The sequence below is a fragment of the Amphiprion ocellaris genome, chromosome 6 (assembly GCF_022539595.1).
Source record: "Amphiprion ocellaris isolate individual 3 ecotype Okinawa chromosome 6, ASM2253959v1, whole genome shotgun sequence".
Classification (NCBI taxonomy): Eukaryota; Metazoa; Chordata; class Actinopteri; family Pomacentridae; genus Amphiprion; species Amphiprion ocellaris.
Window position 1 is genome coordinate 6,917,443 of NC_072771.1, and position 61,633 is coordinate 6,979,075.

Below are 61,633 nucleotides of genomic sequence, written 5' to 3' on the forward strand. Positions count from 1 at the left end.
CCACAGAATTAAGCACACAACTGTAAGTGGGGGTGTGATGTGATCCTTAGAAGCGCTGTGTCATTTTTTCATGAAGGAGTTGATGGTTTTGAAGCATGCAAACACACAGAAGAAGCATCTTGGAAGCTCAGTTCACCTCCCGCTGTGCTCAGCATGTGGTGTTTCTCTCCCTTCACCTTCCCAAACGCATGCTGAGAGAGCTGGAGGCAGACACTCAGACATACATGAATCCTTTGTCTGCACAGCATCGCTTTCTGTGTTTAGCGACTAGCCGGCCGACACCCTCATATTTGCTTTTTTATTGCTGAAAAACAGCGTGTCAACCCGCTGGAATCGCCTTCTCTACACCTCACTGCCACCGCAGCTTTTCATGTATTGCAGTCATGCTGAGGCAGGCTGAATTGTCCTTATGATGTCCCCATACAAACAGACTGTCAAACACCTCCCTCTTGTGTATCTGCACTTTGCATTTGGCAAGGGGAAGGTAACCAGCGGGCTCCGCCAACAGAGAGCAGTAAAAAGTAAAGGTATGAACTATGAAATATTCATGACTGTATATCCAGAGCAAAGCCTTCAGCAGAGCCTCTCACAGCCTGTAATGTTCAGGAGGGAAGCACATGACACACACCGGTGTAGATAGACGTCCCTGCAAACCAGCTTCTTCCTCTGGTTGTTAATGAGCCCATTGCCCTGCTGATTATACTAATCTGCACACCTCTGAATAGTGTGGAAGTGTTAAAATGCCAAAATAAAAACAAGCCAAACCAAGAAATAATGCATAACAATATGTTATGACACAGATTATGACATGTCTTTTCTTTTAACATGCGCTTAACCGTGTCATGCTATGTCATGGACAGTATGTGACGCTGCAGTTCTCCTTCTGAGAACCAAACAGTTCTCGCCATATTTTCACCCACTGTGGTCGCGTTTTTCATGAACATCTCTATAGAAACAGCACAACCATGGCTAGAAGCAGACAGAACTTTCCGCCATGAAACAGATGGAAAAATGGTGTACATGTTGATATATATATGTATATATATACATACATATAGAATGTATCTTTCCTTTCTTCCAAGTGCCAACAGGAGTTACCAACACTGAAAAAAGGGACTGTGCATCTCTGCATATGATAGATATTTTACTGCATATACTTTTAATGTCTTCCTGTAAATGCCTCCCTTCTATAAACACGGCCTGCAGTTCAATCGAACAGTCCTCAGATTCTTGTCCTGTTATTGTTGGTTGCAGCTGAGTCACTCACAGCTTCTCAGTTAGTTGTGAACTGAATGAAACTTGAAGAAAAAAGTGATTGTCACAAAATATCACAATTCCAAGATTAGATTTAGTTCATTAGAAACAAATTTAGGAGCTGTATCAGTGTCGGTGTTGTCCAGCAGAGGGCAGTGTAACGCTGCTCACCAGCACGAGAAACAAACGAAAAACTGAACTTCAGAATGTTCTCAGAAAGCCTAGGAAATGATTTAAAAAAGGATCTTTGAACAAATATCATAATCATCAGGAGTACTTAATGTGACAGAAACTATTTATGGTAAGGATTCCCTGAAGCTGTATGTTCCCTGTTGTTTAGCTCACTTTTTCAGAATGTACTTTTTGCACTACAACAAAAGACAAATTGTGGTTATTTATAGGTTATTATGCTGTGATTTTACTGGTCCGGTCCACTGGAGATTAGATTGGGCTGAATGTGTCCCTGAACTAAAGTAGTTTGACACCTCTGGACCAGCCAAATTAATTTAAAGCAGCATGGAAAATTCATAATTCACAATAAAAACAAATCATTCAGTAAATTCACAATATTTTCTGTTTGTTTTCATCCTTAATGTATTCATAAATAGCTAAGCTATAGCTAGCTATAAAATAATAGCTATAAAAATGTGCCTTCTTAAGACTTTGTTGGATTTGCTTTCATTGAGGCATTTTAAATCTTCCACAGGATGGACATAGATGGATTTATTCAGCAGAAAGAGGTGCTTTGTAGTTTGATACAAGCACTTCCTGAGATTTGTGGGGTTGATTCAAGTCCATGGATGCACTTGATGACAGATGGCAGCTGGCAGACAGATTGTGGTGCAAGTGGCCTCTCAACAAGAGTCAAGGTAAAAGCAAATAAGACTGAAAAAAATGACAGAAAATAGATTTTCCTTTGGCTTTTCCAGATGCTCCTCTGTGCTTCTACATGTTTAGCCTATATATCCCATATACCAAACCACTTACTGAGGTGACCTGAAGCAGAATTTGTTCTTATTCAAAGCGTCGTTTAGTATTGCAAAATATATAGTATACTAGTAAGTGAAAAATCAGTAGAGATTTATTTTATTTACATATTGGAGCATTAATGTCATTTCAGTTTTGTCATCAGTTTTAAGTACATCCCTTTATTGTTTTCACTGTTTATTATCGTTTAAGTGTGCAGAATGTTCTATAGTATGAAAAAGGGATCCAGATCTATGGAAAATGATTCAATGCATGACACTAACTTTTAATAAAACACATCTCCACATCATTAGTGGTAGAATAGTTTGAAGTAATGTCTTGTTCCTTAAGTTCCTAAAAATAGCATGTAAAATAGCAACACTTTAATTTAGATTTCTTTTTGGCTTAGAAATAGTTCATTTTCTCACATATGAAAACATAGATATAAATGTGTGATAATTAGCTTTTTGATTTCAATCCCAGTGATGGATTTCTTTCACAATGTGCTTTCTTTTGTTTTTAACTACAATCATTATACGTTTTCCTTCAAAGTCGGTGCAGACCACTGTGTGTATGATGTAGATTTAATGTTCCAGGGTGAGCCACCACAACAACCTTATAATGAAATATTTGATTATGATTAATGGATTATTGCACTTTGGAAAGTTTCAAACTGACTCCTGCACATTATCTAACTTCCAAACAATGCATTTATTTCCAGTGTTTGATTGGATGTTAGAAACTGTGATAAGCTCATCCCAGTTTAATGACATAGAAGTGTGAAGAATTTCTTTACCAGTGATCACTGAACATAACCTGATGGTGAGAAACAAAAATTAATGCTAATTCTCAATGTCTGCAAGACAATGTAAACACTTTTGGCACGTTAACTTTATCAGAATCAGAATCAGCTTTAATGGCCAAGTATGTATACAACATACAAGGAATTTCGGCTGTTGGTGTCACCCTAGGTATATGGAAGAGAATAATACTAATGCTAATACTACTACTATGACAACTACTACTACAACTACTACTACTACTACTACTACTACTACTACTACTACTAATAATAATAATAATAATAATAATAATAATAATAATAATAATAATAATAATAATAATAATAATAAAATAAACTGCAGATAGAAAAACAGGGTAAAAAATAGTAATAGTAAAAATAAATATAACACAATATATACAGACATTTACAAGCTAGAAAGGAAAATACAAACACAGTAGTGCAAAATGATAATTACTAGATGATGATACAGTGCAAAAAGCAGAGAATTCTGTTCTTAGTGCAAAAAATACTGTAAATATCCACTGGTATAGTGTACTGGTGTGTACACCTTATAACGGGGGGAGAACTGTTGTGTTAACAGCTCATTCTATTGCCCCAAGACAGGTCCAAAAAATAAAGAACAAGAAAAGCACTGAGAGAGCTCAGTCCTCCTCCAAAGCTGCTCAGTCCTCCTCCAAAGCTGCTCAGTCCTCCTCCAAGGCTGCTCAGTCCTCCTCTAAGGCTGCTCAGTCCTCCTCCAAGGCTGCTCAGTCCTCCTCCAAAGCTGCTCAGTCATTGCATCATTTCTGACGGATGAAATCTTGAAAAAAATTGTGGCAGAAATCACGGCACCATAGAATGTGTCCATTTAATATAGATGTACCCACAAACACAATGACCTTGGGCTGAGCACAGATGAGTGTTATACATGTGTACGTTATGTATGGATACCGAATCACGTGACCTAACGTAGCAGTCAGCAGGAATTGATGGGACTCAGAAACACCTCCACAATTTAATCAGTTGTTCCTTGGATCATTTCTGACATATAAGTCCTGATCAGTCCTCAGAGGTGGATTAGTAGTCGGATCACAATCATGTGATCATCAGCAGGTAGCTGACGTAGTGTTCACTTGTTGTCATGGTTACAGTGATGCTGTGCCGCTATCTGGCAGTGATACAGAAATGTTTAACAAATCCGTGGATCCAGACTATAAATCGCATCAGTGCCAAAATCTAATCACTTGGTCCTTGTGTCATTTCTGACCTTCGCTGAAAATTTCTTTTAAATTTGTTAGTCTGTTTTTGAGTAATGTTGTTGACAGACAGACAGACAGACAGACAGACAGACGGACAGACCGACGCCGATCATCACAAAACTCTGCCTCCTTTGCAGAGTAAAAATTAGTTCACATGGTTTTAGCAGGAGTCAGTCTTAAATGAGTGTATTGGTTGTGTTGTCTGTGTTTGTGTTTGACTGGGATGTAAAAATGTTTTAAAATAAATTCTGTAATCCTCATTTTTGCAGTAACACTGAGTATCAACTCATTCATTTGTCTTGTGGCCACTCATTAGATAAGATGCTGAGGGAACACACTCATAAAAAGTTTCCAGGGAAGTTGGTATAAAAGCATAAATAACAACTAATTCAGCTCCACTTTGATGGGCTTCCCTCTGCATCTGCCTGACATTCACCATGTCCACTCTGGTCCTCTCCCAGCTGTCACTGCTGCCCTGCTCTCCAGGGGTAATTGCGCCGCCAAATCATTACCACACTCTCTTATCAAATGGCCACCAAACCCTCCAAAGCCAACAGTTCAGAACCCTTTCACATAAAACAAAGTGAAATCCAATAAGAAGTAGGACAACAAAGATGAATCTTCTCTCGGACTTGTCTGATCAAAATGATTTCGGATATAAATTCTCCGTAAAGGGCCTCACTGTTCTTCTTGTAAATTTCCAAAGGTGAGCTGCGAGTTACAAGGCCAGTATTTCTTACACGGCCTCTCCTTCAAGTCGGCAGTAATAAAAGAACTCATACGCCTTTGTTGCCTCTGGTAGAAAAAATATTTCCTGTGTGTGATTTGCCTCTGAGAGCCACAGAGAAGCTGAAAGTTGGGCTGTTTTCAGACACTAATTACTATAAAAAGCACTGCAGCATAGCTCTACTCAGTAGTATGAGCTGAGATTTACTCCATATGTGCAGATAAAGATGGTAATACAGTTCAAATCTGTCATGAGTGAACAGTCACCAGCTCCATAGTAAAAGAGGGAAGAGCTCATGGGCGTGAAGAAAAAGCAGATAAAGTTTCACAAGCAAAGTAATATAGATAGTCTTATAGATATATAAAAACCGATCTGATAAGAATGCAATGCAAATCACTTTTTATTTTGGTTTTGGAGTTGCAGTTTGGTACATTTTTGTCATTTATTTTTTAAAATATGTGTATTCAACTTTAAAAGCTAAGACAACGAGTGAAAGACTGCAGAAGTAAGTAATGCAAAGTAGTGGGGAAAAACACCCATTATCTACTAAAACCTGATGTTTCTTCCAAAGTATGGGCAAAGGAAGAACCCATTCAGTCTTGGCATAGATCTGGATAACTGAGACAGGGTATTGACCTTAGTGGAGGACTGTTGGTGTGTCCTTCTAGTCTCTCTGCTGGAACAGTGCATCTCTATTCCAGCTAATGATGCTAATGCTAATGCTAATACTAGATGAGCAGCACTAACAGAGAGACAGCAGCTCTGCTCAAACAGCAAGAGTCTGGAAAAGAGAATGATAACTGGATTTACTGAGGAGAGTCTATCTGTTGTATCACTGCAGAGGACACGGACATGGGTAGTGTGTGTGTGTGTGTGTGTGTGTGTGTGTGTGTGTGTGTGTGTGTGTGTGTGTGTGTGTGTGTGTGTGTGTGTGTATATGAATATATAATTGCTGCTCTTTTTTTCTGTATTTGTTTTCCATATATTTTTTCTTTTTTTGCTAATTTTCTTCTATATTTGGGCCTATAAAATCATTATTATTATTAGTTTTATTTTATTTGGGTTTACATAGGTCATTTTATTTTATTTTCTTCTATATTTGGGTTTACTTATACAATTCTTTTGCTTATTTTATTTCTTTTTGTTCATTTTTTTCTAGATCTGGGTCTTACAGGGTTAAACAATATATTAAAAAATATGTTTTAATCTAATGCGGTTTTTTTTTATATATCTTTAAATCTGTGTGTTAATATACAAAAAAATAGTTGTCCACATTTAATATCAAACAGTATATGTAGGTATGTTGTCTAATAGGCTATATGTTGTCCAATACACTGTGCAATAAATACAATAAAGTAACTGGCATATGTGAGTTTAATACGTTCAAGGCTGTACGTTTGATTTGCCGATAGAAATCTTTTCAGTGGAATAGCATACATTAGTTCCTGTTCTTACACTCTTACATAACTAAAGGCTGGGGAGTGATAAAATATCTGTTCCCTGGTTTGGTGGTGAGAGTAAAAGTCCCCCTCCATGCGTTCCTTATCTGTGCACCCCTCGGCTGGATGCTGCTACTAAACAGCTCCTGTGTTTAATGAGTTTCTCCTGGACCACCGCTGGAGTCGCCTTCACCTCTTGTTCTGTAGAATTTCCTGACATTAAGAAAGCTAATTCTCACACACTTCTGCCCTCAATTTCAAACTAGCCCCAAATCCTCTTAATAGATTACGCGCCATCAATCAGCACACACAAAGGCGAGTGAGGGAGTAAACTCAATATCCATGACTAAGCTCATTTGCCCTGGTGGTGATCTGACAGCCAGCACCGGAGAGGGGGATGTTGAGGTGCACTTTGCCACCACATTACATCTCATCCACGACAACAGACAAGGCTAATGAAATAGGATATGGAGAGTTCCCCTCCAGCAGCCCCGGCTCTGACAATTGCCATATGGGACCTTTAAAAAGCTGCATCTCAGATAGTCCAGAGGGGCTGTCATTTCGTTTCACTTTCATCTTCAGTGTCGCAGAGGCACCCCATAGCCAATTAGTCCAGCGGTCATCAGTGGAAGAGGAGACGGGCTGCGGTCAGCGCTGGTCCTCAGATGGCTGACCTTGGAGCAGCAGACCTTCCCTGCATGCATCTGGGTCTATAGAGGCAGTGGAGCTTAAAGGCATCCTCCCTGCTGCACCTCCCGCCCCAAATTAGATAGAAGACACCAGATCACTCACAGCATCTAATGTAGATCACTTCTGCCCCCTGCTGGCCGGAGGCAGCCGCTCCAGAGGCAGCAGCAGAGCGAAGATCAAATGGTGCACGGTTGGTTTAAAAGACAGGACTCTGGAGAGGCACTGTGACAAGTCATGGTTAAGTGGAGTGCACTGAACAACCCTGTGAACAAGAAGTTTGTGTGATTTGGACTTTTCTTTACACGAGGACAAACCGGCTCCTTTCAAAGTCACTGAAAGAATCTGCAGAAGTTGGAAGAATAAAAGCTTTTGAAACTGTTCTTGACTTTCAAAACTAGGCCACTCCTGATCAGGAAATTGCACAAAGGACGCGCACAGCCGCTTTAATTCACACCCTCTGTAATGAGCTTATGAATTATGAGTTTTCCTGGGGAAATAATGGATTTGTATGCTGAAGGAGCAGCCGGAATGACAGCCGCTATAAATGAAAGAAACGACTCGCGCAGTTACAGTCAGCCATTATGGAAATGTCAGGTCATTTCTTTTGGCTCTGATGTAAGGCTTCTTAACTGCACTATGTTAAATGCAGTCCATTTACCATGTGGACATACTGTAATTATAATCATAACAAAATAATCAGGAAATTGAATTCCACCACAGTCTGCCATTATTGTGTCTCACTTCGGCAATTATCCAGTCAGCTCGAGGAGGAAAGCGACGTGGGCTGTGCTTTGAAAGGTCCGTGTTAATTGTCACAGTCGTCACCATGAAATCAGCCAAAATGCTCAAGTTCAGCAGAACCTGTGCGGAAAAAGCGCTGCGTACTCATATATATGTCACAAACAGACTGAGAGTGTTGAATTATTGCTTCGTCTTCTGTGAGATTTCATTTTTCCCTTTCAAACAGGATGATTTGTGTTTGGATAAAAGTGCCTTTAGATAAAAGCTCCGTCACCGGCAGAATGAACCCTGGCAGATGTTGCTCGTTGGTTCGTCTGCTCTCCATCACCATGTAATGGAACCTGGAAGGCAGTCAACACATCATAGAACGCCATGTGATTGAACCCTAGCCAACGGGTGAGGCGTTCGTAATGCCAGTATCATTACTTTTACCCAAACTGTTAACATTGTCATCAAAAGCTCGTTAAAAGCAACACACCTCCATATGTTTTAATCAGCCGCTCCAATTACTACCGCAAAGTCCACCCCTGAGGTGCATCTGAGGTAGATGGTAAAAGAAATTGTTATGATGTAGGACTTGACATGTGTTCAGGCTGAACAGAACAGAAGAAAAAGAGCGATGTGGCTGATGGATGTAATGTAGCGGACATAAAGGTGTTTGTTCCTGTAATGAGAAAAGTGCGGTTTCAGGATCAAGTGATGTCTGAGTGTTTTATTTCACATATCCTTGAAATATGTCAGATAGATACTTTGGCCTTTTATTCTATATACCGTTATATAGGGTCAGCCAAAAATAATGTTTACACACATCAGGAAAAGAAAAACTTGCATCAATATTTCAATACCAGATTTATTCAGACATCACAAGATTAATACAAGTTACCTTTGGAATCTACAGTTACAAGAGGTGCTCAAAGTGGTGGCCATTGGCTTCTAGACATGGATGTTATGTTGTAGACGTCACTTGTTGATGCTCCATTCATAAGGGTAGCGCCATCTGTTGGGAAAACATCGTACAACAGGACACAGTGTTATCCTAATTTGATCAAACTTCCAAAGAGGTATCTATATGTATAGAAGCACTTATACAAATGAAATATTTATGCAAGTTTTCCTTTTCCTGATGTGTGTACATTATTTTGGCTGACTGTATATTGAACCGCATAGGAAAATTCTGTATAATAGGCTATATGTTTATGTATATGGACATATGCTTTGATCTTATATTGTACACGTGTTTACTTGTGTAGATTCATGTCATTTAGTTATTGGAAAATATGTCTATCCATATCACCCATCCATCCATTATCTATACACAGTTTAATCCTCATTAGGGGGGCTGAAGTCTATCCCAGCTGACTGAGAGTGAAGGCAGGAGACACCTGGACAGGTAACAGTCTATCACAGGGCTACACATAGAGACAAACAATCACACTCACATTCACACCTACAGGACAATTTAGACTCATCAGTTAACCTCAGCATGTTTTTGGACTGTGGGAGGAAGCTGGAGAACCTGGAGAAAACCCACACATGTACAGGAGAACATGGAGACTCCATGCAGAAAGATCCCAGGAAGGCCGGGACACAAACCGGGGATCTTCTAGCTGTGAGGCGACAGTACTAACCACTGGTCACTGTGCAGTCCCCATCCATATCATGCACACTTACATTATGCTTTTTGGATTTAATAATAATTCAAATGGCTGCAGTCTTTATATAGATTGAAGAAAAATCCACAAAACTGCACAAACATAAAGTAGTGTGATGATGTTTTCAGTCTTAGTTGGTGTCTGCAGGTTTCCTTCATTCAGTCCCATCAGCAGCCTCCTAGAAGGCAACTTACTGCCTGATAGGAAAAGTCCAGGAGTGAAACCAAAACTTGAGGGCAACAAAAACAGGCTTTTATACTCCATCTGTTAAAAAAATAAATTAATAAATTCATCCAACATGAATACACAAAACAAAACAAAGCGAAAAAATCTGATTTTACCCTCATGTCGTCCTGTGGGTCAAAATTTACCTGTTTTAAAGTTTGAAAATGTGGAAAAAAATAAATAAATCAACCAAAATCCAGCAAATTTCGCTGGATTTTGGTTGATTTTTTTGTGAATGTTCTTAAAGAAAATATTAGAAGTTTTTACTGATATATATGTAATCGCTTTAGATATATTTAGGCTTTTTTGGAAGATTTTTACTCATTTTTTAAAAACATTTACAAGAATTTTCTTGCCAAATTTGGGGGATTTTTTTAAAAATAAAACTTTTAAGGGAAATTTTTAAGGAATTATTGGAATTTTCTCCCTGAAGGTTTTGCAAATTTTCAGAAATTTGGGGAATTTTTTTCTGAATTTTTGGATTTTTTCAGATAAGGAAACAACATTTTTTGTGCCGGTAAATGAAGACAACAGGAGGGTTAAAGAAAATGTTGAAAACATCAGACAGGTCACAACTTATCCATTAATAACTGATTGGTGTAGCATTAAAGCACCCACAACATTCAGAAACCTGGACATTCATGTGCTGCTTCCCTCTTCGGGTTTTATGTTTTGCCTCCATGTGCAGAAAACATGATCAGTACTAGCAGCGATATGATCGTATCATTTACTGACAAAACCACGCATACAGCACACACTGCCACGTGTGAGGATTTACAATATTTAGTTTTTAATTTGAGTGAGATCACTTAACCAACTAAAACATTTGCCCACATTTTATTTCCACTTTCACATATTAAGAAGGCAGCAAGTGGAATCAAAGAGCCGCTGGTGAAAAACTCCACGGTGTCGCTGCTTCACTGAGCCGGCAGCATGTCAGAGACTATCGAGCCATTATCAAGATCTCTCCTCCCAAACTGAATGAACACACTCAAACTGCGAGCAATCACAGTGTCACTGATCACAGAGATGAGAAAATAAATACACTGATGGACAATCTATGTCTTCCAATCAACACAAAATAAATCGAGTCGTCTAAGAGCAGTTGAACGGCCACCAGTCACTGAATCACATCGCTGCAGTCACAAGTAAGAGCAACGTCAAGTGTTGAAAAGTTTACTTTAAAAAGAGGTGAAAATATTAAATGTCATTTCAACAGATTCAGAGATACTGCAGGCAGCCACTCCCCCAACAACTGTTTAGCTTAAAATTTCGATTTTTTTTTTTTTTTTAATAAATACTATGAGAGTCAGCAGCCACACATTTAGCAGCTAAAGAGCTAATTATTCCCTTCAGAAGCTGTTGGAGACTTCCAAAGAGACTAAAAACAGAACTGGAGAGTGAATATTTGATGTATATACAGGCAGAAGCACAACTCCACCAGTGTTAATGTTGTTACCAGACAGCTAGATGTGATAATGAGAAACTGTTCTCTAACAAGTGCAACTGAAAAGGTGATAACATTCCAAGGTTATGCTCAAAATTAGTTTCCAAAGCTGCCATAAAATTCAGTGACTGCAGGTTTAAGTATGCCCATTTACTGTACTGTATCATGGTCTTTCCACTGTTGTATTTGTATTTTTGCAGCTTCTGTGTTGTACAGCCCACTGCACAGCATGCTGTTTGACCCATTTTACACTGGAATGATGAAGCATAAAAAATGCAGCATTCTAGGCACTGGGGAGGTTTTAGGAATATGAGACCTCAAGGGATTTAAAATCCAGAGTGGAAAGAGCAAAAGTTTTACAGATGTCTCATTTATAATAGTGGTCTGTGGGAGAAATGTTTTCATTGTATTGCTGGTACCTCTAAGTCCCTGTAATGAGACTCAAGTCTCACCGTGACCTTTTAGCATTTTTTTAAAATAAAGAAGTACTACCACCTGTGCAGCATAGAGTAGTTTTACAGCTGGTGTGCTCGAGCTGCAGCAAGCAGTGAGGGGTGGGTGGAGAGAAAAACAGAGACTTTACAGGTTCTAAAGGAGTTCCAGGAGAACAGCAGTCACATCACAACATATAAACCAAGTCACACACTCTCATGTATTTATTCAGTATTGATCATCATGCTGCATTTTAATCAGTGTATGATGAGTTTCCTGTACATGTCCAGAGTATTGATCAGTTATATAATTAACATGTAATCAATCAAACTGTATCATATCCATCACATCAGGAGGGCAACATCATATATCACTTTAACTGTGCTTTCTCAACGCTGTCAAACATGAAATAAGACCACGAATGTCCACGATGTATTTGGAGTTACACTGCTTTAGGAGAATCCTCAGCCTCTGTTTCTGAATCAGATCTCAGAAGATTTGGATTCCAGTGTCTGTCTACATTACCAGGCTGCAGAGTATGATGAAAGGCGCTTTGGATCTGTGAGAGGAGGCCCTTAAAGCTGACATGGAGGAATCACCCTGAGTTAGCATTTAACAACTTTCAAGAGACGGCATCTGTGGATCAAACGAACGCAGCGCCTTCAACAGGTGCAATTTAGGTGAGAGTGATACGAGGCCCTGTGATCGATACGTAGCTATTCTCTCACTCATAACCAGAGCAGACAGTTAATTACGGCGTCTCAAAGCCCAAACAAAGAAGATCAGGAGCTGAGTAAATTACAATGAAACCTGCATCTTTTGAAGACAGCCGACTTGAATCTCAAGTGCATATAAGGCACAAAGAAGGATTGAAACGTGTGACTAAAAAAGTTTTTTTCTCGGTATAGTCAGAGGAAAAAATTCCCAAAGAAGTTCTAAGTTCTCCCACAAAAGAGCCGTGGAACAGCCTGTCTAGGATCTTAAGTAAATGTAAATTAAAAAACAGTGAGAAAGTAACTGAAAATAGGGTTATAAGAGGTGGCAGGAGAAATCCATTAAAGAAAAAGACACTCAGATCATATCTGTAAGACATCAGCATAGTGGGTAGTTAGCATTTATAAGTACAGGCTTCCATGGTTCTTTGGTAGGACAGGAATTTATATGCTAATTAAGGAAAAACAACTTTTATGCATGTAATGTATTTGTGGGGGGGAAAAAACTCAAGTTCCTTATTTAATCTGAATAATTCATCATTTTCTGCTCTGCTGACATTCATTTCCAACATATTCTGTGCTGTGAGTTAAGAGGTGAACATGTTTTTTTCTGTTATTTAGTAGAAAATCCTCCAAACAGGACGACACAATGAGACATTTTGACGTGTCTGGTTATACGGTACTATCCTGTCCAATCACAACATGCTAAATCAGCATCAGAGTTTTAATCCACATAATAGATTAGTGTTTTTCTCTAACTGCCCAATGAACGTCAGACTTCCTGCATCAAATAGTGACAGATGCCACTTTGTAAAAATGTGATTTTATCCAGTTAAATGAAAGAAGGCATCTTAATTCCTGCATATTTACATGTGCAAAAATAAAACCTCAGTCACGGAATTTTCTGGCAGCTTTGGAAACTAATTTTAAGCATAACTCTGGAATATTATCACCTTTTCAATTGCACTTGTTAGAAAACCGTTTCCTATTATCACATCTAACTGGAGTTGTGTTTCTCGCCTATACATATATGTCAAATTTTCACTCTCCTTCAGTTCTGTTTTTAGTTTTTAGTCTCCAACAGCTTCTGAAGGGAATAATTAGCTCTTTAGCTGCTAAATGTGTGGCTGCTGACTCTCATAGGATTTATTAAAAAAATGATTCCACGACTTTAAACTAAACATTTGTTCGGGGAGTGGCTGCCTGCAGTATCTCCTTTAAAAGTGAACTTTTCAACAACTGACATTACTCTTCCTTCATTAAAAAGTAGACATGCATGTTGTCTCCTAGCAACATAAAGCTGAGTGTACGTCGCAGACTTTTTGCAGACTCCATGTTGTAGCATCAGAAACAGCACTCTGGCAGACAGCAACACAATTGTTATCATTCTTATGATCCACAAACCTGTTCAAGATGCTGGTGGCACTACATAAATATACATAGTGCGCTTAAAAGCTGCTCTCATTAATATTTCTAACAACATATAATGTAAAGTAAGGTGAGTTCATAGTCTCAGACTCACCCAGCTCCACCAGGAAGTTCAGCCTTATTAATTCCACTGTTTTACTGAATGTTTTAAGCATCTTTGAGCTCATTCATTTGGTTTTTTATCCATTTTCTACACACTGCAGGGCTGGAGTCGATCCTAGCTGACTAAAGGTGAAGGTAGGGTTCATCTGGACAGTTTCACAGGTATCTGTTGATTTAAAAAAAGGTCTCAAGCGCCAAGTGGTAGCCAAAATTTATGCCTACAGCTTCTAACTTTCTGGATTATTTAGCAGCTAAAAGCCAGATACGTTTGTAGGCAGTTGGTGGCAACGACTCAAAGGAAAAAAAATAATTTACATCAGGTCGCTCACAGCTGATGCTAATGTGTCCGATAGATGCTGAGTTTCTAGCCACCTGTCCAGAGAACATTTACCGAACCTCTTCAGAGAACATTTAGCATCAGTTTCCCTGATGTCTGCGAAGCGTTCACCTTCAGAATCTTCTGAAAACAATCTTCAGGCAGCGTCACTTGAAGCTTAGTGTTTTCTCTCCACCCATTCTGACAGAAATATGTTTGTGTAGCTGCTGAACGCTCCACAGCATGTTCACTAGTCTGGTGTTGACTTACTCCGTAATCCTGACCAGCTTTAGGCGCTTTTCAGTCACATTAACTGCTTGCGGCTCTTGATACTAATGAGAACTGTGAGGCTGAGACTGAATAGTAAAGCTCTAATGTTTGGGGACGAGTTGAAAGACGCTAAAACTCTCCGTGGAGCTGAGCCAGAGACAATTCACTGATTTAAAGGTTTGTCACTACAAGTGGCTGTTTTTTACATTCTGTCCAGTCATTTGTCTCCGTAGCCATGCTGCCATAACATGATTATATGCACAGTTTTAAGTATAACATTAGAAAAGTACAAATGACATAATCTGAAATAATGGCCCCAATTTTGATATAAACGCTCACTGGGCTTGGATTTAGATTTTTTTTTTAAAAGCGTTAAAGAGCTTCAGGGGAGATGGAAACATCTTTCTGAATAAGTTCTGACATGGTGAACATTTATCTCACATGACTGATCAGCTGTTTCTGCTCCTCTCTTCACCTCCAGACTGAAACGTGTCCAGAGATATGAAGGAATATTTACCACCATCTTGAATGAAAACAGCTCTGGAAGACTCTCTCTACATGCCAAAGTTCAGTTTGTTGCTTGCTGGAGGTTTTCTGGTGCTTAGAAAATAACTGGCATCTTTTTTCTTCTTCAAGTCTGACTTGCATTTTCTGTTTTCACATTTTCTGAGACATTTCAAAAGTTTGATTGTAATTCTTTTGAGAACACGGCTTGTGAGCTGGATCTCCCTAGACACTTTAAAATCAAAGCTGCAAAAGCAAATAATACCAGAGCAAAAATTTAACTCTGCAATCTGAAACATGCTCAAAAAAAGAAACACATTTTATATTATACTTTGCTAACTTCGCTGAAAAAAAGAATCATAATAAAGCAAACTGATGGTGTCATAAACACATTTCAGTGTCAGGTGCTTATGATTGTTGAGTTATTTCACAAAAGAATGAGAAGTTTCTTCCATGAAAATGACAAAAACAAACCAAAAAAAAAGCTGCCTCAATGTGTCAGACATATTTTTATCAAATTTAAACTGTCAATCAAAACAGCCATATTCAGTTTTTGTCAGCAATTATTAAGCAAACATGAAATCTGGATTAAATAGAATTTTAAAAATAACTACTGTACATTATGTATACATTAATGGAACATCTAATTATGTCTGATTATTTCACATTTCACATTAGTAGCTCCAAACCCCGATACAAATCTACAAGTCTATTTTTTTTTTTTTTTTTTTTTAATTTTCTGGAACATTTCAAGAGTTATTGTGAGGAATAACGACTAGTGCAGGTTGGAGCATCTTGACTGTTTCATGGGAACTCAGTAGAGGCAGAATGAAGATGAATTCACAGAAACTGTGACAGGATAACTGACAAAATGATTTAATATATGAAGAATGGACAAAAACACGTTATAAGCAGTGAGGATGCTGTAACTGTTCTGCTTCATAGACAGATCTGTGTTGTAACTCAAATTCACAGAAATGTGAATGTGTAGTAATACTGTATTTATTCATTCTTCATTCTTGTATATATTGTATATATTATTGTTATTATAAATATTATCTTTACTGTACATATGGTTAGTGTTGCTCTGAAAAATTTTTGCTGCTGTAACACTGGAAATTTCCCCTGACGTGGGGAGTAATAAAGGACTATCTTATCTTATCTTATCTTATCTTGTCTTAAATACTGAAACATGTTGTAATTATGAACCATAAACTGAATAGATGACGAATGAAACTAAAGTACAGAGCAGCAGCTTGTGTGTTTCCTTTGCATAAAGCTGATCCAGCTGCATTCCTCGGTGATTACAGAAGCCTACAGGAACATGAAGGTGAATCCAGGACCAGCATGCTGCTACAAGAACATGCACTGATCACTGGCCCTCAGCCAGTCCTGGAGGCTGTGGAAAGAGCAGATCACGCTGCCTGAGAGTGACTTCCATCATCATCAGAGGAGAAGAAGAAGAAGAAGAAGAAGAAGAAGAAGAAGAAGAAGAAGAAGAAGAAGAAGAAGAAGAAGAAGAAGAAGAAGAAGAAGAAGAAGAAGAAGAAGAAGAAGAAGAAGAAGAAGAAGTAGTCTGCTGTGGGGGTCACCATGAAGCTGCTCTCCTACTTCACCCTGCTCACCTCTGCGGTCCACGCAGGCCTGCTGAGGAAGCGACACACCTGTCCTCAGGTGTGTGATGTCTCCCGGTGTCCCTCTCCTCCGTCCACCTGCTACTACGGTCTGGTCCAGGACTCCTGCGGCTGCTGCGCGGTGTGCGCGGCCGGGGAGGGTGAGGCCTGCGGCGGCCGCCTGTCCTGCGGTGACGGCCTGAGGTGCGGCTCCGTCCCGGGGAGGCCCGGGGAGCTCCACAGCGTGTGCGTGTGCGCGTCCTCCGGGCCGGTGTGCGGCAGCGACGGCAGAACGTACCCGAGCATCTGCCGCCTGAGAGCCGAGAACAGGAGAGCCGAGCTGGGGGAGACTCCTCCGGTCATCCTGATCCAGAGGGGCCGCTGCGACTCTGGTGAGCTGTGGATCAACTCTGTCTCACTCCGTGTCTTTAATTCATTTATTAGAAAAGCTTCATCAGCATTATAAAGTAGATATTTCATTACTAATAATAAGAAGAATAAGAAAAAAAAACTAACAATAACAATAAAGTTATGAAGATTTAAGATTTTTATTTGCCATTTGTTCGCAGAAACAGACAGTTTAGACACACGAATTCTTGAAGTCGAGTTAAAAAAAACAGACAACACAACTGTAAAAATAGAATTAATAACAGAGACACGCTACAGGAGTGATATAAAGGATAAATACAGAAAAATAAGAGAACCACATGCTGCAGCTGAGCTACAAAAAGGCTTCAATGTCAATTATCCGTAGATATATATATATATATATATATATATATATATATATATATATATATATATACAAACACACACACACACACACACACACACACAGATACACACATATACGTACACATACAGTATGTAGGGAGTATTGCACATGTGGAGGATATTGCACATACATCACATATTGCATATATCTGGAGGAATTATTGCACAGAAAATATTTTTCACATTTTTTACATTCTTGTTTTTATCATCAGTCTCACTGTGGCAGGGGAAGAAAAACTGTTGTGGAAACGTGTTTTGTGTGTGATGATACTGTCTGAAAACCTCAGAGGGCTTTACAAAAATATGAATGAACACCTAAATACTCAGAGTGAATACAGCAACAAGAAGTAGTGAGGAAGAATGAAAAACACCTTTTCAAACTTAAAAATGTTTCAGTGCAGCAGGTGATCGTAATGTAACAGGACTGCATGTCTTTACATGTGGTCCAGAACCAGGAGTAGCCTCTGATCAGGGGGAGGTTTCTGCAGCTGCAGGGTCCTGGAAAGATGAAAAAAAAACGTATGGAAAAAACTAAACATGTACACTCCTGTTCCAAAGTTTGGGGTCACTCAGACAATTCCATGAAAATTCCCACTTTTATCCATGTGCTAACATAACTGCACAAGGGTTTTCTAATCATCAATGAGCCTTTCAACACCATTAGCTAACACAATGTAGCATTAGAACACAGGAGTGATGGTTGCTGGAAATGTTCCTCTGTACCCCTATGGAGATATTCCATTAAAAATCAGCTGTTTCCAGCTAGAATAATCATTTACCGCATTAACAATGTCTACACTGGATTTATCATTCATTTAATGTTATCCTCATTGAAAAAAAAGCTTTTGTTTCAACAATAAGGACATTACTTTTTTTTGTCTGCATTTGTTCTCATTGTTTAACTCCACAAAAGAGGTGTCAACATTATATGAGATTGATGCATATTTTAGTCTTGCAGCCAAATATTTTAATATTTAGTGCATGTGTGTGACCATCACTGGCCCTCCCTGAAAGCTAAGCAGACATTCTTTATTAGAATTCCCTATTATGAGCCAGGGAGGGCAGTGCTTGGAAAAAAAAGCTTTTGTTTCAACAATAAGGACATTTCTAAGTGTCACAGTAGTGTAGATGTCTTTGTTTATGACCAAAGCCAAAGCACAAATAAAGTTATTATTATTATTATTATTATTATTATTATTATTATTATTATTATTATTATTATTATTATTATTATTATTATTATTATACATATGACACCAGCTCGGTGTGATGCTGATCTTCAGTGCATGTTTTAACCTCTAAGCTCTACACCGGCTATGACACTGTAAAAACAGAACCTGCTGTTATTCAGCAGTAATAACTATCCCAAGCTGTGAGGCCTTAGAAACTTAAATGATCAAATTTTTAAAGTAAAAATTACATTTTGCATTTCAAGCTTGTTCCTTGTATTAAGAGTTTAATCGAACTGTTGAGACAGACACATGTAGTATCGTCACTCATCCAGCTCATAAGCCGCAGTTCCGCATAATTGCAAAGTGAATTTGAAGCAAACTTTTGAAATGTCACAAAATTAAACGAGAAAAATGTGAATTCAGCTTGTTTCTTGTTAGTACTTTGGAGCACATGAACTGCGCTGTGTCGGGTCAGAAGGTGGTGGTGAAGGCGATGTTATCTAAAGTTGTAATTATTCTTTCATGTCAGCTGGTACTGGCTGTGTTTTATGATGATCTGGAGGCAAAAGCAGTAGAAGAAGCAGAAACAGCTCATCAGAAAATGCGTTCAGTGTTCACATGTCACAACTTCTTCTGTTTCTAGCACTTCAAAATGAAATAATAAATAAAACTACATTCTGGAAACATGGCTGGTGATAATGATTCTATCTTTAAACCAGTGATTAACAGCCAACTGAGACATTTAGTTGTGAAATACATTCACTGTATCCTTTGTACAGTGAAATCCTATAATAAACTTATTAAATAAAGTTCTTGAATTTGATCATATAATTACAATAATTAGATTTGAGAAGTTTTATCAGTTTCAGAACCTTAAATCTTGGTTCCGGTTCACAAATTGTCTAATTAGCCTCAGGAAATTCAGAGTTAAGCTTAAAATTCCTCAGTAATTCTTGTGCTCAAAGGACAACATTTCAGTGGATTTCTGCTCTGGAACAAGAAATAAACCAGTATATGAATTAAACTACCACAGGCTGATTTTACACTTTGATTTAGACAAAAACCTGCACTGAAAACTGAGGTGTGCAGTCTGAAAGCAGCTTTGGCATGTAGCTTTCAGGGAAGGTGATGCTGATTTGTGTTTGAGTATGTTTGGTTTTTGGAATTGGATCCCTGCTAAAGACTAAACCTCAGAGTAACCCATCATCTGCTGCTTCAGTATTACTTGTTCCGGTTTAAATCCCCTGTATGAGGCTGGTGGTGTTCTGGGAGTGCTGAGGGTGTTGAAGCTCCTTTGTCAGTTAAACATCCTCTGAACAAATATGGATTCAGATTTTTCATTTTCTGTCGCTTTGGTGTGTGGTACTTCATCATCACCTGTGCTCTTTAAGTTCACTTGAAAAGCTGTAAGCCATTCTGCAGACAGGATATGACTGAGAATGATGTATTCTTATGTCTTCCTTGGATCTACTGATGCTCTGCATATTCACGCTCAGAAACGCAACAAGCCAAAATGCAGTCACAAATTCACCACTGATGGTGTTTAATTCTCCTCCGGGAATCCCAGCATCACACTGCTGTGCAAATATATCCTCTTCATTTCCCGTCCTGTCCTATCCATTTTCATAATGTGCAGTTTCTTATCATAGCCGTCCACAGAGGTGGAAGAATACATCACGCATCGGACCTCCTGCTGCTCTGCCTGATAGAAAAATCTCTGATGGGGGATTAAAAGCTGCTCCTATTGATCACATTCTGGAGTCATTGATGTGTGAGTGTCTTTGTTGAGGCCATAGTACCAGGACAGCGTAAATCAGTTCATATTCTAAAGCAGGGCTGCACTGAGAAATGTAACACATTCCCAGCTAATTAGACTGACACCATTTGTGTCTGCTATGTTAGAAACAATTAATGTCACGTATCAAATGGAGACTGTGTTCAAATAGAGCTGCTATAAGGTGGTACCTTACACTGAAACACCAGCAGAAGGTGCATGAGCAGTTGTTCATAACTAGTGTCCTTTAGTTTGACAAGTGCTGGCCTTGTCTCTGATCATCTTAAATCTTTTCATTCTTCTGCAACAAACCAGCAAGGCTTTATGTTGTATGAACACCATCAGCCATTAAAACTTCAAATCTGCATTCAAAATTCCCTGTTTCTGCATTGAGCCAAACTAAAATCCATGATTTAAAGGTGAAAATTGTGTATGTGCCTTGATTCTCACCCACCTCCTTTTACTGGGGCCACATGCTTCTGAGCTGATCTGCTGAGCCCCAGTACAACTCAGTGGATTCATTTAGAGTCACTGCAATGGGAAAAAAATCCATCTTTGTAACGCACGATGTCAAAGCAATGCAGCTTAACCCAAGCTGAGGTGCAGAAACACACAACGTGCCGCTGCGCACCATGGTGTGCATGTTGCTGTTGCCAGATCGCCGCACACACTGCAGTTCATGTATGAGTGAGAAAATACAGACTGCTTGGTAGAGTCATGTTCCTACCATTGATGCAGACCATTCAGAGATCCATGACAGTCACAGATAACAGATGTTTACACTCAGTGTGCTGAATCAGTGAGGCAAGGCAGAGGAAAGCAGTTTCAACAACTTGGTGGTAGAGATCATATGTATGCTCATACTACTGCATCCATTTTTTTAATATATATATATATATATATATATATATATATATATATATATATATATATATATTTAGCATTTGTTCTCTATGTGGAGTGCAGAAGAAGGCAAATGTGCAGTAATTAAGTCAGGTCAGGTCTTGTAATTCTTTGCATATGCAGCCTAAAACACGCCTAGAAACATGTTGAAAGTGTATGTAGTTTATGATGATATAAATACTGTCATTAAGATGATTATCTTTGCAGGTTTGCCTTCAGCAGCAGTTGTTTCAGTCCCAGCAGCAGCAGTAGTATGGCAGTGGACTAAGTAAGGGAAGATCATAGAGCACATTTAACACATGCAGAAAGTATTAAAAAAGAAAAAAACAAGTGTGATTTGAGTAAATGGATTCCTGCAGACCAGTAGTGCTTGTGTCTGACAATGTCACACTTAGTTGAATTGTTTAGCTGTATAAATGTGTTATCTTTTGATTGGGGCTGTGCGCTGCTTAGTCCAGTACATAACCTTTTGGTGCTGTATGAATTAGAAAAATCAGACGTATCATGTTAAGTAGTAAGCTTTAGATGGGCTGGTGGGTTCTGTTACCGTGGGACAGCACTAGGCTGCTGTTTCCCTTCATTTCCAGCCTTAATGCTAAGCTAAGCTAACAGGCTTGGTATTTACTGTCTGCTGCTCCACAGCCTTGTCAACAGCAATACTCATTCTGAAGGTACCTAGAGAATAACTCCACTTAAAACGTCTTTCTCTGTTGTAGATGTTGTCTAAAAGTCTTTTCTAGGAAGACAGCCCAGTATCCCAAGGAATCACTTTAATATTAGATGATTCTTCACTTTGAAGTTCACGTCGAGTTCAAATGTTCAGTCTGTGCTTTTTACCTCAAGACTAAAGTGATAGTAGGCTTAACCCCCCCTTTATTTCATCTCATATCTGTAGGTACATGGGTGTAGTGAGTGATGCCAGGCTTTAACTGTCTTAAAACGTGTGACAACATGACTTGTTGCTGTGTAATTGCAGCAGTTTTCTGTATTATGTCTTATAAATGAAGCCTGTCCTGTTACACATTGATGTAAATTATTTCAAATGCCAGCTGACGCTGATGTTATTCACAATGATAATGGCCTACAGCAAAACGCGCAGACCGTAAATCCTTATGGACTAGCAGCTGTCACCACGGAGCTAGCAGTGTTGTATAAAAATTAAATAACTGTTACATAATGTATGTGTGTATATTTTAGCATGCTGGACGGTGTCTGTGCTTTCATTTTTTAGCAGGTTATCATATTTCAGAACTGGTATAACCTTAAGTGGCCGCTTATCTCATTAAATCTGGGGTTAAAGAGTCAGTTCACCCAGAATACCATAAATACGTTAAATTATGCTTCTCACAGGACTATAAAATGACGGTCTGATATGACCCTCAGAAGTCTACTGGCAGCAGGATATATGCTACACATAACCTGTTAAAAAACAAAAATAAACGTCTTCTGATGTGACAATGCAACGATAAAGGTCTGGTTAGCTTTAGAGGGTGTTCATGCTTTGGGTAAAACGGAATACTTTTTAAATTCCTTTAACCCTACACTTTTATTGTACTTGAAAAAAATCCAAATCCATCCAGCCACAGCTGCACATCTGTAAAGCTAGAATGACCAACCTTTGGCTCTATGGGTAAGAACCATAAGTCTCTTTGTCTCACTAAAGTTCTCACTAAAGTTCTCACTCCTTTGTTGAAACTAATGTTTTTGAAGGAGAATATTCCTAAACTTGTAACGTATTTTGTCCTTTGGCTTGAAGCAGTGACTGACTTTAGGTGGCTGAATTTATTAGACATCCAGTTTTATATATAATTTTTAAAAATGTGTTAATTGGACATTTATGATTTGCATTTAGTAGTGACCACACAAGTCATGGGAAAATTAAGGATAAAATAGCCCTAATGACTGCATCTGTCTATTTTCTCATTCATACTAGTTTAGCTTTCTGTTTGGGGAATTTGCTAAAACCAAAGATGCTGGAGGTTATCTTACAATGCAAGCTAACTGTAGCTCTTTATGATGCCAGATAAGGTAGCTAACATTTGGACTAACTCACCCTTTAAGGCCAGCAGAAAAACAAGCGTAAATGTGGCATCCTAAACCCACTACAACAAGTTAGAGAAGCTAAAATGATGCCAGTGTGGCCCTGAGACTTGCAGATAGCAGCCTGTATGTCAGCAGGCCTGTCAGTACATTTCACTACTCCGCTGCTGCTCAGTAACCGAGGTAATCAGAAAACAGACGAGCCATTAACACCGACATATCTACAGCTACTCTGCTTGTGTGTCAGTCTGTGTATAAGAAAGAGCATCCATTGTAATACCAAACACAAACTGCTCATTTGAACCTTGAACCAATAACTGTGACCTACTGTCTCTTTTATGTATCTCAAATAATGGAGATGTTGCCATTACATAGCATGGGTCAATTTATTTTTCAATATTCTAAAGAACCACTAAATGTAGTATTAAATGCATGCACTTAGTATTTATTAAAGTGAAAACAACATTTACACTGCCATTCATTACATCATTCCTGCTAACTGCTATCTGTTAATGCAGGTTAAGGTCAAAACACTCTCACTTCATTATATAGTTCATATTTCACTGCAGGAATGTTGCTATCCTTCCAAATGTACACTTTGCATATTGACTGCTAATTTATGAATACACTCTGACCTTGTGGTTAAGTAAAGGAGGACAAAAAACAAAAGAGGCTCATCTAAAGAAGTTTCAGAATGTAGTAAACAACATTTCTTCATTCTGCCCAAGCAGATGCTATGAGACAGCAATGGTGTTGTGTAGTTTGAAAAATTGTAGTAAGATTCCTAATCTGTTAATGATCCTTCTTTTTAAAAGTAGTGCAAATATACATACAAAAATAAAAGCGCACATTTGTTGCACATGTTATTTGTTCTTATTTTATGAACAAGAGCTATGCCTATGCTCCAAATATTATATTAAATAAGTAAAATAAAAATAGTATTGGTCATTTAAAGTGATCTGAAACTCACCATAAGCAGAACAATCTTCTAGATCTCATTTGTTCACTTTATTAAGCAATGGATGCTCTTCTGTTCTACCATTACTGACCTGTATCCAGAAAGTAGTATTTCTGAAAAAGTTGTTGCCACTGATAGTGCCCCCTTTGGTCCTGATTATTAGCTGTATTTTCACTATATTTCAGAATCATCATATTGGTATAATTATTTCTACGCTTCTACTTACCTTCCAGCTTGTTGCAGTTTGGACCAAGTGACCAGCCAACAGAGCAACACTGCAGTCTGTTCAACCATGCTGCTGTCATGGCCAACAATGTCCACAACCATACTTGTGGACATTTAAGGGCAGTCTGTGATTCTAGAGAAAGATTGTCGATAGCTTGTCAGCGTATTTAGATAATTAGCATGTTCCATATTCACCACTGTTTGTCTTGCCCCAGCCATGCTTTAAAAGATGACACACATCATGACTGGCTGTACACTGGAAAAGAGAAGGGATGGATCGTTTAAAAGAGCACATTTAATTTCTACGATTGTTTGTCTTTTATATGTATCTTTGCAAATAGATTTCAGCGAAATATATGTTAAAATGTTGATCTGTGACGGACAATTTGAATTCAGAGTGCCCTATGGACACGTTTCCACCTGTTTTACAGTTTGGAAGCTCAATAGCAGATTAGATGACACATCAAGTGTAAAGTGTAATCATTGACAGTCTCACAAGTTGGCATGGCCGTACAGTGTAACTGAGAGGATAGTGGAAGCTACAGTTTATCCTGCCAGTGTGGAGCAAACTGTTGATTTGTTAGTAGAACTCTCTGACAGGCAAAAAATAGTTGGTGCGCTGCCAAAGTAGCTCTTGGCAAAAGGCGCTCTGATTTGCATTTAAGGCTGTTTCTGCAGAGACAAGTTCATTTGTGCAACTTTGTAAACAGGCAATCAGTCAGAGAATGTGGTGGATTCTGGACAGAGATGTTAGCAGAGGGAGCAGAGGAGGAGGACTTTGGAGATATTGTTTAGGAGGAGGTTACATCAGTGCTGGTGTCCTTAGCGGGTCATATTTTACAAGCCTCAGCTACTCTACTCCTTTGATGTGAGATCAAAAAACAAATTGTCGAACAAATTAATAGAACCTAATCTGTTTGAACAGACAGACACGGAAAGCTGGGTATGTGCTATTGCATAACCTCATCTCTGTCCTGATGAAGTTGTTTGTTTGTGTTTGCAGTTTGTGGACGAGGCCAGTAAAATTAACAGTCATAAATGCTCCCAGTGGGTCAATGTAATGTCACTATCTGCCTGATGAGTGTGATAAGTGTGGAAAACAACAGAGAGAGAGCAGTGAGGACAATCTGACAGACAGTGGCAGGTAGGAATACTAGGGGGCTGGTTAGAAGACTGGGAGCAGATGTGTGGGTGGGTGTAGGACACTGCAGGGCAGGGAGGGAATACACTTTAGTCCCAGCAGACGTCCCGGCTTGTCATAGCAGGAAGAGCATAGGTGTAACTGATAACTTGTAAATGCTGCGTTCCATCTAGGTGAGCCACTTTCAGGATCCTTGTATTGTGTCGAGTGACTCCCTGTATCTGGGTCAGAGCTACTTGATGGAACACAGCCTTCGTCAACAACATTCACCTCATTTGTGTTTCTCTGCAAAATGTCAAAACACTGTGGAAAAGGTCTGCAGCAGTCTGTGAAATGATAAAGAGAAGTAATGTCTGGTAAGGAGTGGTAAATGAGTACCCTACTGTTTTAGCATTATAGCACTGTGCTGCCCAGTGGACAGTAACACAAAAGAATAAGAAAACTAATGCAGCATCGCCAGAGATGTACTATTTTCAAATTTTCTAACATTTTTCATCTTTGCCACCTGTATTACCCACAATGCAGCTTGACTCTAAACAGATTAGAGTATGTTACTTGCTGCTAGCAAGGTAAAAACCTTATAGTCTACACTTTGGCTGCATATTTTTATGAGTTTAGGCTCAGAATGCGCCATAGACTGAATCTCCAGGTTACATCAGTCCCAACCCATAGAGCAAACCTCGCAACATCCAGGCCTGGAAAGTAAAGGGAACCTAGAAGTCCCCTAAACCTGCATTCTGACTCCTCTAGTTTGCAAAAGAAGTCTGATTTAGTAGAAGTCTGTGAGAAAGTAACCCGACTTCACACTTGATTTGTTAATTCAGGTAACATTTTCTTAAAAATGGTCTTCATCACTAGTTGCAAGTCTCTTTCAATACAGCATGCCTTTTCCATTCATAAAATTATGATCCCATTTACAGTACAAAAGCACTCATATATGTGTATGTATGTATATATATATATATATATATATATATATATATATATATATATATATATATATATATATATATATATATATATATATATATATATACGCTCTGACTGGTAAAATCCACAATCATTGGGGTTCTTTATATAACAATGTAATGATCTGAACCAAATTTTTACCCAGTTAATCAGCTGCTGGTTCTAGATGGGAAGCCAGGGTTCACCAAGGTTAGCAGGATTCATTCTCTGGAGACTACCTATACATTTAGTGACCCATAAATGCTCCTGCTACACTGCTGCTGGAGTTAACTGCATAAATTCTTTTAACCTTTCGTCTCTTGTTTTGTGTCCTGACAGAAATGCAGCATCCAGGAAGTATGCGCTACAAGTTTAACTTCATTGCTGATGTGGTGGATAAGATCGTTCCAGCTGTGGTGCATCTTGAGCTTTTCCAAAGGTAAAACTGACCGAAGCAGGAAAATTAAACATATTGCCTTCATAATTCATGTTTATTCAGATGTAAACTAATTTAAATTTGTATGTTCTGCCAGAGTGCCATTCTCCAGTGAGGAGGTCTCTGTGTCCAGCGGCTCAGGATTTATCGTGTCCGAGGACGGCTGGATCGTCACCAACGCTCACGTCCTCATTAACAAGCAGCGGATCAAAGTGGAGCTAAAAAGTGGCGTGTATTATGACGCCACGGTCAAGGACATGGATCAGAAGATGGACATCGCCCTCATCAAAATTGAATCAGATGTAAGTGCCCTGCTGTTCCCCTCAACACCCTGAGGGCTCTGGACTAAACACTGTCTTGTGTTTTCCTCTGGCCTGGCAGCTTGTCATTAGAGATTTACATCAAAGTGTGATAATCCTGCCCAAAAAGCAGGGCGGATATTCCATGGAGAAAGTTATCAAGGGCTTTTGCTCGCCATAATTAAACTCTGTTCTTTAACATGGTCAGTTTCTTGCCTGAATTCCTCTGGGCTGGTATTTGGTCATGTCTCCTAAATTCAAAGCGCCGGCTATGTTTTTGTACATTTGTGCTGTTGTGAATAATACATGTCGCTGTTCAGACATGCTCGTAACCATCCAGCTGCTTGGTATGGTAGAGACGGCTCTACTCCCGACTACTTCACTCAGACTCCACTCAGCATGAAGCATCATTAACATTTTTCGTACTGATCTGAATACAAGAACACCTCAAGATCACAAAGAGTAAACCAGAGGCATTACTGGATTTGGCTGCTCTAAAGGTGAAGGAATTTGTCTTGTAACAACCAGGGAGTGGTGGCAGCTGTACAACGCTATATCTCTCTGTAATACATTCCTTGTAGAAGGAGTTCTGCAGCTTCCCTAAAAGGCAAATTTGTCGTTACATAAGGCTCCATGCCCTGAGAGATGCAGCTATAGATTCAGCTGAGCATTCCAACCTGCCCCACAGATAAATCTAATCAGCCTGGAATATGAGGAGGCAGACGGAGACATGCTGAAGTTTACTTTCAGTTTCCACTCAACAATCCAGTCCTGAAATGAAACAACAGAACTTATAAAAGAAACACAAAGCAACAAAGACAAGGTAACTTAACGGTTATAATGATTGACTGGTAATGTTGATAGAAAACTGAATGATTCAGGGTTTTAAGAATACACCATGTTCTGAGGAAAAAAACCCAAAAATACCCATTTTCAGACAGAAATTTCAGTTTCAGCATTTTGTGGCAGATGCATTTTCAACATTTGGAAACTTACAAGCAAAGAACTAAATATTATCAGAGATGTCTAGAATAGACAGAATTCACAGGTTCAAGATGAATAGTACAGCAATAAAAGCAGTAGCACTCTAAACACCTGAGAACACTCCGATGGTGATGTTTTAGGGCATGTACAGCTCAGTGAGCTCACAGAAAGACTGAGGAGACAGGATGAGAACCACTGTCCCCAGGTCAGAATCAGACTCTTGTTGTGGCCAGCTGTCTACTAACCTCGTCTCCAAACAGGTCTGGTGGTGCTCAGACAGCTTCTCATTACTTACAGCTTTTTTTTGCAAGCGAGAACATCATCATTCACATGAACAGAAGAGGTCCCTGAGGTGGGGTTGCTGCTAATAACATTATTAACAGCTGACATTTTTTTTGCATCCATCATTACCTCATTTTCTCTTATTATTCTATACAATCAGACTTCTTTTTGTGGTCAGAGGAGTCGCCCCCTGCTGGCTGTTAGAAAGAATGCAGGTTTAATGTACTACCACATTGGCTTCACTTCTCAGACCAGACATTCGTCTTTTATACACAGTTTATGATGCCTTAAAGACCTAAAAGCTAATGAATGTAGTAATGGCAGCCTTCCAGCCAGAATGTGTTCCTGCTGCATTCTTTTCACTGATTCTTGATCTTTTAAGGCTCACGTGTCTTCGGCTTGTTGCAGGGTCCTCTGCCTGTGCTGCGTCTCGGCCAGTCCTCGGACCTTCGTCCCGGTGAGTTCGTGGTGGCAGTGGGAAGCCCCTTCTCCCTGCAGAACACCGTCACCACCGGCATTATCAGCACGGCCCATCGCAACGGTCTGGAACTGGGCTTCAAGGACTCTGACATGGACTACATCCAGACTGATGCCATCATAAATGTGAGTGAGAGCACAATTAGTCTGACAAACCCAGTGCTTCTGCATTTTCTGCAGCCTGTCTTTTAACAGTAAGTAAGGAAATGTTTTTGTTGCTCTTCTGATTCACAGTACGGCAATTCTGGTGGACCGCTTGTCAACCTGGTAAGAGGATTTATAGTGCTGTCAGGCATAAATCAATAACACCAGGACATTTCCATATTTGTGCTACGTGGGCGTTCTTTCTTGTTTTATTAATAATAGTGAGGGCTAAGGTCATGATTTTGTTTTATTTAACACCCAATGTCTCCACTCTTCTTCCTTAAGTTCAAGATTAAGCCTCCAACAAAATATTTTAGGACAAGACCTGATTATCAGGGCATTTGTATTGCTTCTATGGAATAAAATCATACAATCATTTATCAAGGTTGCTGCCTCCAGCTTTCTTTCCCTAAAAATGCAATACTTTCTAAAGGAGAATAGTTGCCATACCAATGCTGCCTTTTATGAATCGTCCTTCACTGTGAAAACACAGATAAGTTATTACAATAACCAAGACTGATGGTTTCTCTAGTGGGTAAAAAGAACACTTAATAGACTATGAGTTATGTTATGTGCATTGGAAGAAAAGAACATTTCTCTCGCTGCTCTTGTTTTCTTTCTCAAGCTGTGAAATCAATGAAGGCCACAATTTCACAGCTCTCCTCCCATTCTGTGTTGGAACAGGATGGAGATGTAATAGGCATAAATACTCTGAAAGTGGCAGCAGGAATCTCTTTTGCCATCCCTGTGGACAGAGTACGTCAGTTTCTTGCAGACTCCTACAACAGACAAGTCAACGGTGAGCCTTGTTGGTCACAATCGTTAGGAAGTACTTTATGATCTTAGTTACTCAGTCTGTCAATAAATCATGTTTTTCATTTATTTACTTTTAGGTAATGCAGCACAAAAAAAGAAGTTCATTGGTATCCGGATGCTGCAGCTCACACCTCCGTAAGTAAACATCCAATGAACTAGTTTTCTAATGACCGTGTTCATTTAAAGAAGGTGCACATTTTTAACTAGAGAGCAGTCCTCCTCCAAGGCTGCTCAGTCCTTGTATCATTCCTGATTGATAAGTCCTGGTAAGTCCTCAGTGGTGGATTTGTAGTAGAATCACAATCATGTGATCGTCAGCAGGCAGCTCACGTAGTGTTCACTTGTTGTCATGGTTACAGTGACGCCGTGTCGCTATCTCGTAATGATACAGAAATGTTTAACAAATCCGTGGATCCAGACTATAAGCCGCATCACTGCCAAAATCTAAGCACTTGGTCCTTGTGTCATTTCTGACCTTCCCTGAACATTTCATCCAAATCCATTAGTCTCTTTTTTAATAATGTTGCTAACAGACAGACAGACAAACCAACGCCGATTGTCGCATAAGTCCGCCATGTTCCTTGGCGGAGTAATGAGACTTAAATGAAAACTGCTTACCTTTCACAAATACTGTATATAACCACAGTGGGTTAAAATTCATTATAGAAAGAGTAGAAACGGCCCAGATTTACAGTTTGCAACACAGAGAGCAACCACTTAAACCAATATCATGTCACAGTATCCAGCTCTCCTAAAACCTACTTGGTTGTACCATGAACCTCTGAAAGTCTGGGCCTGCACCCATCCATCCATCCATCCATCCATCCATCCATCCATCCATCCATTATCTATACACCGCTTAATCCTCATCAGGGTCATGGGAGCTGGAGTCTATCCCAGCTGACTGAGGGTGAAGACAGGGGACACCTGGACAGGTAACAGTCTATCACAGGGCTACACATAGAGACAAACAATCACACTCACATTCACACCTACAGACAATTTAGAATCACCAATTAACCTCAGCATGTTTCTGGACTGTGGGAGGAAGCTGGAGAACCTGGAGAAAAGCCACACATGTACAGGAGAACATGGAGACTCCATGCAGGAAGATCCCAGGAAGGCTGGGATGCGAACCGGTGATCTTCTAGCTACAAGGCGACACCCCTATAGCAGAGTGATGATGAGGTGCAGCCAATCTGTTCTACACAGACACTGTGAATGGTCTAGCTGTGTGAAACTAATGTACAGCCAGCTTATATCCTGTATTATAAATATAGTATGTTAAAGAGTGTAACATTTTCTATTTTAAAACACATTTTCTAACCAATCAATACACTGTTAGTGACATTGATTATAAGTGTAGCTGTTGAGGTCCCTCTCATAAACATCATTATCATAATGATGTTATTAACTGCTGGAGAGGAAGCTGTGCTGTTTTATGTTTAATGTTGCACCAGAGAATGTTCGGTCAGCTCCTAAATCACAGATACAGAATGTCTCATCTTCTCCAGTACACAGCTTTTTCTAACTAGTTTACATTTCAGAATATGTCTGAGTCAGAAATAGATATGGACTAAATATCCGAGCCGTGTCTGCCTCGGTTTTGTGCTCAAAGATATAAAGAGTTGTAACTAGTGTAGTTTAATCACATATCAGGTTTCAGGGCTCACACTGATGCAGCCGACAGCAAACAAGAAGTCTCATCTCTCCCGCCAGGCTAGAATGTATTTTTAATAACCCATTTAATAAAAATGTGCTGAATTGGAATGTTTGTTGCTTAAAAGTTAGAAATGAGTTGAATAAATCTTGTTTTCTCATCACTAATCATTCTGGACCTCTAAAGTTTGAGAACCCTCGCCATAGACTTTACATTGGGATTACTTTGCAAACATGAAATTTGTCCTCGAGGTCCTGGGAATGGTTTGCAAACATTTGACTTTCATGGATTCAAAATTCATAATTCCAGCAGTAATGATTAACTATGACTGAAATCTGAGGTGTCAAAAGTTAAATGACCATCAAAAGTTTCACAGATGTGTCTTTTATGAAAGCACTTCACTGCAGCATTGTGAGTATCGACCAGCAGCAGTGGAGGAGACCGACAGTACGCAGCTCTCTGATCACAGCTCACTGGTGTTTAGCAGGTAGAATGATTTCTGTGACTGGAATGTTAGCATGCTAACGTTCTAAACACAGATGTGATAATCTAACAGGTCATCGTATTGGACAAATTCAGTTCTGGTCTGAGGATCCCAACAATTCCAACTGAACAGCACTTGATGGTCTACAGTACATGTCAGGCCAATCTGTGGAGTAGTTTTTCAGATAAAATGTGAAACATCGTGGTGACAGCAGAGGAAAAGTCAGGGGACCATTTCATAACTCATTCAGATTCATCCTGTGAGGAGCACAAAGATAAACTAGATGACTGTCTACCCACCAGCTGTTGTGATATTTCAGTCAGAATCAAATGTTGGACTGATCAACCATCATCGCCACTGTTTGAGTCACTGAAACCACCTTATCTGAAGAGCACTGTGGGGATGGGAAATACGGTTTATCACAATATATTTAATTTTATTTCACAGAATTACCAAATGACATGATCCCTGCTTTTGGCTAATCCAGTAAAAATGCAGAATTCTAATCCAGGATTGTCATAAAGCAGCCATTATATTTCCATCAGAACCTTCGATAAACTAAACCCAGATGTGTCTTCTGTGTTCTTTTGTCTATGTCCAGTTTGATCAAAGATCTCAAGGAACGTGAGCCCAAATTTCCAGATGTGAGCTCAGGGGTTTACATCTACGAGGTCATACCTGGAACAGCTGCATCCAGGTAAGAATCAAGCTACAGTCTGCTTCTCCATAACTAATGAGCTTTAAAGCTGCTCTAATCCGGATTTTTATGTATAAAATGATTCAAATGACTATTGTATGTGTACTGTACTGTGAAAGGTGCCGCTGGTAAAGACAAACCCACAGGGAATTATCTTCAGCAGTGGAGTGGAGGATTTCAGCTGTTTTTTGGTTGTTTTTTTTTACGACCTGAAACTGAACTGTTTTGCTCCACTCCCACCGCCCCCATCCACAGCTTCAAGCCACAGCATGTAGCTGTTATATGCAAAATAGGTGAAACACTGTGCAGTAGCTGCCTAGCGGTTTTCAGCAGAAAGCAGCTGTCTGTTGTTGGCAATGCGGTTAACGAGGACACAAGAAAATGATGTAGAATTTTCTAAAAGATACACGACCGTTCAAAAGTTTGGGGCCACTAGAAATGTCCTTATTTTTGAAAGAAAAGCATTTTTTTCAGTTAAGATAGCATTAAATGAATGATAAATCCAGTGTAGACATTGTTAATGTGGTAAATGACTATTCTAGCTGGAAACAGCTGATTTTTAATGGAATATCTCCATAGAGGTACAGAGGAACATTTCCAGCAACCATCACTCCTGTGTTCTAATGCTACATTGTGTTAGCTAATGGTGTTGAAAGGCTCCTTGATGATTAGAAAACCCTTGTGCTATGATGTTATCATATATAATAATCAGCACATGAATAACTGTGGGAATTTTGATGGAAAACATGCTATTGTCTAGGTGACCCCAAACTTTGAAACAGTAGTGTACAGTGTTTCCTCTAGGATTTTTTTCAGCAGCGGCGGCAGGCTCTCCGGGGAGCCGTGGCAGCATAAACAAATGACATTTGACTGCAGATTTGACTGGTACAACCTATTTATTGAATGGCCAGTTGAAAATGGCTTTTTAAAGGCTGAAAGTTAAAAAAATAAATAAATAAATAAATAAATTTAAAAAAAAAAAAAAAATATATATATATATATATATATATATATATATATATATATATATATATATATAAAAAATGATCTCTAGATCAGAGGGGAGGCACACGACTGGGTCATAATCTCTACACTTGTCAGTTGGTTCACATTGAAAAATCTGAATATGGAGTGCAGCTTTGTTAGTTTGTACATCGGATTTCAGTCTTCTACACTGTATATACACTGTTTCCCCAGTGTCAACCTAACATGGTACCTGTTTAGAGATGAAATATGTTCATCTTCAAAGTAAGATTCTACAGCAGTGAGCTGATTTCTCATTCGGAAGGATTACCTGCAGCTAATCAGTATGAAGCACATTCAGAGCTTGTTTAGGTTTTACAAGATGCAACAACACTGCTGTGAACTGGCATTTGGAGGCCTCTGGATATTTTCTGAGCATCAGTGCAGTTCTCAAGGCTGCAGATTGAACGGTGGTCTGGTTGCTTATTATATTTGTGCTTCCCACTGGCAAAGCTCTGACATCTTTCTCTTGGTAAAGACAGGCTCACTCTCTTTCTTTAGACTCTATATTGTTAATAGTCCAACGCTGCCTCCTGTGACATTGAAGCCTGAAGCTTTGGACAGCACACAGCAGCAGCCTGACATACAAGCAGTACAGCAGATCCTGACCATTTACCGTGATAATGCTGAACTGTGTGCAGCACTTCTCCTATTGTCTGCTGAAATATAGAGCACATGTTCCAGTAATCCGTCTGTATAAGACCGTCAACGGGAATAAATGCCTCACATGTAAATATGAGCCAGAGTAGTGATCTCTAAAGCGATGAGCGCACCTCTTCTGTTGTTGCCCCTGCTAATGGGGAGGACGCTGAGACAGGAACAGGTTTGTCTAAAACAGGGGTGTCAAACTTATTTTAGTTCATTTGATCTGAAGAGGGAAAGGCCAGTAAAATGATCAAAATAAGTCAGATTAAAAAAAGACAAAAAATGTTATGATCCTGCTCTAGCCCCTGCCTTTCTTCTCCCTTCTTCCTCTTGTTTCCTCCTTTCTCCCTTGAGTCCTGATTTGTTTCTGTGTTGACCTGTCTCTCTCTCTGGTTCCCTCTGTCTGTCACCTCTCCCTCATGTGTCTCTCTCTCTCCCTGTCTCTCTCCCTCCTGCTTCACCTGCTTCACCTGCCTGCACTCTGGTTTGCTGATTGCTACAATGAGTTTCAGCTGCAGCAATCAGTTCACACCATTCACCTGTTCTCCACCTCACCTCCACTATTTAAACCCTGCTCATTCATTCACTCCCTGCCGGATCATCGACCCACATCCCCTCAAAGATTCCCATCCTACTTCGATTCTGTTTCCCCCCACCAAGCCTGCCACCTCCGGACTGCTTTAGCCCCATGGACTCTGTTGCTTTCCCCCCTCCTGGTTTTCCCTTTCTTGGACTCTATTTTGCTCCCACCTGTTCATGAATTTTCCCCAGCTTGTTTTCCCCCTCGGTTCTCAGTTTTCCCATGTCATGAGTACCCCTACCCAGCTTAGTTTTTGTAGTTCAGTTCAGTTTTGTAAACTTCCGTTTTTTTGTATTTATAGAGTTAGAGTTTTAGTAGTTGGTTAAGTTCTGCTCCCCACTAATGTATTGGTTCAGTTGTTGTTTAAATAAATCTTTCAGTTATTCACCTGTCAGCCAGTTCTGTGTGTCTGCGCTTGGGTTCTCCTGCTTCCCCCGCTCGTAACAAAAAAACAACAAAAACAAGGCGAAATATTAAAAAAACGAGACACAAAATGACAAAAAATGAGACAAATGACATGAAATAAAACAAAGAGACAAAAAAAAGACAAGAAAATTACAAGGTGACTAAAAATTTACACAAACAAGACAAAAATGGCAACAAAAGGAACAAAACAAAAAAATAGACAAAAAACACAAGCCAAGACAAGAAGGTAACACAAATCAACAAAAAATAAAACAAAACAATGAAAAAAGTAAAACAAAATGGAAAAAAAAACAAAAGACACAAGTGAGACAAGAAGGAAACACAAAATGAAAAAAGAGAAACAGAAGGACAAAAACATGAGACAAACGACAAAAATCAGACAAAAAACAACAAAAACAAGATCACAAAAATGAGACACAAAATGACAGACATGAGACAAATGACACGAAATAAAACAAAAAGAGACAAAAAAAATTGACAAAAAAGTTACAAGGTGACAAAAAATAAACAAAACACAAGTGAGATAAAAAGGAAACACAATGAACAATCTAGTATTTTACTTTGTGATCAAAACAACTTGTCATGGTCTACAAATTATTTTAAATTTATAGTTTTACTAATTTACAATCTGCAGTTAATGTCTTCTCTGGAATTTTTACACTTTGAGGGCCAGATTAAACCCTCTGGAGGGCTGCTTTTGGCCCGCGGGCCGCATGTTGGACACCCCTTGTCTAAAAGGTCAAAGATATTATCCTGGGGGTGTGACATCCAGTCTGCTGTGTTTGAGAGAGGCTTTGTCTGTGACTAATGCATGATGTCTCCACAGCGCTGGAATGACCAATCACGACGTAATCATCAGCATCAACGGGCAGCCCGTCCACAGCACGCAGGAAGTTAGCGATGCAGTCCGGAGCGGCGCCACGCTCTCCGTGGTCGTAAGAAGAAAGGACGGGGATGTTACGCTCATCATCTCTCCAGAAGAGACTGACTGATTCTATTCAGATGCAGCGCTTGAAGGAAACTTAATACCAGCTTTCATCCGTTACTCGGAGCTGTTCTGACGTAGACGTCTGCCGGCGCTAATTCCTCAGTCTGGTGCTATTAAACATTAGAACTGACAGAACGGTGAAACGTGACATCTCTGTTTGTTTCTTGTGTCACTGATCATGTCATGTATCGTGTTCCTCTCTGATCTGCTCAGAGATTCATCAAATCTGAGCATTCAGTGAGTCTGTTTTACATTTTTGCTTTTATTGATAACTTTTCCACCTCAGCCAAGTGTGAAACTGTTCCGATATACGTCAAGCTCTTTAGAATTTTGGGCATTGGAGCTTTTTATGCTCAAATGAATAATGTGCATAAAAACAGGTGTAGATATTGTACTAAAGCAGCATCAGTGACACCAGGGAGTGTTTTAGTGATTTCAAAAGCTCAGGGTTTAAAGACAAGAGAGTTAAGAGAACCCCATGTATGGTATGTCTGCTGTCCACTCTCAAAGTGCGCATTGGCGATCCAGAAACCATGGATTGGCCTTTATGCTGCCAGCCACATTTGCAAATATACCACAGTGTTTATGAATGAAGCTGCACTTAAACGTCTCAATGTCCTGTTTTTACTCACAGTAGTAAGAAGGAGATGAAGAACACAAATAAATAAGGTATAATTCGATGAAACAGGTGTGTAAATCAAGCAGACGAATCCTCCCTGGATGTAATGAACATTTCAAAGTTCCAGTTAAAGGGTTGCTTCAATCAAGTCCATGCAGAGAATTCTGGTTTTATTTGAGAAGGTTTTTAGGAATCCACCTCAGCACCACAGGAAACAGCAGTGAATGGATTCCATTAGTGCTGCTCACACATTGAAAAATAACATTTCTCCACCAGGTTGTATTTCTAAAGACAGAGCACCGATTGCTCTGGATAATCCACAGGCATCACTATGAAGTATTAGAAACGCTGCTTCTGGGATTTATTCAGAATAATGAGGATGCTGGACTTCTGCGTGTTCGAATCCTTTTTGTTTGTTTGCTTTTCCAGGGTAGATTCACCAAACTAACTTAACTGGACGTTGTTGTTAGTCACTTACATCCACTGTTTAATGCTTACTGTATATAAAAATGGAAAAACACAATTTAGGAGGGTGAGATATATTAAATATTAAATATTTAGTCCCTTTACAGTTGTCATGAACTGTTTTTTGTCTGTTTGTTTGTTGTACAAGGCTGTAAACATGTTTGTTCCTGTTGTAAATTTGGGCATTTTAACACGGGGCTCTATAGGAATTGACTCACTTTTGGAGTCAGCCTCTAGTGGGCATTCAGGGAAGTGCAGCTTTTGGCGCTTCCACACTGACTTTATTCTTCAGCTGCAGGGGTTTGCTGATTTGTGTCGAGATGATGTCAGTATTTTTGATTAACTGTTGCAGAAAGTGTAGACAGCTTCAGCAATATGTAGACTGAAGCTGGATGCAACTTGTTAGAAACTTGTGTACTATAAAGGACCTCGAGCAACTCTCAGTGGTCCAACAGAGACTGAGATCAACAAGTTCTGTTACTCTGTATTTACACTGTATTCTTATGAAATTAGTGAACTGGGATTTTCTGTAACTGACACAGCGTACACACATGGATACTCAGTGTGTGTGGTGGTATGAACATGGAGTTGTGTGTACTTTGTATTGTCTTTAATTGTGCATTTATGTCTTTGCAATGGATGAAAATGTTGACGGTTCTCTAACTGGCCCCTCCATGTCACCAGTCGATTTGCGGGCGACGGTCTTGAAGCCTTGAGGTTGTCATTTGGCAGTCACTATCTCGGACATGACAAACGAGGGCCACATCTGACTGAAAATGTTACATGTCATATATGCATCACTGGAGGAACTCAGGTTACTCAATCTAATCTGTAACATGAGGTAATATGCTGCAGTACAGAGTAGAGGCAACACACTCCTTCATGGACATCCTACCCCACACCAAAGACCACTAGATCTAATCAGGAGAATTAAAAATAAAACGCAAAGTACCAGATTCTCTTTATTGAGTCAGAAGGGCTGTGAACAGTGATGGACACAAAATAAGACAGTTTGGATTTCTCCTCCTCACCATCATCATCATCATCATCATCAGTACATTAATCAAGAAGCTACAGAGCATAGGAAGGTTGTTTTGACTTTTATTCAGGACACACATGCTAGTTGAGCTCCTAAAGGAAACTTTATCAAATCCAAATTAGTCTCAGGGAAGAATATTCCCCCTAATATCCCCACGAAACATGAAACAGAGAAGGCAAATAGATAAACAGTACAGTGGATTAAAGTCAAAGAATACAAAAGATTCCATAGAGGATCAATATTATATACAGTATCTTACAAGGTCAAGAGGCTCCAGAACATTAAAGATTTCAAACAGACATGAGCCCAGTATGTCTCTGTACCAATGTGCAGATATAGATTTGGATCAAAGAATCAGATTAAAGGAACGATCTGGTAGCTGGAGAAACTGTGTTGACGTCTTTCCACAGGACCGTAAGAGCATATAACCTGCTCTACTGTGAACTAAGTGGAAAACTGCAATATGTAAATAGTGTTTTAATGCTTCACTCTACAAAAGGTGTTTAGCCAGCTGAAAATACACTGTCAACTGAAAGCATCCTGCTGGATGAGAGTCGACACGTTGACGGTCGGGTCTTCTTCAACTTTTACGATGACAGTTAAAAAGGGTTTTACGGATCCTCAGGTAATGAAAGCTGCTCTATCATTGAAAAACCACATAAAGCTCAAGTTCAGGAAAAGGCGAGAAATTTGACAAAGTGGAAGATGAAGAATTGAATATTTAATGTGAGACCTGAGCCTCGCTGTAGAAACTCAGTGAAGATCAGAATTAGCTTTCGCCTGAGACATCTGAACGGATCGGGCTCTGCAGCTGAATGTAGAGGAGGTGACTGCTCCCACAGCAGTGATTTGTGGGTTTTTTAGAAAGGAATGTGCTGCTTGCACCGTCTTAAAGCGTTTGTCGACTCAATACGGAAAACCACTAAATCATCGTCTCGTCAGTGTGACAAATGTGACGGCGCTCCATCTTCAGCCTCGTGTTCCTGCTTGCTCCACTGTTAATCAGTCTAAGCACAGCTGGAAGTGGAAGAAACTAGAAGAGGTGAGCGAACGGTCGACAAGTAGGCGTGGCTCTCACATCACTGCTCAGGGTTCTAACTGGTCAGCTAAATCCCAGATGTGCTGAACTGTGTGTGGAATGAGCTGCATAAAATGTAGATTCAAATTTACATCCAGACTGAACTGCATTTTCTGTTATTTCACATCGACATTCATCCACAAACCTCCCAGGAGACGAGCCTAGCTCCCACCCTGAGGCTACAGACTCCTGACATGCTAACATCTGCACTTCAGGAACACGTTGTACCGACTAGTTCATGGCTTCCACTTCCATGTCTGTGCCCAAAGACAGCTGCAGACTCACGTGTGCTGCAGAACACACAGGTTCCACACATGCAGACTAAAAAACAACACGACAATCTCTGACAGCAGAACGGAGGGCTGCTTTGGTTAACGCGTTTGGCAGGAAAACAAGAAAAGACAAAATGAGAAATCAGTGAGTGTAATGCTCAGCAACAACAGGTGGAATACAGTGCAATCATTATGGGATACATTCAGAGCGTGACGTGCATTCTGTGCAGGCTGTCTGTAGTATCTAATGTGAGCTTCATGAACATGAGAGGATGGTGAAATGAACATCCTTGTGAATATACAGATGTGGAAACCACGCATTACCAACAAATTTTAGATTACTCACTCTGAACCAAGAAAAAAAAACATATAAAGACAGAAACTGACTGACGTTAGTCCTGATCTGGTAGCATTCATTCTGGCTTTTACAAACCAACAAAGAGCACTGAGCATGAAGCCACACGAACCGATAGGGAACTTATCATTGGGCAGAGCTGGAACACCCACCTGACCAGGTAGGCCTAGAGGACCCAGAACCCCAGGGCCTCAAAGGTCTCACGTCTAATCACTATCATTTCAGTTAATACAAGCTTTAGGTATCCTTTCAGACACAAATGATGTTGAGTGATTGGCCTTTGTGCTTAAACAACTACTTTATTCTTTTCAGCTGTAGAGTCCTTGTTGGTTTCTGGGGTAAGATCATTAAACTGTTATGGACTGTGGGGCTGTGTTGGTTTGTTCTGTAACAATCTATAAATAATGCAACGTGAGTACTAAAAGGCAATAATATGTTGGTTCTTCAGAATCCAGATCAAACGAATCAAACTAGAAACGTCAAAGTGACAATTTATCAGACAGAAGAAGAACCGTCATCGCTGCTGCTCTGGTGGAAGCTGGGAGTCCAACAGTTATTCTTATGCATCCTGAAAAGTGGCAAATTCAAGTGAGTTAAATTAAATGCAGCAAATTATTCCTAATTTTTCTCTCAAGCCCTTGGGAACCCTGTAGGAGCCCACAGGAGCTTCTGGGAAATCTGAAAGGGCCCTCAGGAGGTCCATGGACTCCACTCAATGCCGCAAGCCAGCCTGTGGACTCAGAACCACTGCAGCATCCCTGGACTCCTCCAGAACAAACAGATACATGTTGGACCAGGAAGTGGCCAGTGTCACACGCTGCTGTCGTCTCAGTAGTACGTACACCAGTTGCTGTAATCACTGGGCATCAGGCCGCCAGTGATGAGCAGGATCAGGTCCACAAACCACCAGATTCCCAGGCCTCCCAAGGTGAGCAGCTTCCCCACGGCGGTGCCGGTGTGGCCCAGGCAGAAACGATCGACCCCGAAACAACCGAGGAAGAAGGAGTACAGCAGTGTGGTGATGAAGTAGTGTCCAGTATATCTGAGGAAAACCAACAACAGAGGCTCATGAGATGGTTTAAAGTCAGCTGGAATTAAACATGAACAACTGTGAAAAAATATGAATCAAGAACACGTGATTCAATCAGCTGGACTTCAGTCACTCGCAAATGTCTAATGTAAAGTGTGACAAGTTACTAAATAAACACGGCAAAGTTTAAGCAGAATTAACGGAAATACTAACGTGATTTAGGAAGCAGCAGCAGAACACCTGCAGGTCTGATCTACAAGGAGTGGATTAATTAAAGCAACACCTGCTCTGGACTGTACAGCAGGTGAGCAGAGCAGAAACTGAGCATTAGAGGATTCACAAAGGTAGCATTCATCCAAGTCCTGGACTGCAGTGAAGTCTTTGTACAGGTGCTGCTTTGATTGTGTCCTACCACTGCGACTCTCAAGTCTGTGCACTTTCTACAGCAATTAGCCTGATGTGCTGATGAACGCTGAGAAGAGTTGAACATGGGTTGACATAAAAGCATGGCAAACAATGAAGCGGTGGTTCTTTAAATGTGTCAACAGTGCCCTCTAGTGGTGAAGTCTGGTAAGGCGTTCAGTGATGGTACACATATCTCATGGTGAACACTGCACCTTTTCATCAAACCCAGTCCACATTATTCAACCAGCTCTGTTTGTTACAGTTCAAAAATTGATAGGTGCTGTAAAAATAATAATTACAATAAAGGGGGAATTATGAAAGTATCACCAAAAAAGATCATAAAACAGCAGCTTCATTTCAAAATAAAAAGGCTAGTATTTAATTATCCAGATATGTTTAATATGTGATGTTCAAATAAAAGTCAGCCTCTAACCAGACGGCTTTCATGGCTGTTTCTGTGGAGACTACAAAACTAAAAAGGCCGTCAGTGTCATTACAAACACTGACAATTCTGTTGGCTGTAAATCAAGTTAATTAATTTTTCATACTACAAAATTAATAAAATTATTTGTGAGCCAAAGAGTGGATTTAGTAAGACCTACAGAACCCAAGGATGGCTTTTAATTATTTCAAATACATTCACACAAATTATTTTAGAAAGTTAAAAAGGTGTTTTGAAATTAGAAATGCAACCGTCGCCTTGCAGCTAGAAGATCCCCGGTTCATGTCCCGGCCTTCCTGGGATCTTTCTGCATGTTCTCCCTGTACACGTGTGGCTTTTCTCCAGGTTCTCCAGCTTCCTCCCACAGTCCACAAACATGCTGAGGTTAACTGGTGATTCTAAATTGTCCATAGATGTGAATGTGAGTGTGATTTTTTGTCTCTTTATGTAGCTCTGTGACAGACTGTTACCTGTCCAGGTGAACCTTCACCCTCAGTCAGCTGGGATACACTCCAGCCCCCCATGACTCTCGTGTATAGATAATAGATGGACCTTTTATTCATGGTAGTTACCTAATTTGTGTGCACTGCTTTTTGTTGTCATTTAACATCATACTGTTCAATCAAAAAAAAACACATCCGACCTGAATCTGGCAACAGCAGTGAGCTGCTCTGAGTTGTGCTGCTGTTGGCAGAGAAGCCGGTCCTGGCCAGGCTTCTAGCAGCTCTCCTGCTGACAGTGTTACAGCTGCTGCTCTGACAAGCACAGAAGGACAGGCTTTCACCCATCTTGGCTGTCAGAGAGGAAACGCTCCTCCAGGCTCAGCCAGACTGATACTGGTTAGGTTAGGTGCAAAAGTACAGAAAAACATAAACTTGAAGCTCAGCCAGCGACTCTAATCTGATACCAGTTTGTAAGATTCAGTTCACTTCAGTTTTATCTATATAGCACCAATTCACAACATCTCATAGCACTTCACTAGCTTACCACAGTCACAGTCAAGGCAGCAGCTATAGAGAACTATCCATCCATCATCTATCAGTCCTTTGTCATTTATCTTGTGGAGGGTTGTGGGGGGTGTGGGGCCTGTCCTAGCCCACTTAGGGTGAAGGCAGGGTTCACCCTGGACAGGTTCCTCAATACAGAGACACAGACAACCAAGCACACTTACACTAATGGCTGATTCAGAATCACCAATAAACCTCAGGATGAATAAGACAGGGAGATACATTCCCTTGTGTGTGTTTGCATGTCGGTCCGGTAGGTTGTGTTTCTTTCAGGCTGCGTCCGGTGGGAGTGGCCAGGTGCACCTGTGGCCCCTTACAGTCAGTACAGACAGTTAAAGCCAACCTGGTCATCATCACCAGGGGCCCGATCAGCTGCTAGTGTGCGGTGATGGCGTCTTCTGCCTAACCCAAGAGTGTGGTGCTTTGATTTTGGAGCGGTTTTGTGTTTAATAAGCTCGTTTTGTGTTGGAACTTTTGTTATTTGTGTTATTATTTTTGTTATTAGGACTGTTTTATGGTTTTTATGGTTTTATGCTTTTCTTAGTTTTGTTTTTTTTATGGGTTATATGGTTTTATAGTAATCAAAAACTGCATTGTTTTGTTTATTATTCTGTCTGGAAAGCACTTTGGTCTTCTTCTATGTTGTTGGAAAGTGCTCTACAAATACATTTTTGATTGATTGATTATTTTGTGTAAATCAACTTTTTTTTGTTACACAATCAGTTTTCTGGCCTCTTTACCCAGCTTTTTGTTCCATTTGTTACTCCTCTCATCCCCTAGCTTTCGGGGATGTACCACAGGGAGAACATGAAAACTCCACACAGGAAGACAGCAGGCTGAGATTCTAACCCAGGATGTTTGAGCTGTGAGGTGACAGTGCTAACCACTGCAGCACCGTGTCCTGCAGTGAACCAACTGAATATCATTTAAACAATTTGTGATTTATGACCGCTGAAAAATGTTCATTATCTACTGGCATAAACAGGCAGAGAAAGGAACAAGGGAAAGCTCATCATGATTATTTGACTAACAGCGCTTGCCTCTCCGGCATTGACTACAACACCAGTGCACAGTTGCTTAGACAATCCAATATTTTCACATTATCATCACCAGAAAGATGCTGAGGTTATGCAATTCTACGTCTGTCTGTCTGTCTGTTTGTTTGTCTGTGATCAATCCACCTCTGAAACTAAATGCCAGACTGGTAGGAATCTTATCATCCACCCAGCAGAGAGAAAGCTTATCGATTTTGGTGATCTTGCAGCCTTTCCTCTGTTGCCGACATCAGTTTTAACTTTCCATTTCCTAATGAACATACCTCCTGGCCTGTTTCTCATACCAACAGTCTGAAGAAGATTGATTTTTAGGATAATCTGCCCCAACTCTGGCTGCTCTTAGAGAAATCTTCTGTCATCTACCCAGTACAGAGTTTAGTGTGACGATAACTGGGGAGATTTCTGGGTTCCAGCAGAGGTCTGCTCTCTGTCCATTGACTTCTTCTTATCAGAAAGATGTCAGAGCATCCAAGACACAGATGGTCGGTTATTTTATTATTATCGCCAACAACATTAAGTTTGGACTAGAGGTGGGAACAAATAAAGACCAGAGACTTGATATTGCACACTGGATAAATCAAAGAAAAATGTGGAACAGCAGATTAAATACAAAGCTAAAATCTAAACAAAGCAAGTATGACATAAAGTCCTCAAACTGATCTGAAACAGTGACTGCAGTCATTCACTGCTAATGCTGAACTATTACTATTCAACCCACATCAGCCACTCGGCAGAGCAATATGAGGTCAGCCCTAGCAGAGAGCACAGCTGGATCCCTGAGAGTCCAGCTGAGCTTCAGTTCAAACAGAGTGGAGGTGACGGTCTGGTTCTCAGGGTGGGCAGGGGTATGACAAAGCAGCCTGAAAGACACTGGATGACTACATGAACGTTACACCAGCTGGGTGAGTCAGCCTGTCTGCAGCTCACTGTCACACCCAGAGAAGCAAAAAATTAACAAATAAAAAGAGAAGGAATCCATGTGTGACTCAAAGTTAAATGCGCTGCACTGACAGCAGACTCAAAATAGAAAACATATCTCATATAGAGCAAAAAGTAACTGGTAATAGCCAACTGGGAGTAATTCATTTTACAAAATGTAAATAAATGTTGATTTAAAACGAGGTTGAAGCTGCAGTCCACACGGTGACTCACTCCTCACATCTACTGGGGCAACAAGTAGAACTTCTAGTTTCCTCAGATTTCTCAGGTTTGGAATTTCTTCAGAATGAAAGGCACAAAAACACACCTGGCTGAAATAAAATGGAATTAAGCTTTGAGCTGTGAAATCATCTGATTATACAAATTTTGGAGAAAAATACAAGGTTTACTGTTGGCCTCTGTCTCATTTGTAGGCACATAGGCCTAATGAAGTTACTTTTACAATGATCCTTTTCTAATTATCGATCTCAAAATGACAGTTTACAGAAGTATTTTTGCGTTACTAACCATTTTCTGACAATAATAATGAGTTACTAATGTTAAGAACATTTAATTGTCTGCACATAGCAGGGCAAACGTTACATCTTTGAACAGACTCAGCTGTTCTGTCATCTTGCTGAAGGGCCTGCCTCTTTCAGTAGCTACAGAAATCTAGTACCTAGTTAAAGCATCTAGTACTTAGGTACTAGACATTTAGAAAAAGCCATGTTGATCCATGAATATTAATGAAACACAGGTGATAGAGCAGTAATGTTGCTTTCAGTCAGATATCTTTCATGTTGCTGTCAGAAGGACTTCCAGGATTAATCCTCTAGACGTAGAAACTGATACAGACACGCTGTTGAATAGCCGTATCAATGCTATCCAACCATTCAGTATCTCCTCCCAAGCTACTAAAGCCAGACAGTAAATAGGATTTTAGTGAACAAGTGAATCATCTGTTGAAAGATGCTGCTGCATGGTAGTGGAAGGAACAGGTAACAGCGGCAGCTCTAACGCCAGGTGAGCAAGACTGATGGAGAGAGAGCACTTCTGTTAAAACCTCTCATCTGTTACTGAGGAAAGTCTGTCTGTTGCTTCACTGCAGCACAGAGGGACGCTGAGCCTTTTCTATTATACTCACAACAGACCAGACTAATAGCTGTAGCCACTGTAACCAGACACAGGATGGCAGCAGCTGTAGCTTCTAAACGCTTAGAAGATACACTACCGTTGAAAAGTTTGGGGTCACCCAGACAATTCCATGTTTTCCATGAAAACTCACACTTTTATTCATGTGCTAACATAACTTCACAAGGGTTTTCTAATCATCAATGAGCCTTTCAACACCATTAGCTAACACAATGTAGCATTAGAACACAGGAGTGATGGTTGCTGGAAATGTTCCTCTGTACCCCTATGGAGATATTCCATTAAAAATCAGCCATTTCCAGTTGTTTTAGTCAAAAGATCCAAGCTAAGAAAAACACTGTAAAGACATTTTTTGAAAACAAGGATAAACACAAACTGTGACACATCACAGTCACCAAACAGCTGATTATCCATTTAGAGTTGCATTTCTGGCCACCTGATAAATGCACTCTGAAGTTTGGAGTGACAGAAACAGCTCATATAAAGTCTTATTAAACAGCTGTGAGTCCAGTGTGGTATTGCTTACTTGATGCAGGGAACATTTCCTCTGCTCAGGAATTCTCTCGGTCCAGCACATTCTATATCATCCAGTGCTGTGCAGATAACTGGTGTGTGGTTCACCTCTTTCTGAGTCTGGCCACCCCACTAGATAAAGATACAAACAGTAAATGAGTTACATGTTCTGAATCACTCAGCGCTGGACACGGTTTTTTAAAAGCATCACTCACCCCAACGCAGCCGTGGCCCATCTCCTGATAGGCGGTGTAGTTTCCTGCATGGTCTACAGGGTCCTGACAGTAGATGAACTCCTCGGGTCTTCATCAAGCAGACAATGCACAGAACAAGAGTGAATTCAGTCACAAAAATACCTACAATGGGCAACTGTAGATACTTTTTGTATTTGTTGTTCGAGTTAAATTGTAGGTTTACATTGTAGGTAACTGTGCCAGTGCCTGTTTAAAACACTGCAAAAGCCAATAAACTGTACATGTACTTATTGTCAGTAGTGACAGTTGTCTTACATATCACTATTACTCTGATGTAAGGTCAAATTCAACCCACAAATAAAGCAAACAGTTGGATGGAAGTAAACCGCGCTAACTGACATGTCTGTATGGGGCTTCAGTCTGACAGTGAGAGCCAGAAACAGCCTGAGCACGATTGTAAAATTATATTTTAAGATCACTGCAGTAAAACAGAGGGAACGGGGTGCGTTTTTATGACATTTCAAAGATAACAACATACATATCAGAATTCTTTGACCACATCTGTGCTAGTGAATACTTATTTCTGCCTTTAGGACGTGCTCCGTTTTCCTGTAAAACACTTTATCCTCTCTGCTGTCCCACTCCTCTGTCCACTCTCTCATTAAGGTGTTTGTGTATGTTAAGGCATAGTTACTCAGTGAAGGCTCTGTTGCTGCCAGTACTGTATGTTAAGATAGAAATACAAACTACCCAGGCATTCACACAGATCGTTTAGAAGCATCTATTTGATATTGTAAGTGACCATTGCTCTCCTGTCACTCGTATTATCTTTCTTAGTAGCCTGCCTTTAAGCTTAGCAGAGGTAAACAGTCTGATCTTACAAGTAGTTTGGGTTGTGCACACAGAGCTTTTGGATTCATGTGACCAGACACTGATTTGTCGAGATCACAGTGAATGTAACAGGAGATCCTTGTGTTTCTAAACCACTAAATTGGGGATAAATGTAATTTAAAGTGATCACAACTGGTCAATGGGTCCTATCAAGCAGAGTATATCCAACACCTGTCTCACACTAACATCACCTGAGCATAGAACCTCCAGTTAAACACCGGTTGGTAAAGAACACACACCAAAGTTCATCTTTAAATAAGGACAGTTTACAATTCCATGAATCGCAGGTTCAATGCATAACAAGGAGAACATGAATTATAAAGTCAGGTTTATATTTTACCTAGTAGTGAGTTCGGCATACAGAAGAGAAACAGAAAGTGGACAGACTATGTTAATGCCGTATGTGTTGAAGTGTCACAACAGCAGCTGGTCGCAGTTAGCAACAGCTAATGCTAACGGCTCGTTCCAGCAGGTCTACCGTTAAATGTTACTTACAGAAAGCTGCAGAGGACCACCGGGGACGGAGGTCTGTACTCATAGAGCTCCGTGTAGTTTGAACTGTCCGTCGGTTCATATTTGACGACCTCCGGCTGCTCGCTGGAGGGGAGGACGGTAGCTCCCTGACCCGGAGAGGAGGCAGGAGTCTCCGTGGTCGACGAGTTCTGGGAGTGGATTCCTTCCAGACATTGTAGCAGTATGACGGTCAGCAGCAGCAGAAACTGTCCGCACAGCAGAATATAGCTGACTGAAATCATCGTCACCCTCAAAACACTGCGCTGCTCCTGATAACACAGCTAACCATGTTAGCAACGATGTTTAGCTACATCGTCTCCCGAGAATGACGTAATCAGCAAGCGTCTAGAACAGTAAAGATGCAGACGTCACACGAGTGATGTTATTAGGGTCAATATATAATTGTCCGTGGGTTATATCGTGTATACATTTTTATTAAAAGTAAAAAAAAAAAAAAGAAAGTTTTTTATGTTCTTTATGATCATGTCTTTTCCAATTCCATAGTTATTTATTATAGAAACAATCATTTATTAATACAAAATGACTGGATATCACAAAAACATCAACTAAATAACTGTCCAAATTTAACAACAACCACCTTCTAATTAGCTAAACAATAATAAAATTAGCTTATTAAATAATTGTTTTGATTGTGTTCTTTTTATTAAGTTGAGATAATCATGACAGATATTTCTTTTTTGGAAAAAGCTGGATGCCTGTCAGCTATGTTACAAAAAGTCCCACAATTATATATTGACTCACTGACTGTAACCCAAGTAAGTAATTAGGTGCTAATATGGTGACTTGCAGGTCTGAAAACATCTGGGCATCCTGGTTAAAACAGGGCTGAATTTGGCTGAAAAGCTAACATAATGCTGTTATATTGACTCTTTTCATACGAAAATGCATTTTGCATTTCATTTGGAAATCAAGATTCTAGAGTCTGGTTGAAGAGTAAAGAGACACAATATCCAAGGTATTTCAATCCAGGTTCTCTTTCTGCAGTCTGTGATGATCTAAGGCTTCGTGTCATCTGCTGGTGTTGGTCCACTGTTTTATGAAGCACAAAGTCAATGCATCATCTACCAGGAGATTTTAGGGATCTTTATGCCTTTATCTGCTGACAATCTTAATGGAGAAATGGATTTTCAGCAGGACTTAGCACCTGTCTGCAGAGACAAAACTACTACCAAATGGTTTTCTCACTCTAGTGTTACTGTGTTTCATTGGCTAGATAAGTCCTTTAAGTCCAGTCAGTTTAATTTTGGATTTTTTGATTGATCCTGAAATCAAAAATCCAGTATGAAATTCATAAAAATCTTTCTATTAATTTCATACTGGATTTTTGATTTCATGAACTATCAGCCATAATCATTAAAACTGAAACTAAAAATGCTTGAAATATTTCACATTATGTTATATATAGATACATGCATATTAAAATGGAATGTGGATTGCCACCTGTCTAACCTGTTAATTTTATTTTTATATGCCGAATGCAGTTTTATTATTCACCGGAATACTGCTGAAGGTGTGTTCATGTCAGCTTTGCATACATGTACTCAGTTACACGTTAATGTACGCCCAGATAAATCTAATGTTCTGCAATAATGAAGACTTAATGTTCAGTCTTACGTCTCCAGCTGATTCCACTGTGGTCAGGACGGAGGCTTTTCAGTCTTTGAAGAAAAAAAGGCTAAAAAATCTCATAGACAAATATCCTCTTTAAACACTAAAGAGCCAACATGTTTCGGATATTTTGGTTAATAATTTTTCATAAAATTTCACAGGTAAGAATTGTGGAATCATGTTAACATTCCATTGAGGTGTTTGCTTGATTTATACTTGCCTTATTATGTCAAACTTCATTTAGAAACCTCTCAATTTAACACAAGGTGCTAACAACCTGAATGTAGATGAGGCATTAATTCAGCATCCATGTTAAGAACTAACTAGGAGATGATGACGAGGTGGTAAGAAACCCTCAGATAAATGAGACAAACTCAGGGATGCGCCGATATTACTTTAAAATGTCTTCACTCTCTCTGCCGTGGTATTTGTTTCTGTGTGTGTGATTAAAGTTCTGCAAAGAGCGAAGGAGATATATCAATACAGCATTAATATTAGAACCAAGAATATGAACACAGAACATGTGTAGGAATTTCAATGATTTAAATAAAAAAGAAACATATAATGTACAGAATGCACATCTTCATGGCTGGAAAGACAACAACAGAAAGCAGGCAGGACATGACCTGGTCCATCGTATTGGGCTTTTTATTTGTTTGTTTTAAAACTGGGGTTCTCCCCTGTCAATGTCAAAAACAGATCCTGTCCACATAAGCACTGTTAAAAAAAGATAGAAAACACAACTGAAGCAGCGTAAGAGCCAAACCAGCAGACATTCATGTAGCTCTAAAGCCATTGTGTCCATTCAGAAGCATAGAAGAAAGCTATTAATTTAGCCAGGCTGCCAACAATGATGCTTCAGCCAAGAAGGGAATCACATGTGTGGAGTCATTCCTCAATATGTAATAACATGTTCTGTTTGTGGTGATGGATCTGCTATCCTGCTATCCCCACCCCCCTCATCCCCACCTCACCCCAACCCAACCGGTGGAGGCAGATAGCTGCCTCCCCTGAACCTGGTTCTGTCAGAGGCTTTTCCCCCCTAACTATTTTAGGATTTCTTTTTGGTTCCTTCCCACCGTCGCTGACTGCTTGGCCACAGGGAATCCAAGGGCAGCTGTGGATTGTTGGGTTCTTTGCTCCGCTTAAAATCTGTAAGGTTTGCACCTCATTATGTTAATCACTGTGGGATGATGTTGCGCTATTTCCACCACCGTTCAAAAAGTTTGGGGTCACTTAGAAATGTCCTCATTTTTGAAAGAAAAGCAATTTTTTTCAATGAAGATAACATTAAATTAATGATAAATCCAGTGTAGACATTGTTAATGTGGTAAATGGCTATTCAAGCTGGAAACAGCTGATTTTTAATGGAATATCTCCATAGAGGTACAGAGGAACATTTCCAGCAACCATCACTCCTGTGTTCTAATGCTACATTGTGTTAGCTAATGGTGTTGAAAGGATCATTGATGATTAGAAAACCCTTGTGCCAGTTATGTTTGAACATGGATAAAAGTGTGGGTTTTCATTTAAAACATGGAATTGTCGATGAGCCCAGACTTTTGACCGGTAGTGTAATTAATCCATAAACATGACAAAATGTTAACAAGGTTAGCAGCAGTCATGTTAATGATGAGGAGACGACAGCTGTCTGTACATCAACCCTGTAGAAAGAATTCTGAATATGTTCACCCTGGAAAAAGGTTTCTTCACCTTCCTATAACTGCATTTGCATGTGGATGAAAGGCCAAACCACACAGAGAAAGTTTTAAAACTACCCATGTTCATGTGGACCAGACCTCTATAAGCTTGTTAAGGTCTAAAAGGTTCAACTAGGAAGGAAATATCATCCACAAGCAGTAGAGTTTGATTCTCCCTGGGATTGGAGGCTGAGTCCAGTGAGTCTTGGTGAGGACTCAGGCTGCATCTAACCTCAATAAAATCACAGCTGAATGTTATTTATGAACTTCTGCTTTATTAGATTACATGTTGAACTAAAACGCTCTTTGCAGCGCAGTGATTAAATCTGAAGTGTTGTCAGGTGAAACAGTGCACACTTGGCCATTTCTATGTTTTATTGTGGAATAAGTTTGGTGTCAGCAGATCACATGCAGGGACGCTTTAAAGCAGCAGAACCCCTCTAGAGTCAGCACTGCCCTCCTGCTCCTGACTCCTCCTGGCTGCAGTCAGATCCGTCCGCTGAGGCCTTCTCCTCCGTCTGAGGCAGCGTTAGTAGCTCTGGAGTGAGATATTTGATGCCGCCGCCCCCCACATAAGGAACAGATGAAGATATGAAGGGAGCGGAGAAATATTCCGGGCTGTGGAGGCTTGAACAGGTTCTGAAATCCTCTCTGGACCGCAGTGGCGGGATGAAGTTTTGGGCTGATGCTGCAGAGAAGCTGGAGTAGGGATAAAACAGGAAGCCTCTGAGATGTGACAGACTCATCAGGTCCTGGGAACAAGAAGAAAACATATGAGATTATCAGTCACTGCTGGATGATTAGAAGGACCCTGACAAGCAGAAAGAGCAGAAACACTGATGTCCTGCTGTAATAATGTCACTAACAATGTCATTTAAATATGTTTATTATTTTATAGCCGCATTCAAAACTGTTATCAGATTTTTTTTTTAAATAATAAAAACAGCAATGAGACTTTTTTAACAGTTTAAATCAAAAAAATAAATATTATACATACAATCCTTATTGAAGAAAACTGTTAAATGAATATTTCTACTACCATGCAATTTGCAGGATTCATTACATTAAAACAAATCGTATTAACATTCCTGTATGAGTGATCGTCCTTGAGATCACTTACTTTGAATTACTTTGTTTTTTCTCCAAATCATTCAAGAGGGCCATATTATATAACACTTTTTATTCTAGGTCTCATATTTAACATCCAATTTCTTTGATAATTCACTACTTAGCTATGATATATGAGGATTTTTCCAAGAAAGTCCCTCACAATTTAGTGCTAATCAGAAGAGAAAGTGTCTGCAGTTAAGTACCTGCTTGTTCTGCTAGTTTTTAGGAAAAACTACAAGAAATTATGGGTGTTATATTTTTATTCTTTCACTGAGCTCTATTTGTTGAACACAAGGTCAGTTTGAAACACTAAAGAATATCTACTGCAGCTGAAAACTACAGAGAAGCCTGGAATTCAACCAACATTCAGCTGAAACCTCAGTAAAATGAAGGAATATGATAACAAATGATGAATATTTACTGATGCAAAAGCAGATCAATAGTGTAAAATACCTCAAAACCATGAAGAGTACAAACAGTTACCAACTAAGGTCCTCAACAACTGTAGCAATTAATTCTCTATTTTCCTAGAAATCATACAGAAAGATTTCAGAAAATTAGTTTGAAAGTACATGTTAAAAAAATGTTCATAAATATTGCAAATGTATACCCCGACACTTTTATGGGAGGGCATTATTTTAATAATAAGAAAAAGTATGTGTGTCTAGTTAACAATGAGTTAAACCCTCCCACCCTAAATATGTCAGTTTTTACTGAGTTTATTTTTCAAACCTCACTCTGGTGATGGAGACTCTGAGACTTTAAGGTTAATTCTCTAAGTGTCTCTGATAAATAGAGCTTGTTCATTCTGGCCTTACAGCTGTGGAGCTGTTGCTGGATGAATTCTGTTTTTCTTATTATTTTAAAATTAGCGTCAGGCTTACATCTACAATATTACAATATTCTGCTCTGACGCTGAAGGACAGATTCACGGTTTCAAATCTGTCCATGCTGAAACGACAGTCAGGTCCAGATGTTCTTCATGTAGTAAAATGTTCCCAACATAGTAAGAATACTGTCACAGTTTACTATGGAGAACTCTGACATGAAGCCGACACATTTAGATCCCGTCAGATTAATTTACAGGAGTCTAAGCAGAGCTCCAGTCAGTCAACATTTCTTCTGCAGCTACACATTATTCTGTCTGAATTTCCTCTCAGCAAACAACAAAAAGGGATTTACTTTGTAAAACTAACGTGTCATCAAACTGGAGAGTATTTTTTCACAGAAACACAGCTGCAGATTATTAGCTGCATTCAGAGAACAGGAGCTAAATGTGATTCAGAGTTTATATGAAAATTAGACTTTTCTCAGATAGCGGTTTTGGGTTTTTTTTGCCTTTATTTAGATGAACACTGTAGAGACAGAAAGGAGATGAGAGGAATATCATGTAGCTAAGGTCTGACCAGCCAGGATGTGAACTGGGGACTCGTTAGATGTGGTATTTACTCTGACCACTCACCCAAACAGACTGGAAAATACATTTAGTCCAGTAGTTTGCTAGTTTTTTCTATGCTGCTAGATTTCTTGGGCTGTATTTGAACTATTACCTCCTACTATTAAGACGAAACATGAACTGACTTTATACAGTTGACTGAACATTAAAATGCTGCTTGCACATACACTAATGAACCAGTCAAAATTATATCACACTATTACAGTACGTTACACTCTAAGGCAGGGGTGCCAAACGTATGGCCCGTGGGCCAAAACCGGCACGCCAGAGGGTCCAATCTGGGAGTGTAAAAATTACAGAAGACATTAAGTGCAAATTGCATAACCGTAACTTCTAGACCTTGAGGAGTCGTTTTGATCATAAAGTAAAATACTGTATTGTTTAGTAGCTCTAGATAGCTGTGACTAAATGTTGTGTTCCTTTGTAGACACTCTGTGATCTGGAAGTTGTAATGTGGAAATGATAAACTGAGGTTGAATGTTGATGAAACTGAACTTATTTTTCTTCATAAATTTCAGGTTCTTCGTAATCTTATGTAAAAAGATAATTCATTCAATGTGAACATTTTCAGAATGTGCACTAAAACCAAGGGAAACATGTGGAGTTGTGGTTATTTATAGGTTATTATGCTGTGATTTTACTGGTCACTGGAGATCAAACTGGGCTGAATGTGGAACCTGCACTAGAATGAGTTTGACTCCTCTGCTCTAAGGGAACAGCTGTTGGCAGAATGTATACTATAATAGTTTATATTTTAGAGTAATGTGATTTTTCTGGGCTATCCTCTAAGAACTACTTTTAAAAGAACTTTTAACTACTGGTCAAAACATCTGAAGCTGACTCCATCAGTAAGGGTATTTAATATGCTCTAGAAAGTATTTCATGTCGTGTCGTGTACCTGTACCAGCGCGTGCTGTTGGAGGCTCATGGGAAATGGAGTCCTGGCCGGCGTTGTCAGGCTCAGTCCACACGGCACTGCTCTGTCCAGGCTGTACCAGGAATTCACCTGAGCAGACTGGAAAACACTGTTGGAGCTCCTGGGATCCTGCAGATAGAGTCTGTCTTTTTCTGGAGAACAAACACAGCCGTGCGTAAAAGTGCCGTGTAGTTTGCGGAGCTGTTCCTTGTCAGAGTCTCGTGTCGGGCAGCATCCTGCTCCGTCAGCTGTTTTACTGACGACGTGGTTTTGTTCGGCCTCCGTTTCTCTCTGCATCGTCCTCTCTGTGACGGGAACCTGGGGCTCGGTTTCTGTTTCATGGGGGGACTTCTGCTCCTCTCGTCCACCGTTCTGCTCATGGTCCTCTTTGTCACTGTCGCTTTCACGGGCATCTTACAAAAAATATAAAAATAAAACAACAACAAAAAGAGAAAGTTAGTTTAGGAATCACACTGCAGGCGTTGTACTGACAGTGTGGATATTAAGAAGGTTAATAAAGTGTATTTTTGCACCTGAAGACTTGGAATTGTCTGAATATTGTGGACACGAGTCTTTTACAGGTTCAGGTTTCACATCTGTCATCCTCATCTCTTTAGGCCTCGGTGATGAAAGCTGTAGTTTCCTGATTAATGAAAAGAAGAGAAAACAATCAGTAACGACATTCTCTAAAGATCTCTAAGGGTTATTTTGTTTTGTTATATTTCAGTCTGAAAAAATGAACCAGCATTAAATTTATGCAACCATTGATTTTAATTAAGGGTTTCGTTAAACTGATAGAAGTAAATCAAACAAACTGAGACACGGATTCATGCAGCATGCAGTATCTAATCACTGAAAGGGACAAAAGAATGAATTTGATTTAATGAAAGCGGTAAAGCAGCCCTTTCACTCATATTTTTAAGTTTAAACATCTATTTTATTGTATTTTGTAATTATTCTGCAGCTCATTCATGGAGAGAAAGGATTTGTGTTGCTTACTGACCATCTATTTAAACTTGACAAATGTTGAATGAAGTTTTGTTCTGAGCTGAAATCACTCTGTTTTAAATTGGCCTAATTACCCTGAAACTTTTTACAGCCACAGAGAATCTCATGTGTGAAGTTCAGGAGATTCTCGTTGATCCGATACATCTCTCATGTTCCATCCTGCCAGAAGAGGAATATTAAGAAAAAGAAGAACTACATTATTTCTGTGTGATATAAATCACAGCTTTGTTCTGTTTATTCAACTAGACTCTGATGACAGGAATACGACTGGTTTATGGAAGAATCAATCTGCTTCTAAAATGACATTTTAAACATACATTTGGGTCTTCAGAGTCTCGGACTAAATACTCCTCTATGTGAGTAAATACATCCAGTTATTACTGATACTGAGCAAATGTTGGCAGGATTTTTGGGAATATTTACATCAGATGAAAGCTTGTTTAACACGGTGGTTACTTTATACGCTTTAGAGACTTATTTCAGTTTGTGTACTGGTAATAAATAAAGAATTCACTTGGAATTAATTTCCAGCTCAGAATTATTTACTGTTGAGAAATAATTAAAACAGACTCATTATATCAAAGTTCAAAGTTTCAAAGTTTATTTGTTTAGCCCTTTCCAACAGCCCAAAGGGTGACCAAATAAAGTAAAACAAGAAAATAACTTAAAAACAATACAGTAACTTAAAACAGGACAAACAATCACACTCGCACTCAAACCTATAGGGGCAAATTTAGAATAATCTATTAACCTCAGCATATATTGTGATAAATCCAAAGAATTTTGTTGTATTGAACTTTGATTTTTAAATCAGGACAAAATTACGGCTATGGCCCTATGAAGAAATACATATACACATATTTACTGCTTTAGTTAAACATATTTGTGAGGCATTTGGGCATTTCCAGGTTTTACTCCACCACATTTGTGATAATAACAACAACAACAACAACAATAATAATAATACATCAAAACAACCGTGTCCTAATGAGGCATTTTGTAGATTATTTTTGTTCGACTACATTTACATTTGTAGATAAAAAAGATGAATGAATCACAGAATTAAATCAGGAATTACTTGTCATAATAATCATTCTTATTTTTATTAGTTGTTGTAGCTGCTGTTGTTGAAAAAATAAACTTTTCACTGCTGCACGAGTTTTCAGCTTAAAACTGGGTTAAATCACTGCTGTCAGAAAGTGTCCTGACTTCCACCACCACTTATTTCTAATTAATTAGAATTAAACCAATCACTTGCCTCTTTTCTCTTCTCCCGTTTCCTGTGTCTCGGAATCCTTTGGCGAAAGGATTGTTGTCTATTTTCAGTTGTGTGATCTGAGAATTGGAACAAATGCGACACATTTCTTAATGCCACGTGTTCATTATATATCTTATATATTTAAACACCGAAGCGTCATTACTTACCTTGTCATTTTGGTAAGCTGTTACTGCGATAAAGTCTGTCTCAGAGAACACATAGGTCCTAAAGGTGCTATAAGGCAGCTTCAGGATGTCATTAGCCTTCACTATGTGAAATCTGGGTTGGTATTTGTGCATCGAGTTTAAGATTGTCTGAAAATAAAAGAACAACAAAGACGTTATTCCAGATTGTCAGACATAATGAGAAAAAAAGCTCAGTTGTCTTGTTTTATGATCTAGTCATAAAATAACGCTTAATATTCTGCACATACAGATGATCAGAAGGCCGCAAACCTCGCGTCTTGTTATTACTTTAAACTGCGTATATAACGTGCTTGGATTAAAAACTCACAAATCCGTGTTTGTCAGATATGTTGTTGGTGAGTTTCAGTTTGTGGAAGTTGACCACTTTGGACATCCACTGCTCGCCCGTTGCCGGACTGTCCGGATGGATGTACATGCGTTTGGGCATCTCCGGGTCCGCCTTCCCCGCCACCATCCAACGCGAGTTATGGAATTTATATCTGCAGTCATCAGCAGCTACGATGTCCAACAGGAGAATGTATTTGGCTTTTCTGTCCATCCCGGTGCACCTGGCTTTGAGTGGAGGAAACATGCGCCTGCGGGAAGAAGCAGAGAACAGGGAATAAAGGTTCTGGTGACTTTTTCTATTCATGCGTAAATCTGAGAAATTTACCTCCCGGATTTGGTAATGACCATTTCTGTGCCGCACTTGTGGAACTGTCTCCAAAGGTCGCTGGCTTCTAAATAAACTTTGGGGTCATCCTCTACGGCTTCCTCGTTGTCCAGAATGTCGGGAGGCCGACAAAATATCGCAGACTGCTCTAGTGGCGACGTGTGAATACTTGGCTCCGCGATGGCATCCAGACATGGATCTGATCCTCTGGAGGACACGGCGATAGCCGGGAACAGAGAGGGTCCGACCAGCAGAGTCCCGTTCGGGGCCGCATCTCCGACTCGTGCTGAAAAAGTTTGTGGCTCCTCTCCTGGGGCGCACAGCTTTGAGAAGCTGCGCATGGTCTCCAAAGGAAAAACGACTTTTACGCGCGACTCTGCTGGGATTATACTTGTATGTGCTGCCGAGCCCCTGTGAGTAAAAGTACCAACATCTTTAAAAAAAAAAATCACTAAAAGGCGTTAAATGTCACAACTCTTATACGAGTTTTGCTTTTTCTTTGGGATGTTTGTCTTAGAAAAACCCTGCCCACAGTCCAGTGCGCTCTAATGCATCCCAGCCTGTTTCCAAGCTGATTTGCTCCTTGACACGTGTGGACTCAGTGTGACACCCAGCAGTGGGTGGGGTTTCCTTGATGTTGCACTTTATGCGGAGGAAAATGCTGCTTCAAGTTTTTTCACAGACTGATGAAGCTGCTTGTGACATCTTGGGGTTGAACTGTTTCTTTACCAATTACAAAACCCAACACCAAATCATCCTCTCTATTAAGCACACAAATATCTAACTTGGGTTTTGTGGCTGGTGTGTATCAAGATTTGCCTTAAAATATGATAGAAATATAATGTTGGCCCATCAGAAGATGATGAACACCCAGCAGCAACATCAATGAGATCTGAGCTGCAATTGAAAATTCTGATACAGACACCAACTTCCTTGACTTCCCACATCAATCCAGCGTCCTGTGGTTTGATGTGGTCTGTCCTCCCATGCAGCGCTGTGGGGACAGTGTGCAGGCCTCGCCTCTGTGGAGAAGCAGCCCTCTGCCAGCGATTGTCCCGGCTGGATTAGACTCTGGGTTTGGTTACAGGCTTTTTATTGCTCAATAGTCCATGACAGCGGAGGAACGTCCCAGGGCAAACTTTCCGTGAGTGAGGGCAGCAGGTTCAGGATACATGTGTGCCTCCCGTGATGTGCAGCGCTGCAGGGGCTGTAGAGCATGTCAGCATGACGAGGTGGCGCTCATCATGAAGTCTCATCAGAACACGAAGCCTAAAAATAGACTCTGTGCTGTCCTCATAAATCAAAACAATCAATTCCCAAAATCAAAGTTACCAAAAGCTGCTCGGCGTTTGCACATCTTCAGTGTGTGTTTGATAAACACATTAAGACTAATATTTATTGTGACATAATTCATTTCACACTTCAAGACCCTTTATTTGTGTTTTTAAAAAACATTTTGCGTCCTTGGAAACATGAATTCATTCGGGAATTTTCAGCCACCTCCCACAGTCTTTAAAACTTCATCCGATATATGTGTCGTATGTATTGATAAAAGCTGATGGAGGCGACTGAGAGCTCAGAGAGAAATGTGGAGTATCAACTAAGATGCTGTAGCCAAAGACACATTTCACACACTGAACTATGTTACGTTTATTTTGCACACAACATTGCGTTACAGCCAGTGTTTTCAGCAATCTTATGGTGAAAATGCTGCATTGCTGTTGTCAAGTAAACTATTTTAAGGTGAGGTTAGGTTTAGGCAGCCGAAACACTTGGTTAAGTTTAGAGAAAGTCGGTACTTGGTTGTTCGGTCGACCCAGGATTAGGGTTAGAACTGATGTGAAGGTTATGAAATTTTCTCAGTGACTTTTTCCATTTCAGTCCGATAACTAAAGTAGTTTGGAAGGAAGAGTCAAAGTGAATACAGAGCCTGTGTTCCCCTCATGACAAAACGTGGAAGACTCTGGATCATTTCATGATTGAAGGTTTAGATGAGTAGGTTAAAAGTGGTGCAGCAAGTCTTTGAGCTGAAGACGATTAAGGTTAGAATATGCTGTTGGGTGTTTTAAAAAATCTTGGAGTCGATCAGGATTTCTTGAGCAAAGGTTTGGGTTTGAAGTCAGGAGACTGCAACTGCTTAAACTGATACCATATGCTGATACCATATGTCCTGCAGACAGTTCCTGTGTCTGTCGGAGAAACATTCATTTCTATTCAGTCACAAAGTACATCCCACAGCTTGCAGAGAGCATTTTAATCAAATTGTAACTTTTGCTAAAGCCTGATGTCAAGTTCTTCACAGAATTAGTTTTAGCTAATTTATTTAGAGTCAGCTGATCTGCCACCTTCATCAGTGGTCATTCTATGATCATCCATCCATCCTCTATGCACCATTTAATCCTCATCAAGGTCATGGGGGGTGGAGTCTATCCCAGCTGACTGAGGGTGAAGGCAGGGGACACCTGGACAGGTAACAGTCTATCACAGGGCTACACATAGAGACAAACAATCACACTCACATTCACACCTACAGACAATTTAGAATGTTGATGATTGAGATGAGCTGATATTGTCTGGGGGGAAAAGCTTAGTCAGAGATCAGCAGCGGCTTCTGGGCCGGCGGACCCTGTAGGAAAAGGAGAAGGCAGGAAAAGGAGGCAGAAGTAAAAGGAGGGTGGAGCATGAGAAGTGAGAGCGAATAAGAGGGAAGGGTGTATAGACGTACTGCAGGAAGGGGAGTGATGGAGGTGTGGTCCTGCCCCTGAACTTCACCTTGTGTCATACGCAAATACACAGAAAACTGCCTTATGGGATGCAAAATACATAATAATACACTCATAAACACAAGTCTAAATCAAAGCTAATAGCACCTTATTAAACGTTCCACACAACTCACAGCCTAGTTTATTTATAATTTCCTAAACATTTAAAATTTAGTCATGTGTGATGATAATCTAACTACTACTTTACCAACAGTAAAATAAAAAGAGTCTGACACACAAAAGCGAATAAGAAAGATGTTTTGTGTGGCAAACCTGTCTTTTGTGCACTCTGTGATGTTTCTGAACCAATACTTGTAATGAAATTACTCATTCAGTCATGAGGTTTACATGGAGGAAGGACAGAGACTTCCTGTCTGAGTGAAGATTATGAAAATTTGACAGGTTCATAGTCAGCATGACTGTTGTGTAATGTTATAGTCAGACTGCAGCTCACAGTTTGTGTTGGAGGATTTTTTAAGGAACTCACTCAAAAATGCCACAATGTGGGAAATCGAACTTAGCCTTCTGAACCACAATATATGTATTTTTT

General features: G+C 39.8%; 3 protein-coding genes across 4 annotated transcripts; 1 reads left to right on the forward strand and 2 right to left on the reverse strand.

Moving 5' to 3' along the window:
• Nucleotides 1-16,342: 16,342 nt before the first annotated feature.
• Nucleotides 16,343-37,624, forward strand: htra4 (HtrA serine peptidase 4). Its single transcript, XM_023273543.3, has 9 exons — nucleotides 16,343-16,954; nucleotides 26,837-26,936; nucleotides 27,031-27,235; nucleotides 28,907-29,101; nucleotides 29,210-29,242; nucleotides 29,804-29,918; nucleotides 30,013-30,070; nucleotides 32,681-32,776; nucleotides 36,277-37,624. Exons 1-9 carry the CDS (start codon nucleotides 16,543-16,545, stop codon nucleotides 36,440-36,442), a joined length of 1,380 nt encoding a protein of 459 aa, XP_023129311.2. The 5' UTR covers nucleotides 16,343-16,542; the 3' UTR covers nucleotides 36,443-37,624.
• Nucleotides 37,625-38,471: 847 nt separating this feature from the next.
• tm2d2 (TM2 domain containing 2) lies at nucleotides 38,472-48,725 on the reverse strand. The gene is made up of 4 exons (XM_023273726.3): nucleotides 48,369-48,725; nucleotides 47,004-47,091; nucleotides 46,802-46,920; nucleotides 38,472-41,308 (listed from the first exon to the last, which is right to left on the reverse strand). Exons 1-4 carry the CDS (start codon nucleotides 48,626-48,628, stop codon nucleotides 41,095-41,097), a joined length of 681 nt encoding a protein of 226 aa, XP_023129494.1. The 5' UTR covers nucleotides 48,629-48,725; the 3' UTR covers nucleotides 38,472-41,094.
• Nucleotides 48,726-50,644: 1,919 nt separating this feature from the next.
• Nucleotides 50,645-59,112, reverse strand: tbx3b (T-box transcription factor 3b). 2 transcript variants are annotated; one of them, XM_055011168.1, is made up of 7 exons: nucleotides 58,322-59,112; nucleotides 57,977-58,244; nucleotides 57,631-57,777; nucleotides 57,464-57,540; nucleotides 55,731-55,840; nucleotides 55,186-55,610; nucleotides 50,645-52,467 (listed from the first exon to the last, which is right to left on the reverse strand). In XM_055011168.1, the coding sequence occupies exons 1-7, from the start codon at nucleotides 58,660-58,662 to the stop codon at nucleotides 52,162-52,164; spliced, it is 1,674 nt and encodes a 557-aa protein (XP_054867143.1). In that variant the 5' UTR covers nucleotides 58,663-59,112; the 3' UTR covers nucleotides 50,645-52,161. The 2 variants fall into 2 exon arrangements, with proteins under 2 accessions (XP_054867143.1, XP_054867142.1); XM_055011167.1 differs by having other exon boundaries at nucleotides 55,180-55,610.
• Between the last annotated feature and the right edge of the window lie 2,521 nt (nucleotides 59,113-61,633).

What these genes read in the sequence shown, in the direction of transcription:
- tbx3b (XM_055011167.1), bottom strand. Translation starts at nt 58,662, where the DNA reads ATGCGCAGCTTCTCAAAGCTGTGCGCCCCAGGAGAGGAGCCACAAACT. An exon ending in CAGCTTACCAAAATGACAAG is followed by an intron (nt 57,541 to 57,630) that starts GTAAGTAATGAC and finishes TCCAATTCTCAG; the next exon opens with ATCACACAACTGAAAATAGA. An exon ending in AACAGCACGCGCTGGTACAG is followed by an intron (nt 52,468 to 55,179) that starts GTACACGACACG and finishes TCTTGTTCCCAG; the next exon opens with GACCTGATGAGTCTGTCACA.
- tm2d2 (XM_023273726.3), bottom strand. Translation starts at nt 48,628, where the DNA reads ATGATTTCAGTCAGCTATATTCTGCTGTGCGGACAGTTTCTGCTGCTG. An exon ending in GTGGTCCTCTGCAGCTTTCT is followed by an intron (nt 47,092 to 48,368) that starts GTAAGTAACATT and finishes TGCTTGATGAAG; the next exon opens with ACCCGAGGAGTTCATCTACT. An exon ending in GGAAATGTTCCCTGCATCAA is followed by an intron (nt 41,309 to 46,801) that starts GTAAGCAATACC and finishes GGTTTTCCTCAG; the next exon opens with ATATACTGGACACTACTTCA.
- htra4 (XM_023273543.3), top strand. Translation starts at nt 16,543, where the DNA reads ATGAAGCTGCTCTCCTACTTCACCCTGCTCACCTCTGCGGTCCACGCA. An exon ending in CATCTTGAGCTTTTCCAAAG is followed by an intron (nt 26,937 to 27,030) that starts GTAAAACTGACC and finishes ATGTTCTGCCAG; the next exon opens with AGTGCCATTCTCCAGTGAGG. An exon ending in TCATCAAAATTGAATCAGAT is followed by an intron (nt 27,236 to 28,906) that starts GTAAGTGCCCTG and finishes GGCTTGTTGCAG; the next exon opens with GGTCCTCTGCCTGTGCTGCG.